Here is a 72,089-nt window from a genome sequence, read left to right on the forward strand (position 1 = left end):
ATCCTTTTAGCAGTGAAACGTACCTTAGTTATACCAGTAAATTGCTTCAGTAATGTATGCGTTGCTTTATTCTGAATACACGGTGCTCTCATAGACCGTTATTATAAAAAAATGCACCATAGAATCTGAGTACACCATTCGATCTCTTGAAGGTCGTAAAGTACAAAAAAGTGATATAAAAACGACGAAATACTTATTGTAAAGCACGTTTTTCAACCACCATTTTATGAAATAAATTCCAATATAGTTACAACACAATCCAAGGGTTATATTTCAAGACATTAACAATTGGTGAAAAAGATTTATTTGAAAATCCCACAGTGCACAGTGGACTAAACTCGAAAAATCGTGATCGTTCTAGATTTGACTGTGAAAAATTGATTTTATGTACTCAATGTCTTCAGCAAAATTGTTTCATAGAACAAGGCCTTACTTTTGGTGTTTTTATTTTTCGATCAATCCACCTAACAGTTAGATATAAAAAATATTTTTTCAAATTTTCAATATACCAGATTGCTTCCTTCAGCAAAGTTGTGGGAAATTTCAAAAGCAAAACAATTGTTGAATACTGCGATGTCCTATGTGTGCGTTGGACACGAAAAAATAGAGTTTTTTGTGGAACACGCCTCCTTAAAGTCAGTTTTTTGTCTATAATTTTGTCTGTAATGGTCAAAACAATGCAAATTATTCCAAGATTTTATTCATTCAACTAAGATTCTCTCAAGACTTAATAAAATTTATTGTTTTGACAATCATAGAAAAAGTTATAGACAAAAAACTGATTTTAAGGAGGGGTGTTCCACAAAAAACTCTATTTTGTCGTGTCCAACGTACAGATAGGACATCGCAGTATTGAACAATTGTTTTTCTTTGAAAATTTTCCACAACTTTGCTGAAGGCAGCAATCTGGTATATTGAAAATTAGAAAAATTATTTTTTTGTCTAACCGTTAGGTGGATTGATCGAAAAACTAAAAACGCCAAAAGTAAGGCCTTATTCTATGGAACAATTTTGCTGGAGACATTGAGTATATAAGATCAATTTTTCACAGCTCATTTTTCGAGTTTAGTCCACTGTGCACTGTGGACTTTTCAAATAAATCTTTCCACCAATTGTTAATGTCTGGCAATATAACCCTTGCAATGTGTAGAAACTATTTTGGAAGTTATTTCATAAAATGGTGGTGGAAAAACGTGCTTTACAATAAGTGATGATTTTGAAATTTTGACCAGACATTCTGGACGTCATAAGGGGCCATCCACATACAATGTGGACAGCTTGCGGGGGGGGGGGGGGACGTACAATGTCCACGGTCCTTACAAAAAAAAAAAGAATTTCTATGGGCATTTGTCCACGGGGGGGGGGGGCTAATAATCGTTAAAAATCTGTTCACGTGGTATGTGGATGGCCCCTAACGAATCGAATGGCGTACTCAGATTCTTTGGTGCATTTATTTTATAATAACGGTCTGTGGGAGCACCGTGAATATTGATTAAAGATTTGTAATTCAACACTCATGAATACAGATTTAACTACTCAGTTTAGCCTGGGTTCGAATTTCAACGCCGACATAGGTGTCGATGGTTGTGGGGTGGCGTAATCCACTCACAACCAACCCAACTGGTCTAGATTTAATCCTAGCCGACACTGGGAGATTTTCTGAGGCGAAAAATCTCTAGGATCACGCCTTTTATCGCGTTAGGAAGTAAAGCCGTTGGCGGTCCGTTAAAAAACGGGCCGTAAGTTAGGGTCCTAGATGGAGTCGCCTCCCTGGGCGTCGGAGATTGGCATAACAACAGTGGCGGATCTAGACCGACGGAAAATAAGCGAGAACAAAAAAAAACTTCTCTGATATCTATACACTTACACTTCAAAAGATTTTTTTTAAATTCAGGTAACTGTGTAATGTTCTAAATTTATAAGCTTAAAATATCTTGTAATTGAAATTTCATTACCATGTTTTAAATATGAGTTCAATATTCGTGAAACTTTCAAGACTATTTGAAATTGATAAAAACTTAGAGATAACATGCAAATTGTGACCAATCAGGGTTGAAAATAATACAAAATACCAACCATAATGGGTATTTTCAAAACCAAGATGGTATACAGTGGCCAACATTCGACTCCAGATGTCATTTTAAAATCCAAGATGGCGACTTCTGGTTTCTGGTAAACAGTCTAAAAAAAATCAATCACCACCTTTGGTGGCAACGAAATAGTTTACAGACGTCATTTTGGAATCTAATTTGTTTAAATAAATAATCAATGAAATTTGGGTACGTTATGATTCCAGATTTTCAAACCTTCTATTTTAAGTTACATCGGATACCGAGTCAAACTGTCATTTATTTAGAAGAGTTGATCTATAAATGATATCGATAAACACTGCCAAATCCGATAGACAATTTCATCTGGAACATTTAAAAGAAAGAAAACAGTATTTTACATTGCGGTTAAAATAAAGTGATTCAGTTTCTTTTCAACCGCAACCGCAAAATTTTATTGGTTTTCAATCGCGCGGATGATTTTGCGGTCGATGTTGTGTTTAGCACAGTTTAGATCCCAACCACAAATTCAATCCGGATACATTGTGCGTTGTCTGATAACGGGTTAGAATTAAAATTTTGTAATTTTTTGTACTGCTGTTGAAATAGAAAGGCTGATGTACCCTAGTGAAATCCAAATTATTTCTCATGAAGAAACGAACCGTTCACGCGACTATTTAATTGTAAAACCTGATTGCACCAATCAACTGTTTGCAGTTCGTTGTTCTACAGATATTTTTGTATATCACAGTTCTTAAAACCCCAAAGAAATCTTTGATCGAGTTGAGCATATTGTCCTGGAACGTTTATGTTAATTGCTATACTGTGATGATGCTTTATCTGGCCAAAACACATACTGCCGCTCACGAGAATAGCAATTGAAAATCGTAACGCTTTGAGTGAATTTTTTCATAAATGCTTTTTCAATCGAGACCATCAACAGAATTTAGTACTGCAATGACAACCTAACACTATTGCATCATAAAACTTGCATAAACACTGAAATTTGATTAAAATTTGTTAAAAATCATAAGCTGGGACTCACATGCGATTACTTTTACGGTACGTAGTCAGAATGATAGCAAGTCATTCCCATAGCCAGCTAAGACCGGTGATAAAAAAAACTACTGCAAATCAATGGCAGTGCTATACTGCCCATAATTCAAAAATTGGCTAATATGCCATAGGCATCAAATCGAGAAAAACTCATTTGAAAGTTTTTTGTCGGTACAACATATTTTGACTGTTCATGACAACTTTTTTATTGAGTATATCACCCTTCATATATGCTGGAACCTTGCCGTTGAGTTGAAACAGAGAAATCTGTAGAAAAATTCCATCCGCCACGTATGTATTTTTAACACAGTAGCCGTTTTTTTTTGACGTGGGACACGTCTTTGTTAACTATACTGGGATGCATTCTGTAAAATTGGAAATGAAACGGGCAAATGTTGCGTCAGATTTCAAACGCTAATAACAGCATAACCACATGATGGTTAACAATAACGAATATGTTGTTGGATAGATAAAATGTATAACAATTTTGTAATGTGTTAATTATCACTCTAATTGCTCTAATTAATGCTAAGCGGTAAAATTGATAATAATTTCAATAACAAATTTACGCGAATAATGAACCAATTACATGCGAGCATTCCTAGCACAGACGACGTGAATGGACACCATCCGTTCCCTGTGATATTCCCTGTATCAATTTCGAAGTAAAAATTGACAGAGTCTCCCCGTCCCAATTGGTCAATTTATTTTTGCTTCCATGAGCTTAGACTAATATGATGTCTCGAAGGTAAAAGTTTTCCTAAAAGTTGGAAACAATACCCATCATTGAACAATCTCTAAACCTGCGTGTTAGGTACTGTAGAACCTAATAAAAACTGATGTCTTGAAAGAAAACATGCCAGTAAAAGCAACAGTACCAGTGGAGTATAGAACCGCAGGTCTCTCGTCGTCTATGATTGCATTGGTACTCTTCTATTCGTACTGCAGCAGTACTATTCGTAATGCAGTGGTACACTTTTGTTCGTACATTTCTATTCGTATGCAATTGAGGAAAAACTACAATGCTGCTGTTGATGGTGATTGAAAGTTTATTTCATAAATATGATTGCCATGAATTACTCAACAAGAATTGTAAATTTTTGCAACGGATATTTTTTTAATTTTATCTTCGATATTCACTAAATAATCGTGACCGGATAGTATCGAAAGAGTAAATTCCTAAATATATACATTTATAGAAGAGTAAGAATCTGCGAATGCTTGTGATTTTTTAGTTTATTTAGTAAGATTCGCACAGAATTTTTTTTTATAATTCAAAATTGTTAGATGATATATTATTATTCTAAGCTTTACCATAATAAACGTATATTTCCTGTCTTCGTAATACAGCGAATGTAGTTGCAGGCAAATGAAAAAATTGTCAAGCAAAAAATAAAAATGTAATTGTGGATTTCTACGATTTTTTGCTGGAACTTGTTAGGAATTTTGTTCAAAATATTTTCTTATGTTTTCCAATTGATGAACCTTTGTAAGGGCTTCCATATTATTTTGAAAGTAAGATCCATACTATAGATTTGATTTAGTTAGAGTTAAATAAGACAAAACCATTCATTATGATAACGTAAGCATTATTGGATTTGGTTTTTGAGGATATAGAGATAATTCTGACTTTGACGCATCATGAGAAATTCTTGGTGCTTCTTCAACAAGCACGATATGATTGTGCCTTGTTAAATACATATTTTTTTGCAAAAAAAAAAAAAAAAAAAAACTAAAGGCATAATATCGCCAAATATAAATGACATTTCTTCGAGTGTTGTTGAATATGTTCCAAAAATTGATTTCCAGGGGAGGCTGAAAATAAACACATTGATGCTGTCTGCAGACTCTGTATATTTTGTAACAAAAAATCCCCTAATTACAGTGTTTAGTCCCACGTCACCATTTCATACAACCCTAGGGCTGTATACCTTGTAGTATTTCAATTATAAACGAAAGGTCAGTTGACAAAACGGTGTGCAATTTGGCTAATATCCATACGATGTGAATTATATCATACTCGTTGGTGATGAAAATGGTTTTAAATTTAATAAAACAACACGGAAGCACAAGTGAGGATGAAAAGGACGACGAGAAAATTGTTACGTGCAGCAATATAATAATATAACGAAAATATTATTATTCATGGTTATCTCACAATCCACTTTCCTATTTTGTCTCATTAAATCCAAAATGAAATTTGAATCTTCTCTTTATTAATATTACTCCTAATCAAAGAGGTAAATATCATTTTTTTGAATGTAAAGATTTATGACAGAAGGAAACAGTCACACGTTTTGATCATTGGGTTTCGCACTACAACAAATAAATTCTTGTAGCATCAAATATTCTTCGTGAAAAAGTCAAATTTGGTGCAAGGGCCTTACGATCGCTCACCTGTCGCCAGTAACCACCAAGCTAGAACACACTTTCGAAAGTTAGAAGAAACACAGCTCAGTAATACTACACTGGTTCGTGAACATGCCACAGGTTCATATTGGATATTAGCCAAATTCTCAATTATTTTGGATATTAGCCAAAATTGTTCCACGTTTGCTGCCTTCCCAAATGCATTTTTTGACAATCGGCTTCCGTAGGGACCTTGTTTAGGGTGTGTACCATCACGAGATACTGTTTTCTCGATTTTGGTAAAAATGGCATATTAGCCAATTTTTGAATTTTGGGCAGTATAGCTTGCGTTTGGAATGAATCCATCGCTTGTCAATTCATAAATGACCTTCTCTCATGCTACATTAAACAAGTTTTTTTGTGAGAAGCATAACACAATGTACCAACTGCGCAGCAATGTACCATTGTACCATTTCTCTGAGAGCGGTCACACGTTCGTGACGGCGAACAGCTTCCACGTAGCAGTGGAAGCAAATATGAAAAAAATTAATCCACCTAGTGGTGCAGAAACCTTTGTTATACTAACTATTACTTTATACATATTTGGCCAGTCACCTACAAATCGTATACCATCATAAGTCCAATTTCAATAATGAATGAAATGAATTTGAAAGATAGTTTTCAGAGAGTTAACCAAAGACGATCATTGAATTAAAGCTTGAAGTGGTTTTTGCAAATAATATGAATGTTATCACTGGAGTACATGAGTCTTAGTTTTTCGATCACAAACCAATTTTTAAATGCTGGCTAGAAGTATTTGATTTTATTTTTTTAGATAATCGAACATGGGGAAACAGTAATAGATAACAATGATGTTGATTTCACACTAGAACAGCAAACATGTATGTTAGTTGAATGCGGTTCTACTTATTCGCTTTATTTTCAGAAATCGCAGGACCTAGATTTATGAATCAGCATCAAGTTTTTTTTACGAATTGAAGCAAACTTCTACAAACCTGCTCTCGAAATATAGTTTAGAATTATACAGGAAAAAAATATAGCTATTGATGAAAGTTGTCAATTTATTTCTATCTCAAATGCATTATCTGAAAATGCTGGTTCTCCACGATCTTTGAGAATTTTAGATTTTCATAGTGTAGGAGAGAACATTATTCTTCTCGAAGGCCTAGGCTGTATGAAAAAATCCGAAATAAAGACTTTTTAAATCTTGCTGCGATAACGAGAAGTGGAATAACATGGATACTGGACACTCTGTTCGCACTTAGTCTTAAATTAGAAAGCAATATTTATATGTTACATGAGCATAGTGTATCATATCATAGCGATAATTAACTTTTCACCTGCGCGCACTAGTAAACGTGTATAGCCATGTAGAGTTGCTTCAACACTTTTTCCTAATTTTGCCGATTACGTTTACCAGCTACTTTAGATTCCTGGTTACAAATTTAATACATAAAATAAGTATTCAACTTAAATATTTTCCAGCTGTTCAAAACGTAGCATTGCAAACAAAACAGCGATTTATTTGCGTTTTTCTCAACGGGTGGCACTAACACATTCGTACGTTAAAAGGTCTATACATCTTTGGTAAAGCTTTTCAAAATATCTGCATCGCATGCTTTCATTTAAGCATGCGAACTGTGGGATCAGATTTTGCTACAATGCTTGGCTCCCGAAAGCTGTAAATGTTTCTTACTTTCCCAAATCTAGGTTCAACGTAAAATTTAGTATATATTTTAAAAGAAGTGAGGACGGGAGCTTCGGAAGAAAAGGAGCTAAGTAAGCATTGCAGTTTCTTCTAAAATCTGGTTCAAATTTCCAAGAAAAAGCTTAAGGGTAATTTATTTACACCAGTTAAGACGCACTACGAAGAGTGTAAAGATTATGAAAATTGGTCCATGATCGTTGATTTCCTTTGAGAATTAAATAGCGATACGAAAAAAGAGGGATAGAGAAGATCAAAGAGCAGTGAGAGAGAAAAATTATACAGAAAGTAAAATATCCCATGTCTAAAATATACTTTGGTCAAAACTCTACAGTTCAAGCAACCAATAAAAGATCGCACTCAGTATGATTTTCAAAGATCTCTGGGGCTTTAATTTGAGCATGCGAACATCAAAATCGGAAGATGCGTAAAAAGGGTGTTTTTTTGTTATTTTTTTTTGTTCGATTTTGATATACTACACATATAAACAACATATTTACACATCTATACATACAGGCACACATTCACATACATACAGAAATTGTTCAGTTCGTCGATCTGTGTCGATTGATATACAACACATGGCGCTCCGTGCCATTCATTTTGCCTTAAAAGTTAAATGTCTCATATAAAAAATACTCTTTAAACAATATTTTAAAATCTAGGCCACTAATCAGAAATCCACTCGGTAGCATTCTGGGGGGAGCACAGTAGCTTTCGTTTGCGTATAAGATCATTAAAATCGGATATTGCGTTCTGTAAGAAAGGTGCTTTAGTATTTTGCGGCACATACATACAGACAACATACATACACACACACATACACACATACACACACATACACACGAACAGACATTGCTCAGTTCGTCGAGCTGAGTCGAATGGTATATACGATTCGACCCTCCGGATCATGGATCTATTTTGCGTTTTTCGACCGATTTTATAACCTTTGTTTAGTATAACAAAGGTAATAGTATAACAAAGGTAAAAACACCTATAGCTTAGGAAAATGTTTGCTCCGTTAGAAAACAGTTAAGTAGTGTACCGAAGTATTTGGTATAACTGACTAATTTGTCAAAACGAAATTCACGACAATAATTGAACAATTCTTAGCCACATCTTTACATAAAATATGGATAAAATACAAACTAAAGAATGCTTTAACTAATCAGCAACTATCAACTAGAGCCACACGTTGTAGAACCGCGTAAAATTCAATCAAACCTCCTATCGAATAAACTTCTCGCGACTTCTTGCGACTTGCGATCACTTTTGCTATGGGACAAACCGACTTGCTATTTTTTCATAGTTCCGCAGAACGAAGTATTCAAAAATATTTGTTTTATCGAAAGTAGATACAAAAAGGCTTTGATTCCATAAATAAACTCAAAATTGATAAAAATGCAATTGGGACGGACTTGCCATGAGCGGCAGTATACCTTCCATCGGCATGCTATTTGTGAAAAAATGGAATCAAAATTTTCTTCAAACATTCGTTCTGGTACAGTTCTTGATTGATAGCCAAACCACTGGATTTGAACCAAGATTTTGACAAAAAGAACGTAGTTCTTTTTGTCCATTACTTTGGCCGGTCTTCTACTACCTGTCTAGCGAATTGTTGTTTAAAACCGGAAGGTTATTTTGACAAGCTGAAGAAAATGTTATGCAATTGAGGTCCATACGATAACGTAGGTAGATGTAAAATTCATTCGTGATTATGAAATAAGCGATGGGCGATGGCCTATTGAGCATGCATTAACAAAACAAAAAAATACTGGTATAACGAGTAGAGAGAGAGCTTACATATACATATTCTCATTTTTCTAGGAACATGTTTGTTGTTGAGTGAGACAGCCAAAAAAATTGAAATTTCAGTTATTACCAGTTTTCGCCAGTCCAAGCAGTTGTTATGTTCAAAATTGCTATCCATTATGCATTTTTGGTAAGTAGTCGAATTCATAATAATTCAACGAATGTTCAAGATTTAATAAACCGAATAGACTGGCAACTCAAACGCGATCCAAAATATTTCTTTCTTGATGTAATTCTTTCTGATCGTGCTATCGCGCTTATCAAATAACGTTAAATAAGGACAGCAATCAACATCACCTCTATCCTGAAAATATCCATATTGGGTGGTATCGGTCATTCTCGGTTGTTTCTCAGAAGTCTGAGATCGATTTGTGGCCTCAGTGCATCATTACGATTGCGGAAATACCCACATTGGGTGGTATTTGGTCACGCTGTATTCCAGAAACCGGAAGTCGCTATCTTGAATTTCAAAATGACATTTGGAGACAATCTGTGGCCACTGGGCGCCATTCTAGTTCTGGAACGTCCATATTAGAAACTGGAAGTTTCCATCTTAAATATAAAAATGGCGTTTGGAGTCGAGTTTTGGCTGTTTCCGAAAAAAAACTGGTTGAAATATATCTTTAATTTGTATGGGACCTGCCTCCCTTCCAGAGTACGAAGGAGTGTCAAACCACCATAGAAATTTGTGTTTGATTTGTATAAGAGCCCTCTCATCCAGCAGTGGGAGGGGTGCCGAACCACCTTGAAAATATTTTTTGCTCTCAAAAACTTCTACATTAGCGTGTCCCAAAAAATCGATGTTGAAAAAATCAAGGTGCCCAGCCCTAAATTGAAAGATTTTTGTAGAACATTTCGACTTTCTAAAAAATTGTTTTCAGGTTGCCCAAACGTGATTTAAGGAAAAATTACTTTTTTAAGCTACATACCCACTCTTTTGCACTTTTTCCAATTCCTAAATTTTTCCATATTTTTTTTTGTTTTTGTGGGGTTGTTTTTGAATACTTTGCATTGTTCAGTTTAGCATTGCATTCAGTTATTTGACTACCAGAGCCCTTTAAACATCACAGAAAAAAAATTTTTTCTAATAATTTTTAGATAAAACCCTTCAAAACACAAATAAAAAAAATTTTGATCAAGAACTGAAATTTCATTGCAATTCTTGACGATAATTTACATGAAAAAAGATATTTGATATCTTATCGGGAAGCTGAGATATTGGCATTTATATATGTGATGGAAAACTATGCATTTTCTCAAATATGCCACTAAAGCTCAATATCTCCATAGCACAGTGTTTAATTTTGCCGTTTGTGCGAATAATTTCCTAAATAGTGATTCAAATGTTGATTATAGCCATAAGTCAGTCATTTCTTTATAAATTACGTTTGGGTAACCTGAAAACAATTTTTAGAAAGTTGAAATGTTCTACAAAAATGCTATTAATAAATATTAATCTCTCTTTCAATTTAAGGCTGAGCACCTTGACTTTTTCAGCATAGATTTTTTTTGGACAGCCTGGATACTTTATAGATCACTGGCGACGTGTGTAGACGCTTTATTTATTGCGTCCGTGGTAATCGCGTTTTATAGTGATATATAGCACGATAAATTGTGAATTTCGTGTGGTAATTGTAGGTGAAAGTGTTTCGAGTGTTATAACAGTGTATTAAAAGTGATTTGGAAGTGAAACGATCTGGAAATTCAAAGTTTTATTGCCGTTTTTTACCAATTTGTCGCCTAGCAAATGGCTGCTTTCAAAGCGCAGTGTTGTGTTGGTGACTTTCCTTTGATACGGTAGTGTGCAAGCATATTCTCCGCCGACGGCACGATCTGCTGAGAGGCAGAAACTGAGAGAGCGGCAGTTGTAACCATAGAAACAAGTTGCCTATACTTGTTTGTGTGCGAGCGGAGGCATGTTTGGTTTGCTGAAAGCTGATTCAATGACTAAGATAAGTGCATACATTTACAGACATGTTTGTTTATTTATAAATGACTCGAAGGTAGTAGTTTTCACCGACAAGAATCAAATTGTTTTTTTTTCTATATTTCGTGTTGTAGCGTGTGCAGTATAGTATGAGTTTTTTAGCGATGAATTTGTGCGTCATTTAATGGCGAATTTATCTTTCATGTGTGCTACCACAGCGTAGCATTTTCGTACTGTTCTGTCATTCATTCATGCACCGCTTGAAAAGGTGCACCACACGATTGCTGTTTATCTATTTTGCGATATTTCCCAATGTTAAAAATGTCTTGAATTTCTGAACTGAAATATATCTGATGACCATGTTTTAATGTCCATTGTCATTCCTTTTCTATTTATGACTTCACTAGCTTTTGAATAATTATTTTTACGCCATAGCAAAGTTTTGTTAAACATGCTAAATTTTTATAGACGCAAATCCGAAACGGTAAAATGAATAATAATTGTTCTGGCATTTTGTAAAGGGCTTAGAAATACTGTAATGTTGTGTCAAGCTCGTTTCTGCGGCTGTGCTACACCGTCCTGGACTACACTTTACAGCTCGAAAACGAACACGCAAGCGACGCTACACTCAGCTGTCATATTTTTAGTACGCCATTTGAGAGCATTTGTTTTGTTATTAGTGTTTTCAGACTGCACCCTGTCTCTTTCGGGTGTAGTCCAGGATAAAGTGTGTAGTCGGATACAGAAAAAGTATAGTCCGGAAAGTGAAAAAAAAGTACAGGACAAAACTGTAGTCCGGGTGTGAATGCGCCGCGGAGACGAGTTCGACATTACATATGCTTTTACGCATGTCGTTTGACAAAAAGGTCCCCGTCGCTCAGCTTAATAATGAGCCAACATAACGCGTAACATTACTTGAACTCGTCACCCAGAGAGTACTGTTGTGGTTTGTGGAATTCGGAATATGGTGCATTGTTGCTAGTCGAAGTCGAAATCTTATAATTCAATTTTTTCGATTTTTCTAGTTTTTGAGCAGAGGTTTTTGTATACTATGTCCCAATAATGACTAGTTCGGCATTTTGTCAACAAACTTAAGATATATATTTTGGTCAATCTGCGTATCTGCATTTTTCAAATTATTGGAGCTTTGGATGCATGAAACTTTGCCAATTTTTCTATTTGATAGGCAACACTCGCATCGACAGCTAATAGAGAATCGGCGTGAAATATCGTGCTCCCGAGCGTCTCCGTCGGTAGTCGTGGATTGAGCGGTCGTGCACAATGCTTTGGTAAAACGCGTCTCCGGTCCGGGAGAGTTTTGCTCATATAAATGTTTTCGAAATGTAGTAACCCAACTTTATGATATGTTAGTTCAAATCGTCCACTTAGTGTGGTATACCATTTTGCGTTTCACTAGGATGTACCACACTTACCTGTGCGTGACCCTAACAACACTCTTTAGTTTATTACTGCTTTAAATCGGTCTCAAATCAAAAAATCGCTTTTTAAGAATAGACGAACAGTATACAAGAAACGCCGTTAGTCGACCAGCTAAGCTCAAAGACAGATGTCCGGGTGACCGAATATCTAGAGACTTCGCGTCGATACCTTTCATGAGGTCGTATTTTCTACAGATTGGTTATAAACGTGTTATAATTTTTATATAAATAGGGTCACTCCACGAAGAAGTGATAGGAGTCGCGAGGCGTTAACGTGGACTCACCTCTCGTAGCTTTCGTAACATTGTGTAGTCAGCTGAGATCAATCAATGGGAGACACGTTACGGTAGTTGCATAATGACTACATAAACAGATGTTCAAATATTTGAGTCGGTCTTGATTGAGTCATAGGTCCGGTATTCTCGCGTGCACTTTATTTTTGCGGTGTTACTTCATCTAACATATTGATCGCGTTATTATTTCCGTAGAAGGTATAATGAACTCGTACGCGCGATATTTGTTATTATGAACCCGGTACTCGAACTCAGCGCATCGTTTACCAAAACGAACCTGCTGCAAACCTTACCCTTTTCTCCAACATCCCAGTGATTTCTCGTGGAAGTGCAGAGGTGTTCTCGGCTTCCAATAAAGCGAGTATTACGTCAACATATTCCTATACACACTCCTTCTTTGACCTGCATTCGGATGCGGCCGGCGCTGGTATTGCCTAATATAAAGATTAAGGTCACCAGTTTTTACACATTGAAGATGAATGTTAGTCCCAAGCATCATCTGTTGGTTCTCTGTGTAATTACGGTTGATCTGGCAATAACGGAGTAGCAACCGCGGGCGGTCAATCATGCTCATGCTCATGCTCATGCTCATAGATTTTTTTTGGACAGCCTGCTCTGCCGTTCCAATCATAGTAGTCCCATGTTCTACACAAACCTTATGCACGCTGGGACAACTATGCTTGGAAGGGCAGTACTCCACATGCCAAATTTGGTTCCATTTATTTGATCAGTTTTTGAGTTGTGAAGAAATTTGTGTTTTAATTGTATGAGAGCCCTCTCTCCCAGAAGAGGGAGGGATGTCGAACCACCATGAAAATTTTTCTTGATCTTAAAAACCTCATCATATCAATTTTGATTCCATTTGGCTGAAGTCGTCAAATACTCTAAATGTTCTGAAAAGTGAATCAAATTTAATAACGAATAATTCAGTCTTGATAGTTAGTGTATTCGATTGTCTTTTTTAAACGATAGGGTCTCTTGGGTCCCGAACCCTCGGTGGGCAAAATAATGTTTTTATCAAGATTTTCTCATGGTTATTTTTATTAAAAGTTTAGTTGGGCGGTTTGGTATTTTTTCTTGAAAGACCCAGTAATTACCGCCAATTGAATGCCAAAAGGTTCAAAATAGGTTGAACGGCCTAAAAGTTACGAATTCTTCAAAATTGTGAAAGTGGGTTTGACAAAAAAAAACAATTTAAAATTTTTGCCTGGAGTTACTGCATATATTATTAAAATCAGGCATGTCGATTTCCGCTTTCTGGAAACAGCTAAGATGTCTTAAGTGAGGAGTGAAAACTTCAAATCATTGGTAAACGCTGTTGAAGGCTGTACAAAAGAATAGTTCGAAGTGTACTGCAGAATCACAAAAAATGCTACTCAAGACTGAAAATCTTTCTATAGGCTAGAAATATCCAAATGATTGAATGATCAGTTGTTGACCTAAATTAGAAAATTAGAAAAAGTAACTAAGTTGAGCCTAAAACTAGTGAAGAACATTTCAAGTCTTAGCAGCGAAAATAATCTGAAATCAATAATTTATGAATATAACGCCTCAAGCCATAAAATAATTAAACATGCAATAATCTCTAGTTAACTGAAGCGACCTGAAGGGAAACGATTTCAAGTCACAATTTAAATCTATGACACGATTTTGAAAGCATGAAAATGCAAATAAATGGAATTAAATAAAACCGAGAATTGTTCGAAAGACTAGATGTCGGAGTTTAAAAGCATCTTGAAGCGTCGAGAATAATTGATAAAAATATTCTGAAGTGATTTGAATTGCTGAAATCTCTTTGGAGGGAAGATTTGGGGAAACTAATCCAACGTTGAAAAAAAAACACGAAGAGAAGGGAAAGAAAAAATATTTTTATGTAGGGCTAAATTTCTGTTAAAACTTTTAATTGTCATACCTTAATTGAATTGAGAACCATTTCCATTCTTAGCTTTGAATTGAAATTACAAAATACTCATAATAGTAACTGCAAGTTTAGTATTTGCATACTACGCTTTTATATACAAATTTTAATCAATTCTTATTATATTCGATGAAAATATTTTCAGTATCGATAAATTACACATTTATGTTGTGGCTTTTATACTTTCACGTTTTGAAGCAACATTGCTTGATTACGACACATACTGATAATACTTTTTCGGTGTAGATAGGCATAAGCACTCAGCCCAACGAACGCACTCTCCAATCATCTACGTCGTCAACAACCAGTAAAAACCATTTGTATGGAGGCCTATCAACAGTGAAGCGACGCATTTGAGCCTCAGCCAAATAACGATCAGCTTTATGACGTTTTATAGCCTTGTTTGTGCTTCGAACAAATTAGTTTTTAACAACAGCTGCTGCACTTCAATTTCACTGCCGGAGTCTTTGTTTACTTTCGTTGTGCAAGATGTGAAAATGTTATTGAAAATTGCGATTTATGACGCAACTTCACAACTGGAACCGCTGTTCGAGTGAGTGTTTTTCCTCGGGAAGGGCTCCTCCCTGTACGACTCAGCCTAGCTTTTGGATTGTTTAATGGGTGTAATAAAAAGTTGATCTCTAGCATACAGAGCCACCGAGGAACAATTTCAATTCATTAGAAGAGGACAGATTTATGAAAATCGCATGTTACTTGCGAATCTACAACATACGACCGGTAAGATGCCCTTCCGCCCTTTGGAGCAGCAGCACTATCGGCTGCAGCAAAATCTTTATTAAATAGCTCGCAATCATCATTATCATCACCATTATTACTGCGCCGACATCGTCAACAGGCAAAGTTTTCCTGCGGGGCCAGGCACTTCAGCCTCCTGAGCGGCATTTAGAGGGGGTTAGCGTACGGCGACAATGGAATCGACGGCAAATTTACACAACTCTTGCGAACACCGGCAACGTAAAACATCATAAACCGGCCGGGCTGCTGCTGCTGTTTTGTTCGTATACCCGGCGAAATGACACTTCAAGGGGCATCCTTTCCGAAAACATCCCCATAAATATTATTATAACGCAAAATATTCCCACCCAGGCCGGGAAATGGTTCCGTCGGCCGTAAACATAGCAGCTCGGTCACAACAGCAGCCCTGCCTGCTATGCAACTTGGCCTGCCAAGAGGTGGTCAGTTTCTGACAGGAAGTTCGATGGATTACTCTAGCTGGCAATCCGTTTGGTTTCTTCGATTTCATCGTATTCGAAATTAGATCATTTTGCGGATGTGAAATTCTGGTCATGATTTACGTGGGCTGGTTTGAAGTTAGTTATTTTTCCAAGATTTCGGGATTCATCGAAAAAACAAAAAGATTGTTTCTTTCTTGGAACTAGCAACAAGCATGAAAAATAACCAAAACACAATTAGTATAAATCAACTTTCTCATCTTCATCCTTATATTCAAAACACATCTAACTAAAAGGCGAGAGCAATAAAGGTACATAAAGGTACACGAGTCGAATTTACTCGATGCTTATGATAAACAACATTGCGGTTACCAAAACAGTATTTTTTTCGTCAGCGCGTCGTAGTAATTCTAAACAATGCAAGAGAATAGGCAAATGATACTTAGCTGGTTTTGTCTGTCTCACTCTCCCTTCTTTATCATTCGCTTGTCTATGTTGTGCGCAAGAACTGACATCTCCTTTGATTTGGCTGTTCAATGTGTAACTGGAAACTGGGATTTACCCGAAAAAAAGGAGAGGTTCATTTTAAATGCCTATTTGTAAATCTTGGTGAAAATCTGACACACGTAATGAAAACGGAATTGCTACTATGCCTTGCATTCCCAACCTTTTGAGACAATTGTTAACGAAAAAATAATTCTTCAAATTAAAAATTTAAAAAAATAAATCTATCTACCTGAATATGTATTTACTCTCTGAATGTAATGTATAATGTGAACAACCTTTACACATACTGCAGCAAAAAGTTTGACCTGCTACTTTTCAACCTTTAAAAACTGGGATTGCGCCTGGTCTTCTAATGTGGCTTGAATCATTTTTGAACTTCTATGCACGTATTATAAAATTTAATGCAAAGAAATTAAATCCCATTCAAGTTACTTAAGGTGCCCCCAAGGCTCCAATTCAGGACCACTTCTTTTCCTTTGCAAAAAACATATCTGCTGCAATTCTCAAGACCAGTCTTCTATTGAAACTTTATATATCATTTCTGTGAGGTCTATATTGGAATATTGCAGCATTGAAAGCGATTGTAAAGCACTTTGCAACTGTTTAGTATTGTGCTCCTAGTTGACGTTTTCTGAATAAGCAGCCTGTCTCACATTAATTCTCAGCATTTTTCTAATCAATTTATCCAAAATTGTTTAACCGTTATGTACTCGGCAATTTTAACACACGTAAGTACTCGGCAGGGTACCCGGCTACTCACCAAAATGAAATGTTTCTTACTTATTAAATTCTTGACCGATTTTCGATCTTAGCCCGACAAAAGATTGAAAAATATGTCTATTCTTTTTGTACGGGACCTAAAGAACCATTGGTCCCCATATGGTTCCCGTAAATCCGGATCTTCGGGACCATGTTCGAGATCGGGAATCTGCTCCGAAATGGCAATTCCGGACAACTTATCAAATGGACTCAAAATGAATGAAAATCAACTCCTGGAGTCGTTTCATGAATTTTGGTAGGTACCAATTTTGGTCGGTTCTATCGACAATTGTACTAATTTGTCTCACCGGAACATGCTTTCGAATATCTGGATCTACAGGAACCAGATGTGGTCACTGGTTCATGTCGGTCTCAGATTCTAAAAGTAGACAAATTGTACAATCTTTTGACAGGCCAAGATCGAAAATCGGTCAATAAATAAAAAAGCAAGAAGCATTTCATTTTGTGGGTACCCGGGTACCCTGCCGAGTACTTATGGGGTAAAAAAATTCGAAGCCTTCCCCTTCGACCCCTCCTCCACTAGTTAGGAGTATTCCATAAGTTTCAGCTGGCTGAGTTAAGGTAATCCTTGTTTTTCAAAGCAATAAAGTATGAAAAGGCACCCGGGCACCCTGCCGAGTACATAACGGTTAAATAGGTTCTATATTTTAATAATAATAAATACTCTCGTGTTCTTTCATTTATGTTCATTCTTTTTAATAATCTTCCGCCCACAATTGTATATTTCTTTTTGTTTGTTAAGTTTTATTTATTTGTTAGTTTACGTTAGGCAACAAGTCCAAAGTCCATGTCCAAGTCCAAGTCCAAGTCCAAGTCCAAGTCCAAGTCCAAGTCCAAGTCCAAGTCCAAGTCCAAGTCCAAGTCCAAGTCCAAGTCCAAGTCCAAGTCCAAGTCCAAGTCCATGTCCAAGTCCAAGTCCAAGTCCAAGTCTAAGTCCAAGTCCAAGTCCAAGTCCAAGTCCAAGTCCAAGTCCAAGTCCAAGTCCAAGTCCAAGTCCAAGTCCAAGTCCAAGTCCAAGTCCAAGTCCAAGTCCAAGTCCAAGTCCAAGTCCAAGTCCAAGTCCAAGTCCAAGTCCAAGTCCAAGTCCAAGTCCAAGTCCAAGTCCAAGTCCAAGTCCAAGTCCAAGTCCAAGTCCAAGTCCAAGTCCAAGTCCAAGTCCAAGTCCAAGTCCAAGTCCAAGTCCAAGTCCAAGTCCAAGTCCAAGTCCAAGTCCAAGTCCAAGTCCAAGTCCAAGTCCAAGTCCAAGTCCAAGTCCAAGTCCAAGTCCAAGTCCAAGTCCAAGTCCAAGTCCAAGTCCAAGTCCAAGTCCAAGTCCAAGTCCAAGTCCAAGTCCAAGTCCAAGTCCAAGTCCAAGTCCAAGTCCAAGTCCAAGTCCAAGTCCAAGTCCAAGTCCAAGTCCAAGTCCAAGTCCAAGTCCAAGTCCAAGTCCAAGTCCAAGTCCAAGTCCAAGTCCAAGTCCAAGTCCAAGTCCAAGTCCAAGTCCAAGTCCAAGTCCAAGTCCAAGTCCAAGTCCAAGTCCAAGTCCAAGTCCAAGTCCAAGTCCAAGTCCAAGTCCAAGTCCAAGTCCAAGTCCAAGTCCAAGTCCAAGTCCAAGTCCAAGTCCAAGTCCAAGTCCAAGTCCAAGTCCAAGTCCAAGTCCAAGTCCAAGTCCAAGTCCAAGTCCAAGTCCAAGTCCAAGTCCAAGTCCAAGTCCAAGTCCAAGTCCAAGTCCAAGTCCAAGTCCAAGTCCAAGTCCAAGTCCAAGTCCAAGTCCAAGTCCAAGTCCAAGTCCAAGTCCAAGTCCAAGTCCAAGTCCAAGTCCAAGTCCAAGTCCAAGTCCAAGTCCAAGTCCAAGTCCAAGTCCAAGTCCAAGTCCAAGTCCAAGTCCAAATCCAAGTCCAAGTCCAAGTTCATGTCCACCTGGAAGTCAACAGTACTGCCCATAATTCAAAAATTGACTAATATGCCATTTTTACCAAAATCGAGAAAACAGTTTCTCGTGATGGTACACACCCTAAACAAGGCCCCTACGAAAGCCGATTGTCAAAAAGTGCATTTGGAAAGGCAGCAAATATGAAACAATTTTGGCTAATATCCAAAATAATTGAGAAGTTGGCTAATATCCAATATGTTTCAACCTGTGACTTGTACACGAACCAGTGTGTTATTACTGTACTTTGTTTCGTCTAACTTTCGAAAGTGTGTGGTAGCCTGGTGGTCACTGGGCTCAACTAAGGGATTCTAAGGCCCTTGCATCAAATTTTACTTTTTTACAAAGAATATTTGATTCAACAAGAATTTATTCGTTGTACCGCAAAATCCAATGGTCAAAGAGTGTGACTGTTTCCTTTAGTCATGAATATTTATATTCTTAGAAATGCTATTTAGCTCTTTGATTAGAGGTTATATTAAAGAGAAGAATCAAATTTCATTTTGGATTTGATGAGAAAAAGTAGGAAGGTGGATTGTGAGATTATCATGAATTAATAATATTTTAGTTATATTGTTGCAAGAAACAATTGTCTCGTCGTCCTTCTTGTCCTCACATGTGCTTCCGTATTGTTTTATTAAATTTAAAGCCATTTTTATCATCAACGAATACGATATAATTCACATCGTATGGATATTAGCCAAATTGCACACCGGTTTGTCAACTGACCTTTCGTTTATAATTAAAAAAACGGCTACTGCGTGGAAAATACTTAGCAGGTGGAATTTTCCTGCAGATTTCTCTGTTTCAACTCAACGGCAAGGTTCCAGCATATATGAAGGATGATATACTCAATAAAAATTTTGACATTGACAATCAAAACAATTTGTACCGACAAAAAACTTTGAAATGCGTTTTTCTCGATTTGCTGCCTGTCGCATATTAGCCAATTTTTGAATTTTGGGCAGAGTAACGAATAACATAGAAAAAGCTAAAATATAGCTGTGAAAATCAAAAACCAAATTATATTCTATTTTCGATCTCATTTAGGTACAAAACATGCACATCCCAAGGCGCGCTGCCAACAGGAAGGCTTATCTTAAACACAATGTGATCTCTTTATGGGCCAGTTCGGTTGTCCATGTTTGCTGGCCGGACGGATATGCACAAATATACCACACATACGGAATACATGGTCCCCTGGCGCACGGAGTGTGGTGGCAAAACCATTGACGTGACAATTGTATCATCATTGGGCTCGTAGCATTCCAAACTCCCATCAGTCCTGGCAGTCGGTACAATTTGTAGAAGCCAAGTGTGAAATGGACATTTAAATCTCTCCGTCGGCTTTCGAAACGAAGAACAATGTGGTGTGCTTGGTTGAATACATCACATTGGAGCAAGATAATTTTGGTAAGACGAAAAGAAAATGACTCTTGATTTAGGAGTTTTTTTGTTGTTTTGTTATTTTCAATCTGTTTAAAACATGTGCTCACGGATCAAATGAAATTTTTGCGTGTGGTTGCTGTAAATAATTCAACCCTGGCAGCGGTCGATTGTATTAACAGGAGTAGAGATTTTCATATCCGGCTTCACGTAACAACGTTCTGAATGAGGCGTGGGAGCGATTTACGAGGCTGTTTTAGATAAGCTGCTGCACAGTATCTACGGTGACGTGACATTGCTTGGTAAACAGCCACTCTCTTCCAGGACGGCACACTGATTGTGGCAGTGGCTATTCTCTGCAGGATTCGGGTCACAATGACAAACCCAATGAACTTGCATCGAAATATTGGTGCTGGCATTTCTGCAGCAGTGCTGTGAACAATGTAGCAATGAAGTATGGTTAGTATGATAATGGACATATTAATTTAGTTTTAGTAAAATTAACAAACTTAGGCGTAGTTCCCTGCGAGAATGGGAAATTTGCCACAAGTGTAATCCTAAGCAACATAAAGAGACGACAAAAATGGGTTTGAGTCACATATTTCGAAAATCAAAGGAATCATCATACAAGAACACACAAAGCGATTGCAATTTCATAGTCAATTACAGCACACCGTTCTCATAATAATCAATAGCTTTCATCATCATTATGGACTTTCACCAGACAACCAGTAAACCGCTTCACAGCTTGTGCATAATTTGGCTTCAATAATTTCATAAGCTTACCACCTCAATCAAAACACCCAACACCCGCCAAGATAGACCACAACAACACTTTCAATGATATTGGTTTATAATGATTGGTAGATCATAACTCACCTGTTGCATGGCTTGAGTCAAAATAAATTAGTTTGTGGCAAGGTAAGCGCTTTCCAATTACAGTGAGTAAAATTTGCCTGAACTATTCCAAAACCGGAATACGGCAAATTAGCATTCCTTTCCGAAGAAACACCAGGAAGCGAATCATCAGCATTATTATTTTTTGGGTGCGCAGATAAATTCGTTCGGATTATAGAAGTGCTTTATCTTTACACGAAAAAGGCAGCAGTCAATCCCTTAAAAAATCACTCAAGAAAAGCATTCAATTTGCGAAAACACAACCACTTCTCGCCCGCACCGTGGGCACAGTAAATCCTCCTGACCTGGTAGATAATAATGTTTGTGTTCGATCGAAATTCATGCCATACGGAATGGTGCAGCCTCAGCAGGAAAACTCTACTCTCGAATCCGTTCTGCCTCCTGGTGGAATGGTGAATCTTTGCTTCGTGTAGTGACGATGCGGAACTCTAACCGAGCCCAGGAGGAGGGGCAGGGTGGTTGCAAATATTGTTCTTCAGACGAGAGTCATTGAAAATTTGTTAGATTAGCATAAATTTTACGGAAGCTTATCGCTTGGTCGGTGTCTTGAAGCTTTAAGCTGTTTATTTTGCGAATCTTCGCCTGGTCAATATTGCGGATATTGCGGATTGATCCTTAGTTTGGAATAGGGATTCGTTGAAGTGAAATGAGAGTGGAAAAACATGCCGTTGTAACAATAACAAATGACTGGGTTTTGACCTAATGGTGTTAGGCTTTTATGCGGAGTATTGCTCAAAAAAGTTTATTTTTTATTCGTCCATTAAATCAAGTACCGTAAACTGGGGTAACTTTGATCACCGGGGTGACTTTGATCACGTTACCTCTTTTTTGAAAATGTGGTAAAAAAGCGCTCGTAGTGCTTGGGATTTGTTGTTATCTAAACTAATTGTGTGGATATATGTCTGCATTGCTACTATCCATGCATTTCCTGCTATTCAAAGAGTGTTTTTCATGCTAAAATATTAATTGAAAATAATGTGTATTTTTGGCGATTTTTGTTGCATACAAACAATCAGTTCAAGCAGATTCAAAACAACAAGTTGCAATACGTAAAGTTTTTTTATTTTGTTCCCAGATTAGTTCTTAAGATGAACAAATATTAAAACAATACATTTTATTGTTATTTTTTCAAGTTTTTCCTCGAAGGCAATGTTGAGTCCCAATATTCTCCACAGTGTATTTCATATTTCTTCTCAACAAAAACCCAAGACGTGAAGTAACATGCAAATGTGGACAATTTCATAAGTCATATTCCTCGTGGATTAGTTTTTGATGATTTTAGACCACCTTCCCTCTCAGTGGATAATCATTCATATATATTCTAAAAATTTTGTATGAATCTTGGACATTCGCCATTATAAACTGTTCACGTAGAATGTAAATGGCCCCCAAATTGCTTTCCATATTTATAAACTCGTTTAAGTCGTTTTAGGCTGTTCAATTTAGTGAAAGTAGCAATGTGTTACTTCAAATTCATCAAAACAATGAAGTGATCAAAGTCACCCCGGAATGATGATTGGTGTAAAATTTTTAGAGCATATTTAAAAACAGCAAAATTGTTGCTAAACTTTTGAAGTAGTGACTGAATCTTTCTCAATGCATGCCAGTACTTATTTTAAAAATATCAAAGAATATTGTTTTCAGTATATTCCGAAAATATTTGAGATACAATCAAAAAAGTGATCAAAGTCACCCCAGTTTATGGTACATTTCGTAAATAAAACGCTTCATGGAGTTGAAGAAAATTTCTGTCTCTGATCTGGTATCGTAAATTTTTGTCCCGCATGTCATCGATTTTCTCAGTGGCCCGTATTTTGTTCGCTGGTTCACCAACGGTTCGGTTGGCGGTTTTGCTGCTGTTGATTACCACGCCAACCTAAACCGTCTATAATCGCAATTATCAGCATATGCTACTGCCTGGGCTTACATTGGCGACCGTTCATGGCAACCGGGATGGAACTTTCATCGAACAGTGTACAATAGTGTCTATCCGTTGCTCCTGGGGCGAAGCGTTCGGCTGGGAGCGCGTACGCAAGTGTTTTATCCGGTCCCGGTGAACAATAATTTATCAAGTGCAAAGTGTGTGCTCCCATTTACCAGTGTTTAATGGTTTTCCACTTCGCACGTTTCGGTGGCTTTCCGCGAGATGAGCAGCGAGCGATTAAATTTTTATGCCTGCATCGTCAAAATTCTACGAGGTGCGCCGGATGCATGACCAGAAAGTGATGCAAAAACCGTTTGCCTTATTATTCTTCGCAATAAACGTGTAGTTATTTTTGTACCTGCCATGTTTTTAATTCAGGATGTTGTATGATATTTTCTTCGACATTGAGCCTTAATTTCTATGATGCCTAGAGTTATATAAACATAATATATATAGAATTAATGAAAAAACAGAAATTTAAAAAGTTTAAAATTGATCAAATGCCAAAAATCTGGAGATAAACTACTGCTGTGCCTAAAACCACGATCTGCTTCAATTTTTTTTTTCTAATTCTGATATATAAAATGATTTGCATAACATTCCACGATTTTATTATTACAAAGAGACAACATGTTACTATACCTGACATAGGATCGACAAAGTGCTCTCAGTCAAAAATTCGAAAAAGGGAAAAAATAATCAAAAGTTCGGTAAGAAATGATTAAAACCCTCTTTAGTTTACCTTAATTGATGAATGCATGGATTCATAATACAGTTTTTCGTCATTTTTATTATTAGATTGAATACTAGAACGCTTCGAACTGGGTTATATTGGGACTACATTTTACCGTATAATCGTATCAAATCATTTAATGCTGAAATTACATAACTTGAAGCGTAGCGCACTGATGTCTTTGGGTTGTGATTATCGTCATCTGATTTCGCTTAACTATACTGCCGCGCATAGCAAGTCAGTCCCATTTGCATGTTTAGTAAAATTAAGTTATTACACGTAAATGGTAGCTAACACTGCATATAGACCGTTCCGATAATTATAAATTCACTTACGATCAACCGTCATTTCAAATAACGTGCAGTATTCAACCAAACGCTGGCTGCGTCCTGTTGTTTACATCCAAAAGAAACAGATGCTGTTATTTTTTCTAACATTTAGTGCGAAATTTTGAAAATGCGTGGCCTTTCTTCCGAGCAAAGAAAGCGAATTGTGCACAAATGGGGCACCGCTAGTGGTCTTTCTATAAGAAAATTAGCCAGAGAAGAAGGTATAAGTGTCGGAGCAGTTTAAACCGCATTGCGGAAGTATTGTGAAGAGTGGACATTTACTGATGCCCCAAGACGTGGTAGAAAACCCGGGCTCTTGATCCCACAATGGACAAAATGGTTAAGGAATACTACAAGCGGCATCCTTCAGTATCAGTACGAGATGTGGCGAGAAAGCTTGTACCCTTGGCGAGTAACGTTATGCGTGCCAAGGGAAGAATGGGTCTGCAAACCCGTCGGAAGCAGAAGCAGCCAAAACGAAATCCAAAAGAAGCTGAATCTGTGAAACCGAGAGCTCGGAAGCTTTAGGGCAAACTTCTGACCAAAAAAATGGGGTGTGTTATCATGGATGACGAAACCTACATAAAACTGGACTATAAGACTCTGCCAGGAACGCAATTTTATACATCACTGAAGGAAAAGGATGTCCCTGGACCAGTGAAAGCCATTTACACCGAAAAATTCAGCAGGAAGGTAATGGTTTGGCAGGCCATTTGTGAATGTGGGAAAATATCTCGTCCATTCATTACGAATGACACAATGAATGGTAAAATTTACGTGAAAGAGTGTTTGCAGAAAAGGTTGTTACCCATGGTTAAGCAGCATAACAATCCTCCAATCTTTTGGCCCGATCTTGCTTCCTGCCATTACTCTAAGGATGCACTAGGGTGGTATAAAACAAATAATGTCACATGTGTCCCAAAGGAGATGAATCCTCCAAACTGCCCTGAAATTCGCCCTATTGAAACTTTTTGGGCTTTGACCAAGGCAAAGCTGAGGAAATATGTCAAACCAGCGGACAATGTTGAAAAATTTGAAAAAGATTGGCTTAAAGTGGTAAAAATGGTCTAAAACACACTGTGCAAAAGCTTATGAGTAGTGTTAAGAAAAAAGTTAGAGAACTCGCGTATCTTACGAAAAATAATCCCAACTTGAACTGAAACTGGAAAGAAAACACTTATTATCTATATTTCAGAATAAAATGACCCGAAAAATCCTGTATTTTTTGTTTTATTCAAGAAAGAAGATGTATTTATAATTTTCGGAACAGTCTATAGTTTCGTAACAAAGGATAAGTTAAACAATTTTGTTCTGAAAAACTGCTGGAAATATCCAAACATATTGTCCCATCTCGTAAGAAGCAAGCAGAATTAAACATATTCTTTTTTAAATCTGTAATTTTGAATTGTATTGTAAAAAATCATTCTGCTGTATGAATCATTTCGCCCAATATAAATCAGGTATGATAACAAAAAAGTTTCTACTTTTACTGAAAAAATGTAATTGAAAATAGTGCTTGCTAATTCCCGTAGTAAAAGGCTGATATTGTCAATAAGTTCTCAGCGTAATTGCTCACGTAAAAGAGGATCAGAAATTTTCTATAGAGACAAATCACGCCAAATGACCTACGGTCGAATATCGACCATTTTTGATTTGAATGAAACTTTGCACGCGTATTTGACTTAGTAAACTAAGGATTTTTCATAGATGTAGAGAGTTTGTACACCCATGAGCAGTGATGGCATGAACTCGTGCAAAGTTGTACTGAGTAACTCTTTTCCAGATTTTAATCCAACTTGAATCTGCTTCCTCTCGATAGTTTGAGTTTTTTTGCACCGCACTCTCTGATCGATTGAGTTTAAATGCGTGCAATGCATGCAGTGCACGATGTATCCAACGATGCAGGCGATGATGTGACGCGATGGGTTTGGTTTTAAATCGAATTTATGCTTTCAAAGGACAATGCAACAAACTGTTGCAGCAGACGCGGCGTGAATTTCATCGCAATTCGATTTTTATGCAATTGTTGTTATGCAGGATTCAAACTCAAATCTAACTCAAGTGTAATTTATTTATTTATTTGTTCAACATCAACAGACTCAATCTGATCCTAATGATTGTATCTTAAAATATTTAAAAAACTACTCCTAATACTAGAGCGAGGTAGATGGTAGTCGAAACCGAAAGATACACTATTGAAAACGCGCTGAAGTCCAATGAGAGCTCCATTTACCCCATAATTTGTATGACGAAAAGGAATTCATAGGAAAAGGTTATTCCGAACGACTCTGGAATTAACGTTTAGATTTATGTTGCCTAGTATTACAGCACAGTCGGTTCTCGCCATCAGGGTATCAGCAATTAACATAGCTCGTGAAAGATCACGTCTTACTTTCAAAGAGTCAAGGCCGATGAGATGCGCGCGATTTTCGTAACTGGGGAGCTGATGAGGATCGTTCCAAAGTAGATGTCGGAGGGCAAAACGTACAAATCTCCGCTGAATTGCCTCGATTCTGTTGGCACCATTAAAGTATTGAGGGTTCCACATTGCCGAACAGTATTCTAGCGTCGAGCGAACTAATGAGCAATATTAACTTTTTAAGAAGTACACGTCCCTGAAATTCTTGGCCGTTCTCATAATCATTCCCAAGTTTCGCAAATTTCGTAATGCACTGTTAGTAGGGTTTACGTGCAAACCGAAAATAAATGTGCAAGCAAGTTTTAAAACTCACTTGGATACGAGTGCAAAGTCACACTGCCTACTCTGTCCATGAGTTATATTCTAAAAGGGCGTACGCTTTTTGGCATAAGTTTTATTCGAAACACTGTAGCCCAGAAATCGTTGGTTGTATAGATAAACTGTCTGAGAATAAAAATATACACTGTACAAAAAAAAAAAAAAAAACTCTGACCAAAAAAAAAACTAAAAATAAACATTAAATTTCAATTTAAAAACCTAAATCAATCCACCTAGCGGTCAGAATCAGTCTTTCTCATTCAAACTTATTATTTGTGAAAATAGGTATATTCTCTCTTAAGGTTCTAAAATATTGATGTTGTAATTGAAGTATAAAATATGACATTTGACGTAGTGTGTTAGTGCTTAAGAAACAGCGAAATAAAATGACTTTTAATTTCGAACAATTTAATCACGAGCGATACCGGGAACGTTCAAATAGTACGATACCACATTTAAATCATGTTGAGGCCATATATATTGATCAAAGCAGGTACCTATAGTTTTGAATAGTCTTTGAATTTTTTTTCATTCCAAAACTTTTGAGCCACATATAAAATTGTAATGAAGTTTGGGGGGAGGGGGGTTGGCTAATGTCCACGGTCCATACAATTTTTTTAGAATCTATTGGGACAGTTGTCCGCGGAGGGGGAGGGGGGGGTCAAAATCGTATATGTGTGGTTCAAATGACATCAACAAATGGTGTTCAAGGCCGTTTTCCGTCCTCTGGGTATCATCCCGGTTTCGGAACTATTCATATTGCGTGAGATTGGGCCATCTACGAATGTATTTCAGTAAACGGAAATGATCAGTTTTACAGAGTAGCTTCTGGTCATCTTCCTGTATTTAACCATTTTAAGCTGTTTTCCAATAACCGAATGTCGATATCTTGAATTCACAATGGCATTCGTCTGATTTCTAGCCTCAAGGTATCACCCGGCTCTAAAAATACTCAGATTGGGTGCAATTTGAACATTTAAAGCTATCTCATAGACACTGGATGTGGATTTCAGTGCATCTGGAGTTGATTTCCGGTTTATGAGTACTTAAACTAACCATTTCGGATGGTATTTGATAACTTTATGATGTTTTCCAGAAACCAGAAGTCATCATTATTGCCAGCTCTTGGGCATCATTTCGATTTTGGAAATATCCAAATTAGATATTGGTTTTAAAATTGCTGAAAAATGTTTAGTTTAATAATACTGATGGGAGAGGCAAGTAGATAGAGTCTAACCCAAATTAATGATTCTCATGGTGCAAAACGGGATTAGAAAAATAGTGGCTCACGTGAGGCACTTTTATTACGGGTTGCCTTGTGGTAGATACAGGGGTTAAAAATAAGTAGGATAGGCAATTTTTTGATGAAATTTGAAATGTTGTAGCTTTGCAAAACATTATTCGATTTTAATAATTCGAACACGGAAAAAACGGAAAAACTTTATAAATTTCATTTTTTTTAATAAAATGTGGCCTAGGTCACCAGACGTAGGAAATATTCCTGAGTGCCGGTAGGCATGTCCAACCTGTTAATTTTGGATGAATTTGGTAATGGGTTACCTGCTAAAAATGCTTATTTGCATCATTGGCAAAGATGAAAAAACCAATTCTGAAGTGAATGGTTTATCAAGATCCGGCATCGACCAAGAACTCATCGAGAAATGGCTATTTTCCATGCGAAAGTCCTCAAAGGAACCTGTAGTAGGGGACATTAAAATTTTTGCATTAAAATATAGAGGTGACACCTTCCGTTCGTTAAGCAAACAGTATGTGCAGTAGGGAAAGCAAAAAATAAGCGAACTGGAAATATGATACGAATTTGGAGAAATATACCGCATCTCGACGGGACTTGAACCCGCAATCTGTGACACCTCTATCTTAAAGATTTTTCATCAGGAATCTCTCAAAAGACATATTTCTGAATATAGGCTTCATTGGCCACTTTCAGAACAATATAAATGCTCCGGAGAAACCTGGAACGGGGACATTTACATTTCTGTAAAAATATAGCGTGCGACACCTCTATCTTCAGTATATTTCATGAAGAATCTTTCATGCTGAAGGTAGAGGTGTCAGACGGTATATTTTATTTAAAAATGCAAATGTCCCCCCCCCTGTCGTCAACTTTTACATAAAAACGATCAAAACTAAAATTGGGGCAGAACGCACTAAGAAGCGCTTGGGCAAGATTGCTTGACAACTTAGGGCATGTTAGCCTTCTGCTTTGGAGTATATTCGCCTTTGTTGTGGTGCGTTTTGGTACCGAGCTTGTTTGGTGTCAATGGTGGTAGTTTTTACCGAAAAAACGCAAATTAATCCACCTAGCGGTCAGACTCAGCCTTTCTCATTCAAACTTATTATTTGTAAAAATAGATTTACATGAATGCTTAAATCCAATAAGGGTATATTCACTCTTTGGATTCTAAAATATTGATGTTGTAATTAAAGTATAAAATATGAAATTCGACGTAATGTTAGTGCTTAAGAAATAGCGAAATAAAAGAAATAACTCTTAATTTCGAACAATTCAATCACGGGCGATACCGGGAACGTTCAAATAGTACGATACCACATTTAAATCATGTTGAGGCCTTATATATTAATCAAAGCAGTTATAGTGTTGAATAGTCTTCGAATTTCTTTTATTTTCAAAACTTTTGAACTGCATATCAAATTGTTATGAAGTTTGTTATTTGTAAATTTGAGAGATTACTCGTTTGTATGACACTAGTTATGTTCAAATAAATCGTGTAATACTTGAGATAATAGACTTTCGTTGTTTTAAAAATTAAAACAAAACGGTTGCTTAAGTTTGATTACAATCAAATGAAAAGGAAACGTATATGGCAGTCAAACTTTGAAACCACGTGTTCAATCATAATTCATCAGTTAACCCTTAACTAGCCCATTCTTCTGAATTCAATATTGTTCAAATCGGTTGTGTAGTTTCTAAGATAATGAAGTTTCGTGATTTTCACATTTCCATACATTACAGACGAAGTTACAGTTCGATTACAGCAATAGGGTGTTATGAGGCAGCTAGACCTTTCATTTGATACTAATTTTGCGGAAATCGGTTCCAACATCTCTGAGAAAAGTGATTGAGTCCAAGTAGTCTTCGGAATATGTTTCTTTTCATAGCTGGATTTCACATTTTGAAACATAACAGGCAAAGTAATAATCCGTTTACAAAAAAAATCAATAAGGTCTAATGGGGCAACAAGACCTTCCATATGACACTGATTTCATGAAAATCGATCCAGCCATCTCAGAGAAACATGAGTGAGATTAAGTAGTCTCCAGAACACGTTTCATTCCATAACTTCTGAACCACAAGTTCAATCTTCATAAAATTCAAAAGTTAAGGGTTTTTTAGGTAGCCCGTTCATTTGAAACCAATTTTGTTCAAATCGGTTGTGTAGTTTCTGAGATATTGATGTTTCGTGATTTTTACATTTTGATACATAACCTCTAAACTAGGTCTTATAGGGCAACTAGACCTTTTATTTGCAATTAATTTCATTGAAATTGGTTCAGCCATCTCTGAGAAAGTCGAGTGAGATTGGGAGAGCGTTTAATTAGCCAGTGAACGTTAGGAGAAAGTCAATATGTTTACTTTCACTATGTGATTTCACATTTTTATGAACAACGGACAAAGTTACAATCCGATTACAATGAAATTCAATAGCAACCTATGGAGCAGCTAGACCTTTTATTTGACACTAATTTTGTGAAAATCGGTTCGGCCATCTCTGAGAAAAATTAGTGAGTTTAAACAACCTCAGGATAACTTTTCTTTACATAACTTTTGAACCATATATTCAATCATAACGAAATTAAAAAGTTAAGGGTTTTGGAGACAGCTCGATCATTTGAAACTAGTTTTATTGAAATCGGTTATGTGGTTTCTGAGATATTGATGTTTCGTGATTTTTACATTTTGATACATAACCTCTAAACTAAAAATCCGATTACAATGAAATTCAATAGCAACCTATGGCGCAACTACACCTTTCGTTTGCAATTAGTTTTATGAAAATCGGTCCAGCCATCTCTGAGAAAAGTGAGTGAGAAAAAAAAGTTGCACATACACACACACACACACACACACATACACACATACACATATACATACATACATACAGAAAATGCTTAGTTCGTCGAAAGGGGTCGAGTGGTATACGACATTCGGCTATTGGGACCACTTTTATACCTCTGGTTTTTCCAGTGATTGCTATACCTTTCTAGGAGAAAGGCAAAAACATTGAAATCGAGTATTTTATAATTAACTTCGTCATAAACATGCATCATATAGATCCTACAATCATCCTACGCGTCCAATTTTGCGTGAAAATGATTAGAAGCGCTGTAAATCGCCGAATGCTCAACTGGTGCGTTTTTATACAATCCTCCCCTATAACGTTTTCTAACACGACGAGAACAACTTTCTTCAGTCGCGTGGTTCTAAACAGTTGCTTGGTTTCAAACAGTTACATGGTTCAAAATCCAGGATACCTAAAGCTCCGTCGAAAAATGGTCAAGAAGAATGGCAAACTGGTAAACAGACTACCATTGGGACAACCGCCGGCAAAACCTGCCCAGCCAGACAGCAGGACCGGCACCATCACGGACAGCAGGACCGGAGCTAGCACCGGCACCAGTACCAGGACCGGCGTTGGCACCAGGACCGGTGCCAGGGCTCGCCCTGCAGGCTCAAGTGCCATTGCGACTTCGACAACCAGGGCCGCGCCGCCCGTGGCCGTACTTCCCGGGTCAGTCAGTAGCTCGCCATCCGGGAGTAGCCATCAGGAAGCTCGCCATCCGGAGCCTCGCCAACCGCAGCGACGGAACATGCCGGATATAACGCATAAATTAATGGAGGTTACAAATCTAATAAAAACTAACGCGTCAACCGCTATCCTAAAAATATTGGACGAAACTGCCATAACCAAAAGTGAAAAAGAAGTATACAAAGGCCAGATCTATGTAAATAAATAATGGGTTCAATGATTAACATTGAGCATCATTGAAGCCATTAACTATTTATTGGTCAAACACCGCTTAACATATATAAATAAATTTCACTTTTTAATTCATTCAGTTTAGTTCATGAAACACAACACCCCTCGCTTGCAGATGAAAATTGAAACCTGGTGGTTCCAAGGAGGGAGAGTATGTTGCGTCACACAATCCGCACTGCGCTAAGAACTGTCTGCAACGCCTTGAACGTTTACTTGACTGTGTAGGTTTGGCTCGATGCGGGTGAAGTCTCTTTAGTAAATTGGCACTCGAAGTGCCCCAGCAGAACTGTTTGCGGTGGTTGGAATAATTTGCACCCTAACATGACGAGAACAACTTTGTTTAGCACTTGCGCGGCAGAATTTAAAACGTCGCCGGTGGCTTGCTATAGCCAAGATTGATACAAAATTGGCGCGATCCTGGTCACGGCACCGAATATGTTCGTGCGCGGTCGAACCTACGTTGCGTGATTTTAATTTGTCGGTGGGCCCGCGCGTTTACGCATTGTCGTCAGGGCAGTTAAGGCCCAGTTTGAAGAGTAGCAGGTGTGGGACGGTAAGGTTTTCGCGATGAGAAAAAATCATTTTTAGTTGATTTTTTAAGTGCAAGAAGTTAGATCATAGCTTAAGTGTTTAAAATTTGATGCAGCACGGTACAAATTTCCACGTGAACTCGTACCCTAGGACACTGTCCAGTTTTCAATCAGGGGTCTCCACTAAATCAACAATGAAAGGAGGCTAACATAATGTAATACTTGTTGAATTAAATGCTGTTTTGTGAAGTTTGTAGTTTCATTATTGACGAATTGAAGGAAATTAATTGTTTACTCTCACCAAAAGTTGATGGGCCTGTAATCTCAACAAAACATGGTTTATGTCTCAACGAGGATGGCCCAAAAAGGTTTTTACCCATCCACCAACTTTAATGGAAATCAATAAGGTAAGATGGGAATAGATATAAATGAATAAAAAAATATTTTATAGCGACACATGGGACAGCTACATCTTTCATTTGTCAATAAGATTTTTAAAATCGGATACGATTAGGAAGTAAATTACTGTAAGCTTTTTGATATGAAATAACCAGTGAAGCCATTCAATATCATTGGAAAACAAACTTTTTTTAAATGTTGAAATGAAAAACTACTCTAAAACAAAGAAAAGTAATCATACATTTCTATATCCCGAACTTTTTACCAGAAGTTTTGTTTAAACTTTAAGTTTCTCCAGAAAAAGCTAAAAATCAACTCTTATTTTGAACAAAATTAAATGTTTATTTAATGTTTGTTAGTGTAATGTATTTAATGTTTAAATATAATGTATTTTTTAAAGAGAAAAAAAAAATGGTTTTGCTAATTCAGATACGGGTAAACAGTTTCAATTATATCTATGATCAGCCCAACTCTTTGAGCTTATTAGCCAAAAGACTTCCAAATTTAAAATAAGATCAAACTTGTGCTCTTCCTAGAGCCGACTTTCTGGGAAAGCAGCGGATGGAGTTGATTGTGCAATTTTTGCAAATCATTATTTTCTCTGCTATATGGGTATAGGTACATCGCTATTCTGCCTTTTCCCGTCAAGCAGCTTTCCGAAATAACGTTCACTATTAATTCAACGTCCTTAGCTGCGAGGCAACTGCGGCAAGCAAGACAGCTCCGGCTCGTTGATTGCAATAGTAGCGCAATGAATAGATGATATTTTTCACATTAATGATGATTTATGAGCTGTATTTATGATTTGCTCTCGTCTGCATCCGAGATCCGAGCCCAAGTGGGCTCCCACACTTCAGCGGCACTTTCGTCGGGAGAAAATTGCGACCGTGGTGGAAAGAGTACATGCTCGCTTGATATGCACCGATTCCCGGCAACTCCTTGCTCAGCTGTCGTGCCTTGGTTGTATCCTTGTCACAACGGTTGCGTGAACAATGTGGGGTAATGTCATAACACGTCAGTTTTAGCCCACGCTAATGGCCACTTCTGGATAAATTACACGTAATTCGAAATGCGCATATTTTTCCGCTATGAATTCATCAATGCGTGAAGTGAATATGAATAATAATTTAAAGTTACGATGTCCTAAAATATACGCATCTTGCTTCCTAGCCTCGTGACAACATAAAATCACACACTATCCCGAGCGAACAGCAACAGTGGTGGAAGCTGTGACAGTGCCATACCATTCTGTGGGTGGCAGCAGGTTCAGACCTCGGTTGGACTGCGATTGCCGCGGCTTAGATGTGCTCCCTTAGCAGCCAGGACGACGTCGGGGGCGCATCGGAGCAGCGGCGTTGATGCCACTGTGACAAGATGAAGCCGGGAAATCTGACACTAAATTGTCACAAGATATGATGTTGTTCAGCTCTTCTTGATTCGTACTAACGCTATGCCAGCGGTCGGTCTCATGGGCTCAGTACACAACTATAAAAGTTTAAGCTCTGGGGAGTCACATACTCGGCTCAAACATGTCTTCTATCAAGGTAGGGAGTTACAGTCGATAGTAAAATTAGAATTGAACACAATAACAATCAATTCGCAATTAAAGAAGTTATTATAAGTACAATTTCATCTATCGTACGTCGTAAGTTTTATGGTACCTACCTACTTTCCTTTTTACCGGATCTAATCCACGGAAAATTTTCCACTTGGTGGAGAGGAGGTAAAGTTTTCACAAGTTTGCCTTTTTTCCTGCTGCAGCGATGCTCATTCTCTGACGCCTGTACTGGGCAGGTTAGGCTGTTGGTCACAACCTTGGTGGATCTTGTTATAGAGTTGATCTTCTGCTCTTCGCAACGAGCACGCCTGACCCCGGTTGGTGATGATATTGGAACGTAATTAAAAGTTTTAATCAGTTTTGCCCAACCATGAGACAGAAAGGTTATTATATCTTCTAAACTTTTTTTTTCGTTCCACTGGATAACGGTGACATTGGATCATGTCGCCGCCAATACTAAATAACCTGAGAAGCAGCCGATAAATTGAGCGCTGCTGCGAACAAAATTTAAGATGAGCTAAATAAATCAGATAGAATGCGGTTAGAACTATTGAAGCTGCACTGCTTTCGACAGCTGAAATATTGCTGACAGTATAACAAGCTTTATCGTTATTAAAAATTTGCTTTAAGCTTAAACAACGTCACTGACAAAAAAAGGGGAAAATAAATCAAATGGACATGATTAATTTCGAACAAAAGAGCGAAAATGTGTTTTATTATAAACCACTCTGGCCATGACAGTCGTAAAAATAAGTGATATTTAGTAACACGGCAAATGCCCACATGTTAATTAGGACTGACAGCTGTCATTTAAAGAGAGTGACGAATCGGAAGAAATTCCAAATGTCCGTGCTTTGAGGCAGTAGAAATGAAATGCTAAAAAAGAAAAAAAAAACAATAATCAATTATCGCTGGAAGCGGTTGAAATGTTCTAGAAATGATAAATTGAAATATTCCAGTCATATAAGCGATTGGCATAATTTGATAATTGAATTCGTTCTTTGAAAAATACATCATCGGGAGCATTTCGGCTTTTCAAATATGCTTTCGTTCAACCAAAATTCAGCTGCAGACTTTGCCAAGAGATGCACCAAGTTTCTGCAATATACCTGATTTCATTGAGAAGACTCTTCGAGTTAAAAAATAGGTCGAGAAAGTGATAAAGTAGATTGAAAATTTAGAATCTTTTATAATCCTATAAAATATATAATTTTATAGGAGAGAATATTACACACAGCACAGGAACAAACAAATTATTCCTGCAATTTAGACATAGGGTAAACCAGTGGTTTTCAACCTTTTTCATTTCATGCACCCCCTTTTGATAATTTACACAAGCTTTTCCCCCCTATCGGAACCATGAAAAAAGCTGTAGTAATTAATAAATATAAGGCTTTTTAAACTTTAATTTTTAACAGGTTTCAACACATTTGACGTATGAATACCTATAGAGCAAAATAATGTGCATAAAACTGCTGCATGGGTTTTTTGCGAGCTAATTCATTGGACACTGAAAAAAATGTCGCACCACCGTCAATCACAAAAGCGCATTATATGTGAAACTTTTCCACTCGCAATCCCCCCCCCTGCAACGGTCGAATTCCCCCCCGGTTGAAAACCGCTGGGGTAAACTAACCTATAGTAGACCCCTTCCTAGAGTAGACCACTCGATTAACTCAATTTTTACGAAACTTGGGAGATTTTCAGAAAACTGCCTTTGGGGAACATCTTATCCAGCCAATTTTCATCATAAACATTCATAAACTCCGATTTATGTTAAGAAAAATTAAGTTAATCTGACGGGTGGTCCAGGTAAATGTAGGACAGGGGTCCACTATGGGTTAATTTACCCTGTTAACATTATTTTTCTAATTTATAAAAAATATATTATAAATTGAAAATATAGGTTTGAAATGGGCATCCATATTATCTAAAAATATAAAAATGCAGCTCTGTCTGTCTGCCTGATCCATATAGGCTTGGCTTGGGTTTAAGGGGCCGAGAAAGTTGACTAAGATAGTTCGAGACCCCTCCCTCTTCTGGAAGGGAGGGGTCACATACGATTGATACACAAATTTCTGCACATCTCGAAAACTAAACAAATAAAGGGAACCAAATTTATCATGTGGATGTTTTTAGGGGTAACAAATATCTCCATATTAGTTCGACACTCCTCCCTATTCTGAAAGGGAGGGTGTTCGGGAGTAGTAACGCCACCCATAACTGCAACCCTGATGACATACTAAAGATATCACAAATTCTCATCCGAAACCGTACGCGAGAACGAAGAAGCCGATTACCATCCCAGCCAGGTCAGAGAAGAGTCACCGCAGCACGATCATCATCATCAACTGCTAGCCGCCCGTGGGAGTGATAACGATCGCTGATAGGAAATCATTCTCAACTCCAATCGGATTGGAAAACATCGCCGGAGAAGAACTCTGTTGCTGTTTGACCTACATAGCTAATTAGATAAATCTAAGAGTAGAGTCGCATTCCACCTCGACAGCAGAACGGATCGCTAAAATTTAACCTAGTGTATTAATCTAAACTTAAGAATAAAATTAAAACAAGCATGCAGTAGTTTCTTTAAAATAAAGTGTTCTTAAATCTAATGCATTTTCCTTGAAGCTAAATTAAAATAATAAAAGTGTTGTGATATAGTATGACGCGTTTGGTGATTTTATTGGACATTCTCCGAGTGGGACTTTGGATCTCACTCAAACTGGATACTATTTTCCACGTCTTCCACCGAAGCTATTCCTACGAGTGTTGGGCTGGAGGCCCTCAACGCTATCGAAGAATTACGGGAGGTAACGGACCTGTACCCAACAGAGGGGTTCCATACAAATGAAACACAAATTTCTGCACAACTCGAGAACTAACCAACTAAATGGAACCAGATTTGGCAGACGAACAAATAAGGTCATGATAGTTTGACACCGCTTCTTCTTCTATGAGGGAGGGGTTCCATGCAAATGAAACTCAAAGCTCGAGAACCAATCAAACAAATACAACTAAATTTGGTGTGTGAATGTTTTTAGGGGTAACAAATATGCCCATAATGCTTTGATATCCCTTCCTCTTCTGGAAGGGAGGAGTTCCACACAAAAGAAGCACAAATTTCGCACAGCTCGAGAACCAATCAAGCAAATATAACCAAGTTTGGCAGGTGAACCTTTTTAGAGGTAACAAGTATGTCTATAACGGTTCGACAGACCTCCCTCTTCTGGAAGGTGGGGTTCCATACAAATGAAACACAAATTTCTGACATCTCGGGAACTAACCAACTAAACGGTGAATGTTTTTAGAGAAACAAATATGTCCATGATAGTTTGACACCCCTCCTTCTTCTGTAAGGGAGAGGTTCCATACAAATGAAACACAAATTTCTGCACATCTCGCAAACTAATTAAGTAAATGGAACCAGGTTTTGTTCTGCTCATCTTAATCTTAAAGAGAAAACAGTATTCTTCCATCTTAACAACTGTTAGCTTACATTCAATGTGCATCACACCATCTGCTGTAGAAAGAGCGCAGAGTAATAGTTTCTCTGACGAAAAAACGCTTCTAATTTGACAGAGCAAAACCCAGTGAATCTCTTGTAAATTGCTCATCCGCGCACGCAAGAAAAGCGAAATAAATTGCTCGGCGATCAACTGAATATTGCGTTACCGTTCTCATCGCTCTGGGTTGCGGCAAAAAACAGTATAAAATTGAACTTTCTGCAGAATACGCACCCATGGTGAGTTGTGAATCTTCCTATAATAATAAATTCGAAAACGGTTGGGATGTGGCTTCAATGTGAACCTAAATGTTTTGATATTCGGCCAAACTCTCTTCTAGTAAAGGAGAAGCCTACGAAAACTACTCGCTCTTAAACTGAGAAAGCAAACAAATTTTTACCCCTCACACGCGATGATTAAGAGTGAAAAAGAGCTCTGCGACTGAAATACTCTACGCCTAAATGTGCATAATTACTCACTCTGTGTGAGAGTAAGTCTAGTTCCCCAAGGGGTTTGGCAGGTAGAGAAGGAAATTTGAGCAAAAATCAAGAGAACGGAAGAAGTTTGAACGGAACCAAATTTGGCAAGTGAATCTTTTTAGGAGTAAAAAATATGTCCATAATGGTTGGACACCTCTCCCTCTCTTGGAAGAGTAGAATTTTCTATATATGAAACACAAATTTAGCACGTCTCGAGAAATAATCAAGTAAATGGAACCAAATTTGATATGTTGAGGTTTTTGAGAGCAAAATAAGTTTTCAAAGTGGTTCGACGCCCCTCCCTCTTCTGAAGGAGCGGTTTCATACAAATGAGAACCAAATTTCTTCACAACTCAAGAACTAATCAAGTAAATGAAACCAAATTTGGTGTTTCCGGAACCAGAATGATGCACAGAAGCTAAAAATCGATCACAGACACCTTGTTGAATTTAAAGATGGCTAGTTCCGGTGTCTGGCAAACAACCAAAAATGACCAAATACCTTTCAATATGAAGATTTCCGTAACCAGAATGACGCTCTGAGGATAGAAATTGATTTAACATGCCATTTTGAATTCCAAGTTGTCGACTTTCGGTTTCTGGAAAACAACCTAAAGTGACCAAATCACCCAATATGAGTATTTTAGGAACCAGAATGATGCAAGAAGCTAAAAATTGACCACAGACACCATTTAAATTGTGGGATGGCAACTTCCGGTTTCTGGGAACAGCCAGAAATGGCCAATTTCCTTTAATATGAGTATCTCCGTAACTAGAAAGAAACACAGCAGCTGAAATCGACCACACACACCGTTTCGAATTCTAAGACGGTGACTTCCGGTTCCTGGGAAACAGCATAAAATAACCGAACACCATCCAACATGAGTATCTCCGGAACAAGACTGATGAAATGCGCTAGAAATTAACCTCAGGCACCATTTTGAATTGTAAGATGGCAACTTCTGGGAACCAGCCGAAAATGACCAAATAACGCGCAATATAGATATTTTCGTAATCGAGATGATGCATAGGAACCAAACATTGACCCCATTGATGATGCATAGGAACCAAACATTGAATTTAAAGATGAACACTTGCAGTTTCTGGAAAACAACAAAAATAACTAAATACCACCCAATGTAGTATTTCCGGTGTGAGAATGATGCCAGAAAAACTTCTGAAAATGACCAAATACCACCCAATACGAACATATTCGGAATAATTGTGATGTACAAAAGCCAAAAGTCGAGGATCTTGTCATTGCGATAAAACTAATCATTTTAAACGATTTGTCTTTTGGCTTTGATCATATCCTATGGCGGATTCGTCGTGCATTTGCAGACTATAACACAACACAACAAGAACATTCCCAATTCAGAAATCCACTTGAAAAAACCTGTAAATTCCGGAATCAACGTTACTGAACATGTGTTAAGGGGAATTATCTCTGCTAATTACGTTCGAAAAAAAATCAATAGCAGTGTTTTTTTTCTATCAAGGAACATTGAGATATGATTTATTTAACTATGAGTGTTGGTTTGAAAAACTGGGAAACTTTCCCAGTCTCAATCATTTTGTCTATCCCCTGTAGTTACAAAAATGTAATATCATACGGGGCACGGGAAATTTATTTTGCCCCTTTTCACCCTATATTTGCTTATTTCGGAGGGTCCTTTCCCGTGCCCTGCACAGGATGAAAATATCACCAATCGATTTATTGACCAATTTTACATAAATGCTATATTTCAGACTGCCAGCCCAGCGGCCTCTAATTAGTGGGAATTTGGGTTCATTTTTTCCCACTGTGCACTGGTGGGCGAAGCGGCGCACTTCCTTGCAGAGAACAGTGAATCGTATGTACCTGCATGCAAAGAAACACCGCGGTGGAATCTGAGATATCTCTCCAGAGAGAAATTAATCTGAGCTTTCTCACACGAAAGGACATTACGCTCAATAGCTGCACAACAGAGCTCACTGGAGTGTTTTTATTGTGTGTCTCTTAAACGTGTATATGAAATGAGGGAAGTATCTAGGTAGGGAAGCAGATTGCGTCGTTTGTTTTGCATCTCGAAACTGAAAAAAAAATCCAGCCACCCGTCACGCATGTTTGCTCTGCCAATGCTATTGAATTTATCTCAGCAGTGCACGCCGCGATATACTTCTGTGTATTCTCACTAGAATGATTCACCACTCTTGTTTCGTTCAGTTGTGACCTAAGTAAAAAGTGTATTTATTTTCCTGGGATCAGCAGAAACATAACACATAGCAGAAGAAAAACGTGTGGTGAAAAAAAATGCTACACGCAACACTTATGTTGGGCAAGAAGTGAGTGGTGAATATTCACTCTGCTCTTTCCACATGTTGAAGAGGATGTTAAAAATCGGTATAAACCGATTCCTATGCAACATTGGGATAAGGTAATTCAGAGTGTAAGGAACCTAACAAAAAAGCAAACCATCAAAAATATTGACATAAAAATTTTAGGTCTTTTTGTGAGAGGGTGCAAAATAAAAATCTGAACACCGAGAGCGTCACGAAAATTGTCCAAATTTCAATGCTTATAACTCGGTCAGATTTAAATATATTTCTTTCGTTCTTGTAGTAATCGATTGAAAAATTAGTTACGCGTTCACTGAAATATGAAAAAAAAAATTGATTTTATGATGCTACTTATTGTACGATTAAAATAAATAGAGCATTATTTGGTTGGTTTCGATCATGATGATGCCTTGAGACCGGACAGCAACTTTAGACGCCATTTTGAAATCTAAGATAGTAACTTCCGGTCTTTAGAAACCAGCCATGAGTATGAGTATTTATGGATTCAGGATAACATACAGATGCCGTAAATTGATCCCAGATGTCATTTTGAATCTTATTCAGTTTTCACCGTAAAGTGAGTTCGAGAATAGACCCCTCAATAATTTTTGAAGCAACGTTATAAGCTAATTCCAAACCGAGGTAGGTACGTGATGCTTAACCAACCATTGACGTTTAGTTTGCTGTCGGAACCTAATTGAATAAACTGTTTGAGAAACAACACATAAATCAGGAAAGTTTTGAAAAATAAACTTTCACGGTAACCTGCACTCTTACCAAATCGATTCTTGCAAAATAATCTATTTGTCTCTATTCAAAAAAGAAAGTCTAACAAACATTTTCATCAATAGAATTCAATTCCACCTGTGCTGTTCTCTATGGTGAAGTGATAATCTGCCGACAACCTTTAATATTATTTTCGAATGACTTCAATCCATTTCAATAACAGTCCTCTTCAGGGTTACAAATCATTGAGGAGAGAGAGAGAGAGAGAGAGAGAGAGAGAGAGAGAGAAAGTGAGTTAGAAGGAAAAAGAGAGGTGAGTGAGAGAGACCCATGCAACACCTGCAACATGTTTTGAAATGATACTAGTCAAAATTTGTTTTGAAAGTTCATTATTGGTGCAAAAAACTTTTTCAATTGCTCTAATGCAAAAAACTTTTTCAATTGCTGAGTTGGGCATCGCCCCGTAGATGGGTAAAAGCTTACCCGAAACCGGTCGGTAAAAAAGGTAATTTTTACATTGTAAGAACCATAAGTGATTGTGTCCCGTTTAATATTTATTGCTCTAATGATATTTAAAAAATTAAGCAACATCATGTTATTTACGTGTATCATTTTCGTAATTCAATGCTAGAAGTTGCTTAGTAGTTTCCTGCAATCTAGTTCCCACTGCATTTTTCAGGATGGTTTTAAATAACGATAAAGCCACATGATGTTGCATATTGTGGTTTCAAAAATGTTTTCTTTTAAGGAAAGCAACCTAGTGATAAAAATTTATAGCAGCAGGGGGCATTTTCAAAGGTCCCTCAGTTTTTTACTAAAATTCTTCGTTTTATTGCGACATTTCGCTATTAAGACCTTCCTCTATAACGGTATACCAAAACACATAGTTGTCATTCTTTATTGCGACAATAGTACAGTCGAATCTTTCTATAACGACATTGCAGAATCTATAACGACATTCTCAACGGTACCTTCTGTTCTACATATACAAAAAATCTTCGTATTATTGCGACATTTCGCTATAACGACAGTCTCTTGCGATGTTGCTATAAAGGGATTCGACTATATATGAAAATTCGCGACACAACAACCGGAAACCAATGGAGGTGAAGGTAAACTAAATGAAATTTTGCTTCTCCTCTCTTTTCTTCATATGCTGCAGCGGTTATCGATGCCGATGGTGATTTCACGTAGCACTGTTAGTTGCATATAGACTCCACCTCTTGCGCTTTTCCGGTTGCTAACTAGTTGAATAAAAGTAACGGATGCGAATTATTACAATCTTTGGATGCTGCATTGAGAGTTGCATTTGCTTCATTAGAACAATGTGTGCTGCTTGGGGGGTGAGAGATCTCAATCATGTATATTTCCTAACCTATTTCAAGAATCACATTACCATACAACAGACTGTCGTAATTCTACGTTGGCTCAGGCACAACTTCTTCAACTGATAGTGTGAAAACTTCTGAAACTAACGACTATTAAGCCTTTGTGGTACGAAAAGGTCAGGAAAAATTATTGTAGGTCAAGGAACTGATCTTTCCGGATTCACAATTCTAGAAAACTATTATCTTACATTTTAGTTCTTCTGATTTTGTTTTTTATATTTATTTTTTGTGTTTTTGATGTTATCTATGTTTTGACTTTCTCGACTTTCCCGACACTCTCTCAGCTAGTCTCGAGGTACGATGCTGGCCTAACAAGCCACTCGTCGTAGGTTCGAGTCTCGGCTCGGGAGAAACTGTTAGTGTCAGTAGGATCGTAGCGCTAGCCCCGCAGTTGTCCTGTACACTTAACAGTTGGCTGCGAAGTCTGTGTATAATAAACAGAAGGTCGAGTTCCGATACGGAATGTAGCACCAAGGCTTGGTTTTTATGTTTAGACTTTTGTGGATCAGATGGAAAAACGGCAGCAAGTTGACGTGATATACATTGACTCTGCCAAAGCATTCGACAAGGTGGCACATACTTTGGCTGTCGAAAAGTTCGGATAGGGATAGGGCTTCCAGAGTGGCTAACACAATGGATTCCGTCTTACCTTACCGGACGTAGTTCTTCGGTGAAGGTAGGTGAAACGTATTCTGTACCTTTTGAGATTCTTTTAGAAGTACCTCAAGGCAGTATTCTGGACCCTCTGTTGTTTATACTGTTTATAAACGATCTACGTACGAAGCTGAAATCTTCAAAATGCAGATGACCTTAAGTTTTGTGGTGTAGTCATAATGGAGGTTGACTGTTGCGCGCTTCAAATGGCTATTGACATGCTTCTGGAATGGTGTGGCTTGAACGTAATGGAAGTCAATGTGACCAAATGTTGCGTGATCTCGTTCAGTCGCTTGCGTGCACCGATTGCCTCTGAGTACAACATGGCGTCAGCGAGCTAGACGCGTACGACCATAGTGAAAGACTTAGGAGTGCTTGTTGACAGCAAATTGAACCTTGCTGCAGTCACGGCAGAAGTTTATTACCTACTTGGGTTTTTGAAGCGAAATTCGAAACTCTTCGACAATATTTACACGCTATTGTACGCGACAATATTTACACGATACTGTATTGCTCGTTCGTGCGCAGTGTCCTGGAATATGCGGTGCAAGTATGGGCCCCTTATCATGCAATACACATCAACCGGTTAGAGTTAGTTCAGGAACTTTCTCTGTCTCCGATATGCTCTTCGATCCCTAAACTGGAGGGAAAGGACAAACCTACCATCGTATGAAAGCCGTTGTATGTTGATTGATTTACCCACATTTTGAAGTTTTCCTCCATCGTATGCTCATTTTTGATGTGCCAACAGATCGAATAGATTGCGCGGACATTCTTCGAAAACTGCGATTTAACGCACCCCCTTCGAGTGCTATGTCAATCTGAATTTTTCCGCCAACCGAATTACCGCACTCTCTATGGAATGAATTGGATGTCTATTATATTATTTTAATGATGTGATAAATATGTTTGATTTTGGTGTGTCGAAATATGTGTTTGGACTACGAATTAGTGCATAAGTTAAATTGTACGATGTTTACTTATGTCGAAGATGAAAAAATAATAAATATAATAAAAAAAATATGTTTTAGGTAACCAGCGCCACAATAATGATTACATTCGGTATCAATATTATGAAGTATAAATAGTTGATATCAAATCTGTGTATACCTTCAATTTGAGGATGTAAACTTTATTAGCTATTTTTTTTTTACTCAAGCAACATTTATTTGTCGCGGCACAATACAAATTAATAATGTACGGAGCCAATTAATATAAATAATAATTGTAGTGTTTCATTTTATATAGTATCTTATAAACTAACTGCAAGTTTTTTATCCTCGCTGCCGACTATGAGTCAAAAAAATCTAAAATTAAAACTAATATACGTTTCAAAATCGGTGATTTGTTGTTGAGAGCGACATGATGTTCTTCAAACAGCCAAAAACAATGGGCAGCATAAGTGGTATGTTCTGCTGAATCAAGACACGAACCGGGAAATGGGGTTCATCAGGCCTCTAGTTTTATTATATAGCTATGATATTTTGAAACAAATCGAAAATATTCATGTGTCAGATTTCAGGAAACAAACACGTTTTTCCCGTTCTCGAGTCAATGAGCTCTACCAGCAGAAAAGTGTTGAAATCTGACTGAGGCCCTTTATATAACCTACACTGTAATGAAGCAAATGCCAATTCATGAGTTTCAAAATGGTTTAAATACTTTTTGCTCATGCAGAGGAGCGTTACTTGCGTCATTGAAGTCCTTGCATAGTTTTAGGTAATGATATTCAATTGAGGTAGCGCCAGTTCAAAAGATTAAACGTAAAGGTTACAATTTTATTCTAATTATGTTAAAATTTGTTTCTGAGTTGAAGTATGGTCGCTTAGAAAGCAAAAACGATATTTGTCATAGTTGTTCGTTGTTCTAACCAGTTGCATCAAACATTTCAGTAATTTTGTGTGTGTGTTACTAGTAAACGCTGGAAGTTATTTATCATCTTATTGACCTGAATTAAGTATTCTCCACTCGTTTCGTAAGTACATTTTATATTTATGAGCAATAATTCATGTGAGCAAACATTGCATTGTACCAAACGTACAGCGTGGTGCTGTAAAATATTTGATGAGTGAATGAAAATGAATTGTTAAATAAATGTAATTCTTGAAACTACATCACCGGCGCATCCAGGTAGAAGCTGATACACGTATGCGTCCATCCTGGCGCGTGCAGCATGCGGCATTCAGATTTAAAATATTAATTAAATTTTTAATTGGTCCCTGGACGCCAATTCTAAATATTGCCCTGGAGACCATTGCGAGTACAGGCTGTGGAGTTGTGTTGCGTTCACCAGGAAGAGTTGGCTCTCGCAATGGGTATATGTAGCTGTATTTAATACACACCCTGTGCCAAAATGGTGAACATTCCACAAGGACGGGCTGTGTGAACGCATAGTTTGGAAAGTTTGTTCACCACGAAAGACGTCCGTCCTAACTCTCCCGTGTGGCTGGAAGGAAGCCAATAAGAGTTTGTTCGTGTTGGAATGTCTATAGATTTTGAACCAACTGAAATATGTATAGCGATTTCGAAACAGACAAATGTAGAAACTTAATTAGTAATCGGTTTGAGTGAGAAATGGATGTGGGTTTTTAGTTTTATAATTCACAAGTTCCTAGAAAACAAAACATCCCTATCTTGGTAAACCTATAACGACCGCAGAATGAGGTTGATTTTAATTATTGCAAAATTTTGGCATCAGGTGCGCAGTTATAAATTTCCCGAATGTTTTATTATGGCGCCGGGAATCAAAGAAAATGAGGTGAGTTGTAATGTTGAGTTTCCCCTGCGAACGGTTATATGGTACATACCCACATGATGGCCTGCAATAATAGTGTTTTTTTTACTGTTGATACACATTATTGAGGTCATCAATTAGTCAATCGATTGATAAATTTACTCAAATACTCAAATAGTAGAATGGGCTCTAGTGGAAATATATCAAAATATGGTGATCGAGTTAACTTGAAATACTACCACTGCGGATGGGAAAATCCCATTGATTTTTACTCGATGGAAATGCAATCACCAGTCATTGTTTGCTATAAATGATAATTTCCAATGTGTCCGTTATGTCTGGTTATCGTAACAGCCAACAAATGGCGGTTAGTATTCAATCTCGTTGGATTACTTTTGCCACATACATAAATGGAACATTTCACGTGAATACAGCACCGGTTTAAGGCTGACCCAGCCATGATTTTTTTTGGTTGTTAAGTATGCTTAAAATCAACTAGCCAGTGTCAAACGCGGATTGAAGAGAAAGCACGTCCTGCTTAAGGGTTATTGAAAATGCCTTAAATAGCCTGTATTCTGTGAACATCCGAACACTACCCGATCAGAAAGAAAAAAACAAAAATGTAACAGGAGCTGTTAGTTTGTTACGGGATAAAGCTAACAGGCTGTGTTTTTAGTTTGATCCCGTTAGGTGTTAAAATAACAGAAATTATAACAGAAATGATTCTACTAGTATCAAACACATATCAAAATTTGTTACTAATGTCTGATACACTTCTAACATTACATACTTTTATAACATACTTTCTAACAAAATAAGATAGTATATAGAACAATATAATAACAAACATTTTTCGAAACAACAGGTTTTGATGAAAACGAAAAATTAGTTAGACTTGTTTCAGAACTACTTCATTTCAGGTTTTGTTATTATAACTCATTCAGATTCAATTTTGTTATCAAAATTATTTAATTTTAGTTCTGCTCTTCTGATCGGGTAACTTCATAGGGATGTCTGTGTCGTCTGTATCTACTTTCATCTTTCAACTTTCTACATTATTTCTAATGTTCATTACCGAGAAACTACAATGCTATGCAAATTGTCAAGGCTTCTAGCAAGAGATAAAAAAATGAACATTTCTTTCCCACATCATCCAAAGGACGACAGCGTCTATGCGCACAGTGATTGGTTCGATTATGAAATTCCTATATACACTTTTTCCTCTCGCCACATTCTCGCTCGCCGTACAGTCTCGTCATCTCGATTCAAATTTTTTCATGTTTGCTTTTAATTTTAACATCGAATGGCCCCGTTCCGCAATATGTTCTTATATATGCTCCGGAGTGCAAATGCTTCGACAGATGATTGGCGTTCTCGATCGAACACGGATAGACGGTACACACGTGTGCAGATTCTTGTTTGTAGAGTGGATTCAATATTGATAAATCCAACAACATCGAATTCGCTTCGAGCGGGATGATTAGTGTACTTTGAGAGGCGGGAAATAAATGTGGAGTCATGCACGACGTCGGGGTTGCTGGTAGCAAGTTCTTCTTTTCTGCTTTATATTAATTATGTTTGACAAAAATAATTGATTCGAACTTGTGACGCTAAATCAACACCTCTGCGCTGACGTTTTGTCTGCCAATTATCAGTTTGGAAAGAACAACAAAGTATATTTTGAAAATGAAACAGTATAGCGAAAAATACTTGAAAAGTCCAATAAATAATTGCGAATAATTTTAACCTAATTTCAATTTTTACTCTCTTCACAACTTTTAGCTCCTTCAATGCTTATAGCTTTGTTAGTCAATTTTATTGAATTAGCAAACATAATTTCTGACTTGGTATGTTGAAGGATCAACTGCAGCCAGGGTAATGCCTTCTATTGCTCCATTGGGTCCCTTAAAAGGTCTTTGGATTGGATCGCTCCGATAAGCTTTGTAATGCATTCTACGAAAAGATTCAAAATAAAATAAAATTGACTTCCTTTGATAAGAAAATTATTAAAAAATTGTTAATTGTCAGAAAACAATTGCGAATAATTCTAATTTGAGCGAAATTCGAATGATGCTTAGTGCAAAGATAAACGGTTTGTTTGTACCGACAAATTTTTACGGAAAATTATTTACCGTTAAAACTCCAACTCAGAATAGTTCCCAGCTGCGGTTTCCAACATTATTGTATTTTAAATCGAATTCCGTTTAGAAAAGCGCAGTAGTAATTTCTTCTTCAGTACATCTTCATCAGTCATGTCGCCTTCAATTTCCTCTGTCGTGAACGTGGCAACCGTTTATGTAACAACTCCCGGCGGCCTGTCTGTTATTTTTCAAATATGATACAAAGCGGGAGAGATTGAAATCGTAATTAAATTGATTCACGAGCGCGTTTTCGCGAGTCAAACACAGAGTACTGCCGTTTTTCCACTTGGGCTCTTTATGTTTACAATTTATGGTCTCCCGAACGAATAAATTTCAACATCATGCTTCAAATACTTTATAGCAGCAGCAGCAGCATTACCGGAGTTTCAATTTGAACAACGAAAACCTACGAAAGCCGCCCGATGGACGCCCCACGATAAGGAAAAACGAAAGTGTGTGTGTGTGTTTTTTTTTGCATTTACAAGCCCACGACGTTTTAACGGGTGAGCAGATGAAAAGGGATGCCGTTTCCGCCGTAATACCTTTATAATAAATTCGCATTTAGCTTACATCCGACCTCTAACCGTTCGCACCCTAGTGATCTGAGCCGGAATGAAGTGCTTCAATGGAGGAAAGTTAACGCCAGGTTGATTGCTAATACCACACGCAGTTTTGTGGTGGAAGGCTGATAGGTGTGTACTGGAACACGTGGAGAAACGCCTCGCTTAGGGGCACTGTGAATGAGATACGTGTATTAGGTCCGTCGGCGGGGGGCTAGGAGGGTAATTTACATAGGAAGTGAAGTTCCGGACGGAGCGATTACTGGAATATATTACCCCTGAAAATCGCGACCCAGAAGATGTAGCAGTCAAGAGATGCTATATTTTATACCTTTTGTTCGGTCGTTCGCTTAGCAAATAATGCGTTAATCATGAAGAACTGGCAATAGATGAAGTGTGCCAGTTGAAGAAAAAAAAGCAGAACAATAAATTGCAAAATAATAACGTATTGTAAACAGCAAAATACCATATGTGCGTGTGTGTTTGCATTTGTAGGGATAAATATTTAGTGACAATCATCCCCTCCGAAGCAATGATGATAGAATATTTATGATGGTGGTTATTCGGAAATTGTTACAAATATCTTTGTTGGATTTTTTCATGAGACCTAGAACTTCATCATATAAAAATTCAACCACAAGGATTTGTGACACTTTACGTAACTTTCAAAGAACATACCTAATCTTTATGAAGTTTAGATTCCAAAGTCTTTTTAATGTGTAAAGCAAGCTTTTCTAGCCAATTTAGGTAAAACCGGAGATATTAGCCTTGCGGCACGAAAAAAATGAAGGCAGTGTGTGGCAATAGTTGGCCTGGAAATTCAAAGTCCAGACCACTTACGAACTCAAAATGCATCACATTTAACTGATGGTCTTGAGTTCAATCGAAATACGATTTAGCATCGGTGATCAGTTTGTCCCGGACTGGCGACAACTGTACCTTAGGGTGGCAGCGAAAAGGGTTATGACAAATTTTGTTTATTGGCCCAAAAAAATCATCTGTTCAACACTTGAGCTCAATCGGACATGATGAAGGCACCTCTACTTAAAGCGCTCAAAGTTGTGATTTTTCGACCCTCGAAAATTTATCAAGCAGGGAGTAAATGAAATTGGAGATATCGTCGAGATCGACGAGAAATTTCTTGACCGTAAACGTTCTGGGACTTGGTCGTTTTGTGGACAACCGAAGATTTAATATAAAATATGTTTTAACTGGTTTCTAAAATGATCCACAATTCGTTCCATACCAAATGTAAATTATTTTAATGTTCATAAGGTATCTCAAATTTGTCTTTCATTAGGGTGGCTCATTTATTTTTCACTAGGATGGTTCCAAAAACAATTAAAATTCAATATGGAGCTGTTTAATAGTTTTTTTTTATATTTATTTACTCACTTGACATCTTATACTTGTTCATTCTGTGCCGAACACGCATCAGTATCGGATGTGTTTGGTGATCGCTCCGATAGAATATAAAACAAAAGACGCGCGAGCAAGTGTTGGCATTGTTTGCCTGGTCGAGTGAGGGTTCAAGGTCGCCCGCCTTTGTGCAACTGTTTCGCATCGTGGCTGTTTGCTGGTGCGTAAGCCGATTTGGCTGCTAAGTGATTTGTGCTACAGCAGTGGACGAGAATCTCAACACAAAGGATGAAAAAGAAGAAGCCAACAGTTGACAGCGAGTTGTGTCGCTGTGCTGAGTGATCACACACCCGGCTCGCTGCTGGTGGCTGTTTGGAGCTGCTGTATTGGTGCTGCTGGCTATAACGGCTGCAGCTTCGACCGTTCGGACAACCAACCCTGCTGAAAGGAGAAGTAAAGAGGTACGTGTTCTGTCGGCGATAGTGCGCTAGATTTTGCGCGATGGATGTAGGCACCATCCCCGAACCCCTCCGACCCTGTCCCTCCTGCCAACCCTTCCTCTGTTAATTCTCCAGTCCCCCCTCGCCCCAGGCTTTACCCGGACGGATCTCAGGGCAGCTTTACTGTTTTCTTTCGGCCAAAAGCAGGACCGATATCGAAACCGTTGAACATCCTGCAGATTTCGAAAGACCTGACGGAGGGGTACAAGGCCGTGACCGAAATCTCCAAGGTCAGACCCAACAAGCTCCGTGTCGTGGTCAGCGACCTGGAACAGGCCAACGCTATTGCTCGCTCCGAGCTTTTCACACGCGAGTATCGCGTTTATATACCCGCACGAGCCGTGGAGATCGACGGTGTCATAACCGATTCGAGTCTGTCGGTCGAGTGTATCTTGGCAAGCGGTTTTGGTTGCTTCAAAAATGCTTTGTGTCACGACGTAAAAGTAAAGATCATAGATTGCAAGCAATTGCGGTCTGTTTCTCTTGTCAACGGCACAAAAGTGTACACTCCGTCAGACTCGTTTCGTGTTACGTTTGCCGGATCTGCTCTCCCTAGCCACGTCTCAATCGATCGGGTTCGTCTGCCTGTGCGATTGTATGTACCCCGTGTTATGAATTGCACCAATTGCCAGCAGCTAGGCCACACAACCGCCTACTGCTGCAATAAGGCACGATGTAGCAAGTGTGGAGAAACTCATGCGGACGATTCTTGCAGTGTAAATGCTGAAAAAAGTATTCACTGCGGGGAAAATCAGCATGAGCTCTCCACATGCCCGGTGTACATGCAGCGCAGAGATAAAATCAAGCGGTCACTTAAGGAGCGTTCAAAGCGATCTTACGCTGAGATGCCGAAGAAGACCGTGACCACTTCTACCATAACATCGAACCCCTTTGATCTGTTGTCCTCTGATGAAACCGATTCTGACGATTCACCAGCGGGAACAACTTATGCCAATCTTGGGGCGTCTAGAAAGAGGAAAAATATTTCCTCTCCTAAACTTCCCCGAAAAGGTCCTAAGATTTCCCAAAGTGAAATGAAAGTTACAAACAAACCAAACAATGCTGCGGAAAAACCGAAGCAAACTCCTCCTGGGCTTGCCAATTTAAAGTCCCAGAAGGAGTTCCCAGCACTGCCAGGAATATCTAAAACCCCAGTTGTTCCTTTTGCACTCCCAGTTGATGAAACAAACTCTGGATTAGTGAAATTTTCTGACATTGTGGACTGGATTTTTAAAACTTTCAATGTACCCGATCCAATTAAAATTTTTCTTACAGCATTCCTCCTTGCAGTTAGATCATTTTTGAAGCAGTTGACTGCCCAATGGCCCTTCCTTGCAGCGATTGTATCCTTCGATGCCTAATTCATCTGCGTATATGAAGGATTCTATCTCTGTCTTACAGTGGAATTGTAGAAGTATTTTACCAAAAATTGATTCGTTTAAAGTTTTGATAAATAGAAACAAATGCGATGCATTTTCCCTTTGTGAAACTTGGCTTACTTCAAATATTGATCTCAACTTCCATGATTTTAATATTATTCGCCTTGATCGAGACACCCCATATGGAGGAGTACTTTTAGGGATTAAAAAGTGCTATTCTTTCTATCGTATTAACCTCCCCTCGATTCCAGGCATCGAAGTTGTCGCATGTCAAATGACAATACAAGGTAAAGAGCTTTGTATTGCCTCAATATATATTCCTCCCAGAGCACAGGTTGGGCAACGATTGCTCTTTGATTTAATAGAACTTCTTTCCTCGCCACGTTTGATTTTGGGAGACTTCAACTCTCATGGTGTGGCTTGGGGTTCCCCCTACAATGATAACCGCTCCTCTTTAATCTATAACCTTTGCGATGACTTCGACATGACTATTTTGAGCAACGGTGAAATGAGACGTATCCCGAAACCTCCAGCGCGCCCAAGCGCTTTGGATCTATCCTTATGTTCGAAGTCGCTACGGTTGGATTGCACATGGAAGGTAATCCTCGATCCTCACGGTAGCGACCATCTGCCTATTCTTATTTCAATTACTAATGGTTCAACTCGCATGCGACTAATTGACATTCCGTATAACCTCACACGGAATGTCGATTGGAAGTTATACGAGGAAATGATTTCAAAAGCGGTCGAGTCGATTCAACATCACCCACCACTTGAAGAATACAACCACCTCGCGGGCTTAATCCTCGACGCCGCGTTGCAAGCCCAAACGAAGAAATATCCCGGCGTAACGATCAAAGAACGGCCTCCCACTCCGTGGTGGGACAAAGAGTGCTCCGATGTCTACACGCAAAGATCCGACGCGTTTTTGGCCTTCCAGAAGGGAGGTATACCCGACGACTATATACGGTATTCGGAGCTTAATACCAAGCTTAAAAGCCTGGCTAAAGCAAAGAAACGCGGATATTGGCGTCGGTTCGTGAACGAGACGTCGAGGGAGACATCGATGAGCACTCTTTGGAACACAGCCCGAAGAATGCGGAATCGCGTAACGGTCAACGAAAGCGAGGAGTCTTCAAGTCGGTGAATATTTGATTTTGCCAGGAAAGTATGTCCGGACTCTGTTCCTGCGCAAAACTTTGTTCGCGATACGTCTCCGGGTCACGACGCGATAGAATCACCTTTTACGATGGCAGAATTTTCAGTTGCCCTCCTGTCCTGTAACAATAACACACCTGGGTTAGATAGAATCAAATTCAACTTGTTGAAGAATCTACCCGGCAATGCCAAGAGGCGCTTGTTGAACTTGTTCAATAAGTTCCTGGAGCAAAACATTGTACCGCAGGATTGGAGGCAAGTGAAGGTGATCGCCATCCAAAAACCAGGGAAACCAGCTTCTGATCACAACTCTTATAGGCCGATTGCAATGCTATCCTGTATCCGGAAATTGATGGAAAAAATGATACTCCGTCGTTTAGACCACTGGGTCGAATCAAATGGTCTACTATCAGATACTCAATTTGGCTTCCGCCGTGCCAAAGGGACGAATGATTGTCTTGCGTTGCTTTCAACAGATATTCTGCTGGCGTATGCTCGCAAAGAACAAATGGCGTCTGCGTTCTTGGACATAAAGGGGGCTTTTGATTCCGTTTCTATTGACATTCTTTCGGGTGAACTTCACTGACAAGGATTTTCTCCAATTTTGAACAATTTTTTGCACAATTTGCTGTCCGAAAAGCACATGCATTTTACGCACGGCGATTTGGCAACTTTTCGCATTAGCTACTTGGGTCTTCCCCAGGGCTCATGTTTAAGCCCCCTTCTTTACAACTTTTATGTGAATGACATCGACGAATGTCTAGCAAATTCATGCACGATAAGACAACTTGCAGACGACAGTGTAATCTCTGTTACAGGAGCCAAAGCTGCCGATTTGCAAGGACCATTGAAAGATACCTTGGACAATTTGTCTGCTTGGGCTTTACAGCTAGGTATCGAATTCTCTCCGGAGAAGACTGAGATAGTAGTTTTTCCAAGGAAGCATGAACCTGCTCAGCTTCAAACACAATTAATGGGTAAAACGATTTCTCAGGTTTTGGTACACAAATATCTTGGTAACTGGTTCGACTCTAAAGGCACCTGGGGTTGTCACGTTAGGTATCTGATGAAAAAATGTCAACAAGGAGTGAATTTTCTTCGTACAATAACCGGACAATGGTGGGGAGCCCACCCAGGAGACCTTATAAGGCTTTACCAAACAACGATATTGTCTGTAATTGAGTACGGGTGTTTCTGCTTCCGCTCCGCAGCAAACACACATTTGATCAAACTGGAGCGAATACTATATCGTTGTTTGCGTATCGCCTTGGGTTGCATGCAGTCGACCCATACGATGAGTTTGGAGGTCTTAGCTGGAGTACTACCATTGAAAACCGCTTCTGGAGCCTGTCTTCTCGCATTCTTATCAAATGTGAGGTCTTGAATCGGCCTGTGATTGAAAATTTTGAAAGGTTAATCGAACTTAATTCTCAAACCCGTTTTATGACATTGTATTTCAATCACATGTCCCATAATATTAACCCTTCTTCGAATATTCCAAATCGTGTCGACTTATCAAATACTTCTGATTCTACTGTGTTTTTCGATACATCCATGATAGAAGAAACTCGTGGAATCCCGGATCATTTACGCGTGCAGCAGATCCCCAAATTTTTTTCCAATAAATATCGAAACATCAATTGCGCAAATATGTTCTACACTGACGGATCACTTCTTGATGGGTCCACTGGCTTCGGTATTTTCAATAACAATTTAACCGTCTCCCATAAGCTTGATAATCCTGCTTCTGTTTACGTCGCAGAATTGGCTGCAATTCAGTACACCCTAGGGATTATCGAAAAAATGCCCACGGACCATTATTTCATCTTTACGGACAGTCTCAGTTCCATTGAGGCTCTCCGATCGATGAAAGATGTTAAGCACTCTCCGTATTTCCTGGGAAAAATACGGGAACATCTGAGTGCTTTATTCGAAAAATCGTATCAGATTACCTTAGCGTGGGTCCCTTCTCACTGCTCGATACCGGGTAATGAGAAAGCGGACTCTTCGGCTAAGGTGGGCGCAACGAACGGTGGAATTTATGAAAGACCAATTGCCTTTAATGAATTTTTCTCATTTGTACGTCAGAATACGATCATCAGTTGGCAAAATGCTTGGACCAGAGGGGAATTGGGAAGGTGGTTACATTCCATAATACCCAAAGTATCGACGAACCCGTGGTTCAAGGAGTTGGATGTAGGTCGGGATTTCATTTGCGTGATGTCCCGGCTTATGTCCAATCACTATAGATTTGACGCGCATCTCCGTCGTGTTGGGCTCGGGGAAAGTGGTATCTGTGCCTGTGGTGAGGGTTATCACGACATAGAGCACGTTGTTTGGTCATGCCCTGTACACCGTGACGCCAGGTCTAAATTAATAGCTTCCCTGCAGGCCGAAGGTAGGCAGTCGGCTGTTCCTGTTCGTGATGTCTTGGCGAGCCGTGACCTATCCTACATGTCCCTCATATACGTTTTCCTGAAATCCATCCACGCCCCAGTTTAGTCTTACCCCCCTCCGCCTGCATCCAGCCTAACGACAAGAACACGTTAAGACCCCGGATCCGGAAACAGCAATCAGACCCGCACGATACTCTCAAGGCCCGAGGGAGACAACCCAATATGCCAGTCCGTAATATCTTGGCCCAGCAGCGGAACATGTGCTCACCTATGGCAATGAAAACCATCATAAAGTAAACCAGTGCTTTTAGTGCAAAATATTATAGCTTTAAGTTACATTTAGTTTCAGCTCGTAGTCGGCAGCGAGGATAAAAAAATTGCTTTTAGTTATTAAGATACTTTAGAAAGTAAGCTACCAGATATAATTGGCGCCGTTAAACATTAAATTGTATTTGTGCCGTGTCAAATAAATTATAGATGAACAAAAATAAATCTTATACTTGTTGTACCACAAAGAAGGACCAACTAGTTTCCGTTTGATTACGGATTCATCGGATGTTCATCTGTTTATTTCAAAGAAAACTAATAATTGGCAGAAAGACTGGCACAAAGTATGACTCTTTGAGAGTCTTCACCGTGTCATTAGAAATTATCACCACATCACTCATTTGATGATGCTTTCTGAACACGTAAGTAGAGGTATTCCATGGAAAATAGGTAAAAAACATTTTTTTGGCATGTCATTTCTGATTTCGCTGAAACTTTTCACAGTTGTTCCTTTTTTTTATTTATTTATTTATTTCATCAAACAACATAAGTAGACTACATAACTAACTTACATGCTATATGTTATTTATACTAGTGAAAGAGGAAAAAAAAGAGTTTATACATAATTGAATAATGGTTTCTTTACTTGACGGATTATTACAATGGATGTATTCTATCGATTTAAATTACGCGTTGAATTGAAATATTGTTTTATTTTAGTTCTCGACATAGAAAAGTCAATTGCTTCACAGTGTTGGTTATACACTAGCATCATTTGATTAATAGGCCCGTATTTAGCATAATTGTTTCGTTGATGATTTAAAGAAAACAAAGTCCGAGTTCGTAAATTTCTAGAAGGTACATAAAAATTGAGTTTTGATAATATTTCGCGTGAATCGACACGCTGAGATACGATATCGTTAACAAATGACATCATTGCGAATTCACGACGGGCTTTCAATGATTGGATGTCAATAAGTCTGCAGCGTTCGTCATATGATGGTAGGGGAAATGACGTTCATCGTAGATTACGAAGTGCATATAACAGGAATTGTTTCTGTGCTGAATCTATTCTGTCTACATGTGTTGCAGAAAACGGAGACCATACAATGCTACAGTATTCTAAAAGTGACCTGACATAGACATTATAAAGTGTTTTTATTGTATATGGATCTTGGAAATTATAGCAGAAACGTTTTATGAAACTGAGCATGTTACTAGCCTTATTGATGATTGTATTGTATTGATCAGTGAATGTTAATTTTGAGTCGAGTATGACTCCTAAGTCCCTAACTTGTTCACATTTCTCTACTACCTGATCTCCTAAGGAAATAATAATGCTTTGTATGTTTCTTTTTATAAAAGAGGTCATTTTATTATATCAGTTCTTCATGTAGTCTCGCGACTGCTGCTTCAGAAGGGCCTATTCAAAATGGTGACTGATAGAAAAAAAATCTATATCAGAAAAACCACTTGTTTGATTGAAATAGTGTCTTCAGCAAAGTTGTAGGTAATAATATTTCGGTTGTAGAAAAAATATATACACTGTAAAAATTTTTGTTTTGTTTTTTTTCTAGCTACACATAACAATGCTGAAAATTTATCACTAAGAGCATGATACCAATCCAACGCGCTGTTGTTATACCATAATCGAACCCTTTTTCTACTGGCCCTGTTGAAATTGAATATGCGTAACTCACCGGCGAACCCTGTTATCAGAAGGTTGTAGAAATAAGACGAACACACAGGGTAACCAATTTATACAGTACGTGTTTATATCATATTCGAAAATTAATGCGACGATGTACAGTATTTACTGTATAGTTCTCAATATGAATTTTGTTACACATTCGTGTTACATTAAAGCTAAAATGAATTATCTTGTCGTGTTAAGTAGAAATTTCCTGATGGGTGCCCAAGCCCCTTTTTTTTCTCTGTGTGGACTCGTTACTGCGACCAGAGATTAGATCTTTTGTGATATTGGCCAGGTGTTTGCTGTACTGTAAGTGATACGCTTATCATTCATATCCGAGCTTGTGTGTAAGTTTTACCTTTCCGTTTCAAGCTAACTGCTCTACTATACCGATCCTCTGTGCATCCTAACAATATCGCCTAATTACAATTCCCTGGAGAGAACCTTCATACGTTACTCACACCAGGTTTATTATAATAGGGACTTATTTTTGTTAGAAGAAGAGTAAATAGGAGTACTGTAGAGCTAAGATTGAAGGAAGGGCACGTGGTGGGGAGTCTGAGAATAAACCCATGCTAAAGTCCTTTGACAACCAAATGACCTGATTCTACTTAGATTAATGAGTTTGTGTGGTCAATCACAAATGGTGATTTATCAACACTGTTAGAAATTTGTAATTTTAATTGTTAGGATTTGTTTGCTTCCGCAATTAGGACTTATCATTCGCAGGGATTTAAACCTACTTGTTGATGAAAGATTGTATTCGAACTTATTGAACAACTTGTATAATAACAGGCTGGCAGAACAGTCGCGGTTTGGTTTACAGTCAATTGTATCTACTATGATCACGTCCATTAGGTTGAGAAACGGAGCGGAGCGGAGATAATATAGGTACAACCTTGTCTAATACCAGTGATTACCCGGATCGGGTCGAACAAGGCTCCGTTTTGCAGAATTTTTGGGCGACTTCATACAAAGGCTGGTTAAGCAAAAATAAGTGTCGATAAATGCAACAAAAATATGGTATTTACATGATTTCGGGGTGCTGAACACGAATCTGGCATACATTTTTGTTTTGGGACCGTCTATAAAGCACGTGACCTAATTTTAAATGATGTTTTTTTTAACTCAAAGTATATTTATTCATTGAGCGGGGGCCTAGTGTGGTTGGTAACGTCTCCGCCAACCACGCTCGACGCCTGGGTTCGAATCCCACCGCCGACATAGGTGTCGATGATTGTGAGGTGGCGTGATCCACTCACAACCAACCTAACTGGTCTAGATTCAATCCTAGCCAACACCGGGAGATTTTCTGAGGCGAACAATCTCTGGGATCACGCCTTCCATCGCATGAGGAAGTAAAGCCGTTAGTCGGCCTCCCTGGGCGTCGGTGATTGGCCACAACAGTGGCGGAACTAGACCGACGGAAAATAAGCGAGAATTAAAAAAAATATATTTATTCATATTTTTATAAGGTTACATATGGCTTACATAATAATTGTTAAGCCTTTCAAGGCTCTGCATCTTTGTTCTGAGGTTTGCTGGTTACTTATTTCTATAGATTTACATTATTTGTGTAGAATTTTACAGTTCTTCCTTTATAGGACTTGTTTTTAATTGAAAATCAATTTTTATAACCTACTTAACTACAAATAACCAACTTAAAATTAATTTAAAACTAAGGTACCAGCTCACGAATGATCTGGTGAGGTGACCTGGCGCAGGACTCTCTGAACCTAGTCAACGATGTTGTTCTCCATTCTTCCAGCACCTGAAGACCAGCCAGGCGATGGATCTCAGAGTTTCGTGTCCTCGGAGGGGTGTTTAGTATCATTCGTAATATTTTATTCTGAACAATCTGAAGTTTAAGATGGTGGGTTTTAGCGCAGCCCTCCCAGACAGGTAAAGCGTACTCTATGACCAGTTTAATTATTTGCTTGTGAACGGCAAGCTTTTTAGTGAGGGAAAGAGTGGATTTCCTATTAATGAGAGGATAGAGGGATTTGGTCAGTAATAGTAGTTAGAGTAGTTAGGTAGGAGTGTTATTGAGCTGAATTCTCACATTGGCAGGTGGAACAAGTCTAGTTGATTTTGAATGCGGGAATATAATAGCTTGGGTCTTAGCTGCATTGATGCAGATCTTCCAGCTGTTGAAATAGTCGGACAAAACATCCAGACCCTCTTGTAATCTACGCGTCAAAGCTCTAATCACTCGACCTTTGTAGATAATGGCAGTCTCGTCTGCAAACATAGACAGGATGCCACCACCCGGAAGGGGAGGAGCATCTGAGGTAAATATGTTGAACAGGATGGGACCAAGAAGGCTTCCTTGTGGGACCCCAGCATTTACGTTAAACGAATCAGAGGGAATGTTGTTGAGGAAGACCTGTAATGATCTATTCGACAGATAATTCTTGATGATCTTCACGAGGAAGATCGGGAAGTTGAATCGCTGCACCTTAAACACCAGGCCATCATGCCAGACATTATCGAACGCTTTTTCGATGTCCAACAATGCCATAGCAGATGTTTTACTAACGGACTAGTTCCGCCTTAGGACCTGAGTAACTCTAGTCAGTTCGTGAACGGTGGAGTGACCCTGTCTAAACCCGAACTGATCTGGGAGGAAGATGTTATTCTGGTTTACGAATTCTAGTAAGCGACTAAGAATCAATTTTTCGAGCAACTTCGAGATGCACGATAATAGGCTGATGGGACGATAGTTTTTAGCGTTGGTTACCAGGTTTGTGGATGGGGATCACTTTAGCTAGCTTCCAGCGAGACGGAAAATAGCTGAGCTCCAGACACTTATTAAAAATCGCTGCCAGGTGTTCGAAAAATTCTCGACCAAGTTTTTCAGCTCAAGGTTGAGGACCTCATCGACGCCGGCAGCCTCCATGTTCTTGGTGCGCTTGATGGCAGCTAACACCTCATCAGCAGATGTTTTAGATTCATCGGGAAGGACTGTGGGAAGATCGGCGACTCTAGTTATTACTTCCTGGACGGCATGCTCGTGCGGGCTAACCATAGCATGACCTAAATTGTGAGAGTTGACAAAATGCTGACCAAGTGCATTGGCTTTTTCAGATGCTGTTAGAAGGAAGTGACCGGGGATTTGTGTTGGGGGTGATATAGGGGGAATAGGTCTCGGTTTGGTTTTCAAAATTTTGGTAAGTCTCCAGAACGGCTTTCCACGCACTGGGAGGGAGCGAAGATGTTGAGAAAAATGTTTATTTCTTAGATCCACCAACCTGGCTTTGATGATTTTGTTAAGACGATTGATATTGGTCTTCAGGCGAGGCAGGCCAGAGCGCTGGTACTGTCGTCTAATAGTATTACGGAATTGGATATATCGTTTGGTTGTGTTGTCTAGGTACAGAGAGTTACTCACCAGACTGGAAGCCGGCACATGTAGATCCCGAGCCTGGGATAACGCCTCATCGATGGACTGAAGACACTGGTCGATGTTTTCTGAGGACTCAAGCTGGACGCTGTAGTCTATTGCGTTGTCCACACATCGCTGGAACCGCGCCCAATCGACTCGATAGTAGTTACGCCGAGAGACTTGGAATCGATTAGCAGAGGATCCAACTTCGCCTACCACTGGGAAGTGGTCCGAGCTGAGTTCTTGGTGTACAACCGGGTTGGTGATGTTGCTCATATTGGAGATGAACAGGTCGATGGTTGCGTGTACTCCGGATCTGCTCAACCGGGTGGGAGCGGCCGGACCTAAGATGTTGTAGTGGCCTACTTGTAGATCGTTGAAGAGGATCAGGCTGTTTTGGTTGCGTCGACTGTTGCCCCAGGCTTGGTGTTTTGCGTTGAGGTCACTGCCTCCGAGTCAGTTTGATGATGTCGCTTCTTAGGTTCGTTGCCGACCCGTCCCTTACGTTGACTTGCTTGGGACAGTAGGCTGCGATGATGGTAATGGGACCGACTCCAGTGGTTACTTCCAATCCCACGGCCTCGATGACTTTGAGTTGGAAACTTGGTAGCAGATGACAGCTTATTTCACGCCGAAGAGCAATAGCAACACCTCCTCCAAAAGAATATGCTCGATCCAGCCGTATCAATCGGAAAGCGGGAAGAAAGATGTTCACCTCAGGTTTGAGATGCGTCTCCGTGATGACTGCAATGTCTATTTTGTGTACGTTGAGGAAGTCAACAAGCTCGTAATTCTTGTTCCTGATGGAGCAAGCGTTCCAGTTAGCAATCTTGATGATTTCACGGTCCATATTTGGAAGCAATCATCACCGCAGACTGCAGTTGTTCAGCTCTACTTTTGCAATTGCGAAAAGTGTTGATGCATTCCACGACCAGTGAAACGTATTGCTCCATGGTGAGCATTGGTTCGTTTTCAGTTGTGCCAGTTGCAGCTTGGGAGAAAGTCATCGCGGACGAGTTCCCTTGGAGACCTGGTGGGGGTGAACGGCTACCGGATTTCGTTGCTTCAGCATACGTAGAGGCAGCTGTGACTGGTTTAGCAGTTGGATTCAGCGGTAGCGGGGCGAGCAAAGGTATGGGGTGCCGGGAGCCAATGGCAGGGAACTCCTTTGTGTTGTTTGGGGGCACCTTTCGGCGACCTGGTTGATTGTTGGTGGAGGCCCGCTTACGAATCTCGATGAACTCTGTGCGTTTCGGGCACGTTCTACTGGTTGCTTTGTGGGCAGCCCCACAGTTGGCGCACACCGGATCGGCGGTCTCCATCAGCTGGCAGGCATCGGGGGCGTGCGTTTGGCCACACTTGATGCAGCGGTACGCCATATGGCAATTTTTAGTCCCGTGTCCAAACAGCAGGCAGTTGGAGCACTGGGTGACGTCACGATGCACTGGTTTGTAGCGCTCCCAGGCTACGATGATGCGAAAAAGTGCCCGGATGGACTGCAGGTCCGCCAGGCACGTTGAATTTTTCTCCAGGTTTACAAGATATAACTGATCACGGTACTTCCGAGTTTTGTTGTGACGCGTCATCTTGTGGATCTGGATTGGTTTGAATCCATTTGCCTTCAGTTCCTCCAACAGGGTGTCAACTTCCATGTCAGGAAGACGGCGGAGAACAACCTTGAGGGGTTTTTCTGCTTCGATGTCATGGGAGAAATATTCCACCTCGTGTTTCTGCAGTATCACTTGCACCGCTTCGTAATGATTCAACGACGGAACCATCAGCTTGTATCCCTCAGTGCACATGCGGATGGTGCATTTCAGTCCTTTGTCGATATAAAACACAATTGCTTCACGTAGTCCTTCCGGGAAACCTTTCACATAGAAAGGTGGGATTTTCTCCTTCTTCACTACTTCGGGATCCGTGGCGTTTTCCAGGACAGCGAATCTGTTGTTGGCCAAAAGCTTTTTAGCCGCAGGATCAGGCGTATTGTCAGGCCGAGGCCTTTTCCCCGTACTGGAACTGGTTTTTGATTTACCCATATTAGGGTTCACCGTAGCGTCGGTTTCCAACGCGAACACACAAACTTACGAACGAACGTACAAAACGAACGGAGCGGAAATAAACTACTGTACTGCTCAACAAGCTAGCATAGAATTGATAATGATGTTTTGGCACTTTTCCCTTCTACTTTTTTTTAAATAGAATTTTATGAGCTTTAACCACAACCAACGCCACAGGACGTCCTTCTCACTGAAATAGATTACCTGTTGTTTGCACGACCCCTCAAATCAACCAAATTTTGCGAAAAAAATGATTTTTATTTTCAATAAAATTAAAACAATATAGGTAATACAAACTAATTACAAATCAAAACAATCTTCATTTTCTTCATCATTATCATCTTCCCCTCCTCTTTTTTCTTTTTTATAAGTGTGATCAGATTTATTAATAAGCTTTCCCTGATTCAACAATTGTTTTTCTTCAACAGAAATATTACTTCATCTGGAATTTTTCACTTTTCAAAATAATTGTTAACTATTGGATCTGTGGAAATAAGAAGATGATTGAATATATCATGATTAGTATTTTCTAGACTATTTTTGCGAGTGACATGTTCTCGGGCATATATGATTATTAAATTATTCTTCTCTCGAGCCTCTTTGGTCATCCTTCCTATAGATAGTACTGCGGTTTGATTGAAACATCGATTTGATCTAACCTGATTTTTTTCTTGGTAGGTTCATACTTTATTTTGAACCCAGATTTTCGCCAGCGCTCGAATCTCAGCTAATATGAAATATAAATCATGCACTCAGAATAGCGTATCCAACCATGAAGTTAAAAAAAAAAATTTTGGCTGATGGCATTGGCATTCCGCAGATTTTTGTGGTTGAGTCGATCAAAAGCTTTCTTGTAGTCAAGAAACCAAACTATAGAGATCCGCGGCGTTCATTGCTCTGTTCCAGGATAATGCGGAGCGTCCGATCTTCTTTTCTGGGTACTTTCGCTAAGGTGCCTGTATCCAGTCGACCGGAAACGGTTATGATATCGGGTTCGATTCCCGATCAGGTTGAGGATCTTTTCGAGCTGAAAAAATTCTCGATTCAGCACTGGGGCACGGTGTATCGTTGTACTTATCCTACACAAGCAAAATGTGCCAAAAACAATATCGATAACGAATTCTCTCAACTAATCTAGTTGATCGAGACCGCCCCCAGGCTAAGCATGCGATATTGTTCTTGTTTTGTTATTGCTGCATTTGTGAGGGGCTTTGTTTACCCCTGGAAGACCCGGGACGGAACTTGAAAATGCTCTTTCTCCGCACTGGAACGGCCGATTTGGGAAAACTTGGAATTTTATTCAAGGGAATAGTTGCTCTAAGTTTTGGTAAAGGTGCCACCCTTCTGGACCCCTCCCCGTATTTGTGAGACGCAAATATGTCTGTGCTTTTTTCTAATTTTACAAACAGATTGAGCAAACGCTGGGAATTTTCATACGTATCAATTGCTCCATGTACCAAATCATGTCAGGTGGATGAAATATGGTATGTAAGTGTGAATTTTGAAGTTGTTAAATTATATTAGTACAAAATCACAAAACTACGTATTTTTACAAAAATTCAAACAACAAAACCTTTCTTCGAATTTAACGCCCTACATTTTTCAGGTAAGGTCTCCTGAATCCATACGCGATGGAATATTTATTTTAACATGCAAACATTTTGAGAAAACAAGTTTAAATTCACCAAAGTACGTATTTTCATGGAAACTTGATTTACTCAGTCTCCTACGGTAGGTTTCAACTTAGCTCTTCAATTTTCAAGCTCTATATTTCTAGAGTAACGTATTCTGAATCCAAAGATGCTGAAAGATTTATTCTAGCATGCACAGATTTAGAGAAAAACGAGTTTGAATTCACTAAAGTATGAGTTCTTATGAAAACTTGATTTTCTCCAAATCTGTGCATGCTAGAAAAAATCTCTTGTATGCTCATATGAGTGTGAATGTTAGGTTTTGAATGTTCGATATAGTTGTGCTGTTGGCTATCATGAATTCCTTATTTAAAGTGAAACATGAAACCAGCAGAAATTTTCAAGGAGTATTTTTTCTCTTAAATCGTAGAAATCTATATTAACATATAATAAGTTTGAATGAGAAAGGCTGGGTCTCACCGCTAGGTGGATTAATTTGGGTTTTTTAACTTGTAACAAAAACATTGCTCGCTTAGTTTATAACGTATGTAAACATTCTATTTTTAAATATAGTGTAACTGCTCGGAGAAAACAGAGCCTGATTCCTAAACTGAACTGTTTGTGTTTACTTACGATACATACAAGATAATGGATCTAGTAATATGACAACATTGGTTTGTTTTATCCAATCGTTACACACCTTTGAATTGTAATGACCGTCAATAGCAGCTCACAAATGCGGTATTTTATTTTAGTGCCATCAGATATGCAGCAATACACACCTAATGGCAGTAAAACAAAGACATATTGAAAGTTAAATACTGTACTGTGAACCGGCCGATGTGAAGTATGCTCTGTGTTTATGTTTCATATGAACCCTAAATCGACAATCCGACATTCTCGTTTTGAAAGAAACAAAAGCCGGCTGTGTGCAAGCCGAGCTTCAACAATGTACCATTGTTGCTCAACATACATCGAAAAAAGCTCCGATGTAGCACCGATGAAAAGGCTCGTAGTTTGTTTGGGTTGGGGCTTTAGTCTTTCGATTCGATCCGTGAGGAAACAGGGGAGATTCTTATGAGCAATCATCACTCTCAAAAGCATAGCGAAATTTTTCAAGTGCAGAGTACATATTATTTGCCTTGTTGCTATAATCGTTAGCTTCGGGATGATAGGGATGTGTGAATGTCTTTCGCTTGATGCTGATAGTTGAGACAACTCAATCGTGTATCCTTTTGAGTTGGCTCTGGTTTTAGCTTAAAAAGAAACGGTGCAGAATGTTCCGCTGTTCGACACTAACGGCATTTCCGAGACATCCCTCTGACAGTTTGCAAGCTTGCTACACGGCTTAGTGCATATTCTAATCCAATACCAAAACGACGCGGTCTTCAGCAGACTAGTGGGTATCTTGCAAATGCACATGCCCTACATAAGTTGTTTTCTCAACCGCCTTTTTTAGGGCGAATAATTTTATCCTTTGTGGCTATTATTTGTTGTTTTATTTTAGCATATTTTCATAGGTGATACAACATATTGTCGGAGTGTAAAAATTGAAAGTAACATGCAACTCGAGCTTACAATTTTGAACCAGCCTAGTATAAATACTACATTCAAGCTGTACACGTCAGGACGAAACTTGAAAATCACTCGGCAGTGCATTGCTGGTATGCTGCGTTGGTACTTTTGCTGTGATCAACAGCTAGAGCGAGCGGAAGATCCCTTACTCATATACAATTCAATTTCACACTTGGTTTAATGATTTCTGAAACACGACGTATTCGTATCTCCTGCATTGCAACAACACAATGCGATGGCGCGCCCATTCCACGCCGGTAAATCCCATTCCACCTGGTTTAGTATGCAAATGCCCGTCTGATACCATCTCATGACTTTTACGACTGGAAACGGTTTAACACGTCATTTCGAAGCCTCGAAGAATCCGGGCGACATTCCACCGGCATCGGTACATTCGTGGCACAAGTCTTAGGCAAATACAGGAATGCATCGCCACAAACATGCATCAGTCCTGGGACTGTCGTTTTTTATGAAGAGTCATTGGATGTTTTTCACGACTTTCATTTCGCATTCTTACTGATAAAATTTAATAACTGTTCTAAAATAACCCATTTTCATCTATGATTTGCTTTCTTTTGAAATATGACTTTGAATTGAAAAAGAACAAAAACCATGAATCAGACTATCACTAATCAGATTAAGAGACTTTTTGCTTCACGAAAGAAATTTAACTAAATCGATGTTTCCTACCTGTGAAATACTACAAGGTATACAGCACTAGGGTTGTATGAAATGTGTGACGTGGGACTAAACACTGTAATTAGGGGATTTTTTGTTACAAAATACACAGAGTCTGCAGACAGAATCAATGTGTTTATTTTCAGCCTCCCCTGGAAATCAATTTTTGGAATATATTCAACAACACTCGAAGAAATATCATTTATATTTGGCGATATTATGCCTTTAGTATTTTTTTTTGTGCAAAAAAATATGTATTTAACAAGGCACAAGCATATCGTGCTTGTTGAAGAAGCACCAAGAATTTCTCATAATGCGCCAAAGTCAGAATTATCTCTATATCCTCAAAAACCAAATCCAATAATGCTTACGTTATCATAATGAATGGTTTTGTCTTATTTAACTCTAACTAAATCAAATCTATAGTATGGATATTACTTTCAAAATAATATGGAAGCCCTTACAAAGGTTCATCAATTGGAAAACATAAGAAAATATTTTGAACAAAATTCCTAACAAGTTCCAGCAAAAAATCGTAGAAATCCACAATTACATTTTTATTTTTTGCTTGACAATTTTTTCATTTGCCTGCAACTACATTCGCTGTATTACGAAGACAGGAAATATACGTTTATTATGGTAAAGCTTAGAATAATAATATATCATCTAGCAATTTTGAAATATAAAAAGAGATTCTGTACGAATCTTACTAAATAAACTAAAAAATCACAAGCATTCGCAGGTTCTTACTCTTCTATAAATGTATATATTTAGGAATTTACTCTTTCGATACTATCCGGTCACGATTATTTAGTGAATATCGAAGAAAAAATTTAAAAAACATCCGTTGCAAAAATTTACAATTCTTGTTGAGTAATTCATGGCAATCATATTTATGAAATAAACTTTCAATCACCATCAACAGCAGCATTGTAGTTTTTCCTCAATTGCATACGAATAGAAATGTACGAACAAAAGTGTACCACTGCAATACGAATAGTACTGCTGCAGTACGAATAGAAGAGTACCAATGCAATCATAGACGACGAGAGACCTGCGGTTCTATACTCCACTGGTACTGTTGCTTTTACTGGCATGTTTTCTTTCAAGACATCAGTTTTTATTAGGTTCTACAGTACCTAACACGCAGGTTTAGAGATTGTTCAAGGATGGGTATTGTTTCAAACTTTTAGGAAAACTTTTACCTTCGAGACATCATATTAGTCTAAGCTCATGGAAGTAAAAATAAATTGACCTATTGGGACGGGGAGTCTCTGTCAATTTTTATTTCGAAATTGATACAGGGAATATCACAGGGAACGGATGGTGTCCATTCACGTCGTCTGTGCTAGGAATGCTCGCATGTAATTGGTTCATTATTCGCGTAAATTTGTTATTGAAATTATTATCAATTTTACCGCTTAGCAATGAAATTAGAGTGATAATTAACACATTACAAAATTGTTATACATTTTATCTATCCAACAACATATTGGTTATTGTTATCCATCATGTGGTTATGCTGTTATTAGCGTTTTAAATCTGACGCAACATTTGCCCGTTTCATTTCCAATTTTACAGAATGCATCCCAGTATAGTAAACAAAGACGTGTCCCACGTCAAAAGATAATTTTTTCACAGGTAGGAAAAATCGATCCTGTGATCGAAAGCATATGACAATTTTCATCAGAATCAAGAATGTTTGTTTCCGTTTCCAGCATTTTCAGGACGATGTCGCTTGAAATGGTTCTAAACCAGAACCGCGAAAACTATTTTGAAAATTTGAAGGAACAATAGATTTGTTGCTAGAATAATGGCAATATGTAAGTCACGTTATCAAAAGTGCTGGTTAAGTTTCCTTTAGAGCAAACATATTCATGGTCCCTGTGCTGCTACTACATACTTGGCAGTCAGCTGCAAGAAGATGCCATTCCTGATTTATCTATGAAATGGCAAGACTCCTGATAAAATACCGATTTGTTACGGTATCAACAAGCATCATTTCAATTCAGTTCAACTCTAGGAGCGCTTGAAAGTCAGTGTTTTGATATAATACTTTTTGATTGGAAATAGTCAGTGCTTCTTAATACTCGTATTGCTGTACTCTGCCCTTCGGGTGCAATCAATCTGACAGCTTTGATTTTCCAAACATCCATTTTAAATGGCTCTTGCAAAGATCAACTTGTGTATCGTATTTACCAATGTTTATGTTTGAATAAAATTGTAAAATGCTGGAGCCCGGTTGATGTTGGAGCGGAAGTACAAAATCATGGAAATTGAGGGTCTCTCGTAAAACTTGTTCCTCGAGGTCGGATGTTTTGGACTTTCATTACTATTATAATACTGTAAGGCTTAGGTTGGTGAAGCTAGAGAGAGTCTATATTAAGCCACTTTTATTGCAATAAGCAGGATTGGTGAAACAAGATACAGTGAACAAGTGAGGGTGTTGAAAATGAAAAATAGTTATTTCCTAAAGGCAATGTACAACAAGCAAGGTTCTGTGGAAAGGATTTGCTTCGGCATGATTTATATTTCTGGGTTAGGTTTATCGGAAACATACCAGATACTTTGCAGCTTTTTTTCTCCAGTAGCAAAAACTGGTGCCTAAGCCACAATTTATTTGGCCCCTCCCATATTGGTGACAGTTCCAATTCGTTTCGGATGCCAGACGGACGGTAAGCCTAACCAGCAGTGGAACAGAAATGAATGACTCTCCGAAGAGTCATTGCGGGAAAGGTTTTCATGTTAATTACAGTGTTGCGTCAATCTGGGGATAGAGCAGCAAAGCATGCAAAATATGTACCGGAGTTAGTGAGTATCGGCACACCAGCAGAAGCACAAACTATCGAATGTGCCTCTGGTGGCAAGATGAAGTTTAAAATTAGTTGCAGTTCCAATATTTTTATGTTGTTGCAGGGTGAAAGTGAGCTGTTGGTATCTGTTGTATGTACAAAGTTGCTATTCAATAACCTATTAGTCAATTGATATCAACAAAGGTCACTTTGCTTGTAGCTATAGATTTTCAAGACTTTTGTCTCAAACCATCTTCATTTTTATCCATAGCTTAAAGTGGTCCATAACTGAATAATGAAAATCTTTCGAAAACAAGCGGCCACCAGAGCACGACAGCTTAGCATCCGAAACCCGAACTAACACGCCTTATCGAGGAAGAAACCCTTAGTTGATACCAATAACTGCTAGATAATAAGTTGCCCTTTCTGATGTCCTTTGACGTTCGACCGTCCCTGATTAAATTAAATTTATGCAAACGTGGCTGCTCACATTCACCTGTTATCGAGATCCAAGGCTTTGCCAGCATCCGCGTGCCGTATCGAGCGCTGCTGGATGGGCTCACAAAAACTCATACCGCTATTACTCGATTCAAGTCGCAACCAAGACTTGTCTAGCAGCAGCCCCGGCAAGGAAGCGGAACGAATCGGCTGGAATTTTTTGAATATTTAAAATTTAATCAAATTCAATTTCCATTTTGGGTCGTTGACGGCTTTTAAATATTCGGCCGCGCTGCCGCGAAACTCCTGGGGATGAGGCCCAGGTTCGGGCAGCGATCGCGCCCGCGTAATAGCTGAGAGTCAAAAGCTGCTCGCCGTTTTTATCCTGATTTGGTAGAATTGGGATGTCGTTCTTCGTGATTGGCATTATGTATAATTTAAGTGTTTGGCAGCGTTCATGCGTGCGATGATTTTGCATAATTTGTGTTCGCTGTTCGACTTCGGGTTGGGCTGCAGATCTATGTTGGGTCGAACGAATCCGTTTCATTTTTCGCGGAGGCTCAAACAACAAAGTCATTTCGGCGTGTTATCTAATTTAGTTTGTTGTTCAGTGGATGTAACAAGATATCGTTCATTTTAAGTTCGGTTTATGGTGCGTATATATTATGGCTATGGAATTTAAATTTTGATTCCACATGTTTTGAAATAGTTTGTTGATCCGAAATTGTTAATGTACCTCCACCTAAAAAGTCCGTTTCTCGTCCATGCCTATAGAATTTAAATAACTCTGATGGTCTTCCAATCTGTACCTTTACGTCTTCAATCCAAAATTGTGAATATTTAATTAGTTTAAGACTCGTTTTTTACATGTTTTGGTGCCTCTAGCCACATCGGAAGTACAGCAGAGACTTGATTGAAGCTTTCCCGGAAGCAAACTTAGAAGCGACGAGCTAGGCGAGCAACTACTCTGTGGCCATTTGACGCACTTACGAGGAGGCTAGAAGCACCAATATTTGTAAGAAAATTTATCTGTATTTAAAAGGGCTGAAGTTTTTTTTATACATCAATATATTTGAATAATGAAATTAGATAGAGGAAAGTAGTCAAGGAATTACTAAGGAGGGGTCAGAACTTTAATTAGAAAATATTAAAACAAAAAAAAAAATAAATTTTCAATCCTACACTGAAAAAATTAATTTTAAAAAAGTTTTGAGATCCTTCACGCAAAAGTTGGATGGTGCGAAACCAGTACAAAATTGTGCGTTTTTAGCGCAATTGTTGATGTAATTCGGAACCAGTACAATGATTGCGTGTTGGGCATAACGCAATTAATTGCAGCATTGCAAAGCGAGCGAGAAGCAAAACCATTCTCCTCCTTTCTGCTTGAGGACGAGACATATGCTACGCTTTTCAAGTCTTTTGCACACACGCTTTCGAGATACTTTTTCTTCTTCATGCATTCATCTGAATAGCAGCAAGCACGCACCGACAGTATGAGTGAGAGACACTGGTATCAAGTATGTACAGCAGGGGTGTCTCGCTCATTTAGTGAAGCAACGAGTTATCGCCTTGCGCGTCGCAATCCGAACCGAAAGAGAAGCGAAAGAGCAACCTGCAAATTGTGTGACGTGTCTTCTTGTCGCACATATATGGAAATTCTATGAGCGAGAGAGAAATTTCTCTCGTCGCTTGAGAAAAAAGCGCGTGCAGTCACTAATACACTCGACGTGAGAAATAAAGTGTCGGTATATGATACATATTCTGATTTCATTCTATGTCA

Source organism: Wyeomyia smithii, chromosome 2, assembly GCF_029784165.1.
Source record: "Wyeomyia smithii strain HCP4-BCI-WySm-NY-G18 chromosome 2, ASM2978416v1, whole genome shotgun sequence".
NCBI lineage: Eukaryota > Metazoa > Arthropoda > Insecta > Diptera > Culicidae > Wyeomyia > Wyeomyia smithii.